This window comes from Alligator mississippiensis, chromosome 2 (genome assembly GCF_030867095.1).
Source record: "Alligator mississippiensis isolate rAllMis1 chromosome 2, rAllMis1, whole genome shotgun sequence".
In the NCBI taxonomy this organism is placed as follows: domain Eukaryota; kingdom Metazoa; phylum Chordata; order Crocodylia; family Alligatoridae; genus Alligator; species Alligator mississippiensis.
The window spans coordinates 60,148,210-60,209,157 of record NC_081825.1 but is presented as its reverse complement, the minus strand read 5'-3'; the positions used below and the strand labels follow the sequence as shown (position 1 = coordinate 60,209,157).

The window sequence follows — 60,948 nt, the reverse complement described above, 5'->3', positions numbered from 1 at the left end:
GCCTCTTGCCTGATCAGTGCCTGCAGTGTCTCAGGACTCTTTGAGAGGTTGCGCTGTCTCTTTGTGTCTTGTTTTTAATGAGCTTTTGGCCACCAGAGTAGCAGATGCATAAACAAAAGCATGTTGGCCCCCTGTTTAGCTAAGGGGAGATGTCCTGCCTCCTCCCTTTATGCAGATCTTTGCCATAGATTGTTTTACAAAAACAGGATTTTCCTAGTTCAGAGGCCTAGTGAAGAGAGAAATAGTTTTCTTAGATAAACTACTGCAAGGAAACAGGGCAACTCTTCAGGAGACAAAACACAAAACAGACAGTGAGTGGTGTGTTGGGAGTGTTTAGGGCTTCTCCTTAGTTTTTATAGGGTCTTCTAGCTCTTACACTTGTGAGAAGTGCTATGCAAATAAGGAATTTACGTGACAGGAATGAAGCAATCTGACTGTACCTGAACCCTCAACCATCAGCACTCTCAGACAGGGTCAGGTCCTTTGCTGTGGCTAAGATCCTTCCAGTGTAGCAGAAAGGGAGGGCTCTCAGAAAGCCCCTTGTTTCTTTGCCAGTTTTACCTTAGTCAAAGCCCTTGACAGGCTGTTCTGAACCTTTCAAGTCATCATGAATCTCCAAGGGGGTGTCCTGCAGTCAAGGGAAGAGGTTGCAGGGAGGGAGCCTTCAGTGCTAGTTGTGCTGAATATATGATTGCTGGCATTGTTCCCACACTGATGGAAGTCCGAGGAAGTGGGAATTCCTACTCCTTTTGCATCACTTGAATGTCAGGATAAACTTGTACGTGCAGTGGCATTTTATGCACATGAATCCCACATGTATCTTGCCTAAATCTAGGCAAATTTAGAGTTAAGATTTTATTCTGCATTTTAATTTTAATTTTGAACCTCCTGTCCAGTGGCAATGAAGTTTGGTGCCTGGGGCAAAGCCTGCAGTGGCAGCCTGCCCTTGCCCCCCACACAGATCTGGGGGCCACATGCTCTCCCATGCTTACAGAGGAGTGCATGCAGTGGTGGCAGCCACCCTTTCTTTGTCCCTGTGCACCCCTCTCACCCCCAAAGAGTTGCTTGCGGGTCTGTCCCACACCTTGCCCAGGCTGGGCAGCATCTGTTGGCACCCCTTCACTTCGGTGCCTAGGGTGATCGCCCCACTTGCCCCCTCCCCGCCTTGCTATGGCACTGCTCTTGTCTCTATTCCCATAGCTCTAAGCCATAACTGTCCGACTGGTGGCTCAGGAGCTGTATCTGACCCATGAGGGATTAACTTGTGGTCCCTGGACACCTGCCTGACTCCTGCTGCCCCCATTGCTCTTGGATCTCTGGGGTCGGACAGTATGGTGGGAGGCCTGGTGAGCTCACTACCTGCAAACCATCTGCCTGGGGCAGTGTGGTAGTGACAGGGTGTGGGCGGAAATCATCCACATGGTGATAACAGCAGGGGGGCTTGCATAGCTGTGGGGCAGGAGGAAGAGAGCTTGCGCTGCTCATGTGCAAAACAGTTAGGTAGGGTTTATCTGTGCAGTGGTAGTGGCGGTGAGGGATCACACTGCTTGCATGGTGGGGGGCTGCAAATGGTCTGTGACCTGTGTGGCTTCCAGTGGCTCTGAAGTTGGACAGCGCTACTCTAAGCTGTTGTGAAAGCTTTTTCTTATGAGTCTCTAGGGTTGCCCCTCCAGCTGTGGACAAGAATCAACCCTTTTGTATCCTTTCCTTCTGCTAAAATCCATGCTTCTAGTGAAATCAGCATCAGCCATAATTATTGCAGCTTCCTCCTCGCTTCTCAGCCTTTTTCCACTACATCCAAGAATCTGCAAAAGTCCCCTTCCTCTTTCTTCTCTATTGCTTCTCTATTTGGATCCTTTAATTGGCTTCCCCAGGACTTAGCATTTATTTCTGGTAGAAGCCACAGCATGCCAAACACTAAAGAAAAGAACAGCTGCTGCCTTTTACTCACAGAATTCACAATATAAAAAGACAGACAGGTAAAGGGTAGGTGACAGGGGAACAACAGTCAAAGCTACCAAGATGATGACTGGCCATGTCTTGAGTTGTTGTGTTTTTTTAGTTTTACACAAAAATACTGTTCCTATTGGCACTTCAAGCTTGCCATGATGATTAGTCATCTAATTTTATGTAGCTGCCACAGTAGACAGGGGCTTAGATCAATTTTCCATTTCTTATATGTTAGTTATTTGCCTTCACCTTATTCAAGTTCTTGTCATTCCCAAAGAGAACCTCTTCTCCAGGGGCAGATCCACGAGGGTATGGTGGTGCACTGGTGCACACTGCTTCTGTGATGCCTGGTCCACTCAAAGTTTAAAAACAACTGCCTGGCAGCAGCATTTTTAGTCAGGCAGTGCTGAGGGAGTCAATTGACTTCCTGGCTCATTATCGTCTACCTGATCCTTCTAAACTCTTTATTCCAGACCAGCCAACCAACCAAAATCAAAACAAAACCAAACCCTGGAATAATAACATTATAGTTGAAAATTCACATTTTATATAAACTGAGTCAGAATAAATTATAACTGCAATCATCTGACCGAATTTCAGAAGATTGCTTCTTAAAGTTATATAATGTGAAATAGTTTAAATATATTGTTTAAATTATATTGTTATAAATACTATACATTACTTTTAATAATAATTCAATATAGTGTCATGTTTTTTAAGGAACAGTATTTGTAGGAAGCCTGTCTTAACGCATGTGCATGTACATGTGAAGAAATAAAGTGAGTTACAAATGTATTACACTAAAATAATTCCTTTGAACCCTGTAAAATATACAAGTGTTTTTCATTTTATCACTAATTTCATTTTTTCCCTTAATTGGCCGAACTCTTTTTAAGGTGAACTCTTCTTGGAAGCTATAACTTGTAATCATTATCTTAATGAGTCCTATTTGGGAGATTGATTGAAAGAAACACACAAGGAAATAAGAGAGAGAGTGAGCAGTGTTAGTCTGAAGTCAGGCAGCACGCAGGGCAGGGTGGCACCTTAGAGCACCTATGCATATGCCCGATGCCTGCTCCAACGCGTGCTAATTAGCACATTCCAGCAACCTTGGCATCCCACGTATTCTGTGTCCCTGCACTTCAAAATGGTGGTGGGAACACTTTAACTAAAGCTCGTTAAATGCACTATTTTGAAGTGCAGGATGCTGACTACACGAGACGCGGTGGGTGCTTTAATTAGAGTGGCTCCTGAGAGCCGCTCTAATTAAAGCACCCCCCACTCCCACCCTGGAGCACATGTAAAGGTGCCGTTAGAGATTAACTTGTTTAGAAATGCATAAGCTTCTGTAGGCCAACAGAAAAGCTTATGCATTTTGGAATGTGTTAGTTTCTAAGGGCTTAGTTACATGTTACCCTTACAATGTACTAAAGGCACTTAAAATGTGAGTGTGGGAGTGTTAAAGAAGGAAAACTGGTGCTAAGTGCAACCCTGCCCTGCCCACTGCCTGACTTCAGACAAACACTAGTAACTACCTCTCTTTTGTTTCTTGTGTCTATTTCTTTAAATCAATCCACCCAAGTAAGATTCATTAAGATACTGATACAGAAAGAAAAAGCAATGCTTATTTACGCGAATGCTGTGTGCCCCCGGAGCAGGCTACAGTGGCACTGTCAGCAGCAGGAGCATGGTGGTGGCAAGTGGGGAGCTCCCACAGGCAGTCGCAGCACTGTCGGTGGCAGGTGAGGGTGGCAAGCACCGACCAGCAGTTGGCGACCACCCTCAGATGCTGCTGCTGGTGGTGGTGGCAGCCAGCGGTGATCATGGACCACCTGCAGACACTGCCGGCGGTGTCGGTGGTAAGGGGGGGCAGGGTGGCGAGTGGTGACCCCCTACAGGTGCTGCCAGCAGTGACTGCCGTGCCTTTTTGCAGGGGGTGCACTGTGATACTGGGGGGGGGGGGGAGGGTGCATGTGCACCTGCTTATACACCCTACGCTTCGCCAATGCTTATTTACAGCAGTCTCTGGTTATGATCAAACTACATTTTAATTTGAATGGTCATTTGGATGAAAGTTCAATTAGCACCACTGATTGACTTCCATTTTCCTTGTGAGCTTGAATGAATTGAATTGAGCGGGAGTTGTGCTCTTAAGTCAACTATATGCTTATGAAAATCTCACCCTCTATCTTTGCTTTACTGTTTATGAAGAAATAAATATGAAAAACACATGCTTATGCATGTGACCATCATTAAAGGCAAGAAACACCTAAACAGGTGTGCTTCCTACATTGCAGCATCTAAGAAGTAAGCCTGAAAGTTATTGTGTTCTAGAGACAAACTATCAGACCCAATATTCTTTGTGACTCCAAGTTGTTCTAGAGAGAAATTAGTAGCTGTCACTCACTTTAACCATCAGGAATTTATGCCCTCATGCCCAACAGAAGTTCAGTCATGGCTCTTCCATTCCCACCTATCTTCTCTGGTGATATGTCTTGTTACCCCCAAATGCCTGAACCTCCCAGATCCTTCCAGCCTATGCATGAATTAAGGGCATTTTTTTAAAATTGCCCTTACTCTTCCGTGTAACTGCACACTATAAATCACAATCTAGCCCAGAGGTTCTCAACCTTTTTGGAGTGGATGCTCCCCTCACTGGGCTTAAGTCATCCCTCATTGGACTTGGGGAACCCCTCCATAACTTGTGTGAATTGTGTGGCAGCCAATTTCAAAAACTAATTTGTATATTACAGTCCTTACTTCTTTGCAGAGTGGCCAGACAGTAGGGGTGGGGGATCCGCCAGGCAAGAACAAGCTTGAGCCTGCACTTATCCGCTTATCTCCTCACTCCTCAGGGCACCCTTCAAAGGATTTGGTGGCACCCCAGGGTACCCCAGCACTCTGAGCATCACTGATCTAGACCAAAGTTAGCAAAGGAGATTCTTTAGCTATCCATAGGATCAATGGTTCCTGCTAGGTTTTGATTACTAGTTTGTGAATATAAACTTGTTTGCTAACCAATTTCAGCAATGGACAATTATTTTGCAGTTGAACCCAGAGTTCTAAGAATCACTCAGCATTGCTATTGATTCCACACATGTAATACTGGAAATGTTTTAATGAGGCCTGAACATTTTTTGGCCTTAAATAATAAAATGTTGTCAGGGGTAGGGCAACAGTGCACTCTTGTCTGAGTGTGGCTCACTGCACTCTTTTTGATGCAAGAGATTCTTTTAGGTGTAATACAGTTTATTGGAACTTTGGGAAAAAATCAAATTAGAAACTTAGCTTTTCTCACTCTCGCTAGAATTCTGTCAGCAGGAGGGATGCAATTTCAGTGGAAATTGTATCAGTCCCCCAGTACAGTGGAAGAGCTGAAATTGCACAGCACTCAAAGTAAAATTACAGACTCATTGACTAATTCATTTGTGGATAGAATCTTATGCAGATTCATTAGTATATCAACCAGAGCAAATTATGCACAACTAAAATTTATTTGTATGAATGCTTCTATTTCTCTAAAGGAGGATATTTCATAAAACTTCTGCCAACACTTATGTATCAACTACAGTAATCTTAAAAAAAACCCTTTTAATTAAGAAAGTAACATTCTATTCTTATACTTTATTTCTGGAGAGGAACCTACTGTCTGGAGCCTGTTTACATCACCCTGGTCTTATTAGATCAGTAATTACAACCAAATCCTGCAGGTGTTACTCTGATCATATCAATAGCATTGTTGCCTGAATAAATAGACCTGGATCTAGCCATTAGTAAGAAGAGGGTAAAATGTTCAATCTTACAGGAAATGACTTTATCATGGGGGACCAGGATTCAGGTAACTGAATCATAAGGGCTGTACTAGGCACATAGGGGTAATATATGAATTATATCAGATCTAAGGATATAGATGTTGCCATATACAGTCAGTGATCTAGTATCTGGGCACCTGGACCAGCTTGAGATAAGCTACATCCAGCTTACTGTATATGAACAAGGCCACCATGTGAATGCGTCAGAGCTCTTTGGGGAATTTTTGTTGAGGATTAGGTACAAGATTTTACCAAAACATGACTAGAGATTTTAAGCACCTCCATTTTTGTGGAGCCAATCAGAAATGCTCTTTTAGGTGGCAATGATTTTCAGAAAATCATGTGCATTCATCCTCTGAGGATCAAGACTCCTAAGGTGCCTCAAGCTTACACAGATTAAACTAGGAAGTTTCTTATCACAAAATACTGCCCTCTTCCTTGGGGATTTCCCAAAGTTTTGGCAGATTCCATGCACTTTCTTTAATATGAAATTATATCGGTCTTGAGAAGCAATTTCTACGACTTGCTGTTTTCCAGTTGACAGCCACATCTAACCAGCGAGTGAATTTCCCCAGAAGAATCTGTGAAGAAAATGTAGTGTATTCTTGGATTTTGCCGAGAAACTGTGGTACAAAGGATATGTTCTGTTTCCGATTGCTCCTGTCCTGGGCTCGTGGGATCATCAGAGACCTTCTTCTCATAGGGAGGCTCAGCAGCCTTCACCAACGAGCATCATTGCCCTTTGCGTTTGTTTACCGATACAAGTGCTTCCCGCCCATTTGGGAGCAAGGCAGCCCTCATTTGAATGAAGGCAGCCCTGGGACCGTGCCAGCTCCCAGCCTTCACTCTTTTTTTTTTTTGGACTACGGAAAAAAAAGGGAGCAATTCTGCTGCCAAGACCCCCGGAAGACACCTACGGGCCAGAATGGCGTTAACACTGTTTACAATTTTCACGTCAATCCTGCTTGCACACCCAACGCTGCGTGGCACCCCTGCAAGGAGCTCAGGTCACCCCTGGTTGAGAATCACTGCCCTACACCCTGCCCTGCCCCAGCCTGATCCGGCCAAATCACCAATAACCCCCTCTTCTCCGCTGCGGCCAGAGGCTGAGGCAGATCTCCGGCCAGAGGAAGGGCTGCAGGGCTCAGCACCCCCTGGCGCCCAGCGGGAGGGCGGGGCCTCGGCGGGCTAGGCCCCGCCCCGTATATAAAATAGCGGCGCTGCGGGCGGCGCGCGGGCAGTGGCGGCCTCGCAGGTGCGCAAGGCGGGTGGTGCGCGTCGGCCCCGAATTGCAGCGGCGGCAGCAGCGGCAGACGATGGAGCCCAGGCTGGCGTTGGCGCTGGTGCTGTGGCTCGGCATGGGCTCCCGCCTGGCTCCAGGTAGGGGCAGGGGCAGGGGCAGGGGCAGGGGCAGGGGCAGGGGCAAGGGCAGGAGACGAGCGGCAGCGATCGGCCCTGCCCCGAGGCGTGGGTGGGGAAGGGTGATGGCATGGGGCAGGGCAGAGCGAGCGCAGCCCCTCAGTGCCGAGAGCAGCCCCCGCAGCCCCAGAGCAGTAAGGTGGGTCCCCGGCTGGAGAAAAGTTTCCGAAGGGCTCGGTCAGACCCTGTGCCACAGAGCGGGGCAGCAGGGCTTCCCCCCGGTCCTTTCTCACTTGCAGCCTCCGGCACCTCTCGGAGTTCTGGCTGCGGGGCTGTGCCCGCACCCCACGCTCAGTCGCCCGATGCTCCGTTCCTCCCAGAACGTGTCCGATCCCTTTGCGGATCTGGCTGACCTGTCAGCGTCCCCCACGCCTGGTGGCAAGGAGCTCCACACCGGGGTGGCCGGCTGTGTGTGGATGGGACAAATGCACCGCACCTGTTTGGCTCAAAGATAAACGTTTTGAGCAGACAGACATTGCAAAGGGTGCACACATTAGTCTAAGGCCAGTACTTGCACGATTACTTGAGAAGTCATGCCTTTGAGTTGTTCTTCAAGCTTTACCACCACCGTGGGGTTTCTTAATGGCTACGTATGTGATCACGCCCGTTTCAACTGTCTCTTCTCCCTTGAGGTGCAAATGCTGCATTCAGTAGCTTAACACCAATGATCATCTAGGTAGTGGTTGGTTGTAGTTTGGCTATAGATCAGCATCACTAGCTCAATTCAGCTAGTAAATACTGATGGAGAAGTGTCTTAGTGTCTTGGCAGAGTAGGTTCTTTGTGTAAATGTGGTATCTTTTATTAGACCAACTAAATATTTGGAAAAATTGTTCTTTGCAAGCTTTCAGGCTCCAACACCCTTCTTCAGGCATAGGAAGAGTCTGCTGGTGCTGTATGTTCTCTGTGGTGAAAAAGAAGCCCCCGGTAACCCCTTTCCCTCCCACCCTCAAATCCACCCCTTCCAGAGGTTTGATGCTCTGCTATTTATTTCTATAACAGCTCTCCTTGAAGCCACTGGGGACTGCAGATGTGCATCTGAGGGCAGGGTTTGGCCTGGGCTCGTTTGTTTGCGATTACCTGGCAAATGGGATAGATGTAACATTAGTGCTGATGCTTATGATGAGGAAAAATAACTGCATGATACTTTACAAGAGAAAGCAAGCCAGCTTGTATCTCTAGTAGTGATGGTTTTCTAGAAGAAAGTGAAAATATGTGAAACTGGCAATGGAGAAGGCAGGGTTTGATCAGATTATAATAGAAATTCTGGGAAAATATTGTACATTACAGACATAGGCTTACCTTATTGTTACTAATACTAATCTAGTTGCCACTCATCTGAGCTGTGTCTTGTTAGACTTATTTTCTCTTTAGACAGCCCTTACCAAGAGAGAATTCCCAATAGGAGGGAGTATCGGAACCAGTGCTAGAAAGGTCTCTTTCTGTGCTATTTACAATGTTGCGCAAACTGCCTCACCAAACAGTTATCTAAGACTGAAGTGGAACTGATTTTGCAGCCCCTGTGACACAAGGATTCCCACTAAACACAATGGACACAATGGAACCACTCTCACAAATAAAATAGGAATAATTTTTCCCACGACAAAGGAAAAAGTGAGCAAGGAAAACAACAATAGCTCATATGACCTTGTGCATATGATGCATTCATAGAACCATAGAATCATAGAAAATTAGGGCCGGAAGGGACCTCAGATGGTCATATAGTCCAACCCCCTGCTCAAAGAAGGATCATCATTGCACAAAATGATTCCTGTTAGTATTTATTAATCAGCAGCCGTGGCAAATGTATACGTTCAGTTTATTGCAAGTAAAGTTGGTAGGCTTTTTCCCAAGGGAGTGAGATCATCAGATGAAGGTTCACTTTTTTTCAATGTCCCATATCCTCTTGTTAGACCTTGAAGTTGGCAATGCAAGAAAACAGGAACTCCACCCTAGCTTTATGAATTGTAGTGCTATTCTGCTAGCTCATGACCATCTGCCTATTCTTCCTGTTATGACAGATCTTGAACTTACTGGGATATGTGAAAAGTGATTATTTGCCTGCCACAGGTTAACACATTATGTAAAGGTGTTCACTTAAAATAGCCTATATGTACACTTTTATATTGTGCTTTTTCTTATCGAGTCTCACTGGCTTTTGGCTCATTCGTTTATTGATATTTCTGCAGGCCTGGATCAGCCAACCCTTAGCATCCAAAAAGATATCCTTACAGTAACTGCAAATGATACATTAAAAATTACTTGCAGGTAAGCTGATTTTCATTGTGTTAAAAGGGGCTATTTAAAGACTGTGGGACTGAATTTTACTGACATGGAGCAACTCCATAGCCAGTCTTGTCCTAATACTTCTCTGTAATTTGTTTTCCTAGTGGTCAAAGAACTGTGGAATGGTTTTGGCCTAACAATCAGAGCAGTTCTGAGAAACGTGTCACGGTGACAAACTGCGATGACAGCCTCTATTGTAAGATGCTCACTCTGACAAAAGTAATAAGTAATGACACTGGGGCCTACAAGTGCATTTACAAAGACAACCAGGCAAGCACCAGCATTTATGTCTATGTTCAAGGTAAGTGGTTAAAAGATTTCTACCTATTGGTAAGATAAAAAAGAAATGGAAGAGAGGTGTCTAGCTTTTCAGGCAGCTTTGCTCTGATTTAATATTCACTGCTTTGATCACAGTAAGGAAACATACTTGACAGATATGCATAAAAAATAGCATGTTAAGACTTTCAGCTTTAAAAGAAAGTAGGAGTCTCTGCACTTTCTTCTAAGGTTTCAAGAAAAATAAAAACACAAATATCTATCCATTTTTAATGGACAAATCATACATTCATTTTGTTTGTGGATTTTCTTAACATACAGATATTGTCAGTGGTTACAACAGACAAACGGGGAGGGAAGTCTCATCATGGCAGTGAAGGAATGGGGGGCGATCAAACTTTTTTTCTTGTGAGATTTTGTAGCAACTCTTAGATTTGGTTGAGCTACATGTTCTGCAGGTATCGGATCTTACGGCTTTTTAGTCCTCCCTTTTCCAGTCTCAATCAGAAAATGCAGGAGCATACTGGGAGAAAATTGAAGCAAAAGGTCAATCACATTTCTGCTCTGTTTGGGTTTTGTGTGAAAGTTCGTATCCATTTACGTTTTATGTCATCTCTCTAAGTTCTGTGCAGTTCATACAGATACATTTACTGGCATATTAATAGATGTGGGTGGAGCAACAAGTAGAACAGTGCAGCAGCAGAGCATGTATTTTAGTTGTGATAGTAGAAATGTTTTGTAGTAGTAAACTGTGAGATCTTTGATCACTGCTGCTCTTCTCAGTGGCAGATTTTAGAGATAGTCATCAGGTGTGGTACAAGGGAGCATCTTCAGCCTTGTACATTAATATTCTAGATGCAAATGTTTGTGCATGACAGTGACATACTAGTATGCCAGTTACTGTCAATGGAGAGGTCCTGGTTCCCATAATTGTTGAATAAAATCTGTAATTATGGAAATTAAGCTAATACAGTCCTCCAGACCCTATCCAACGTTTCTCAACTAGGTCTGATTCTGCATTTGTTTTTACATGAAGAACTGATGTTGTCTTCAATAGGAGTTTCATGAATAAGAGGAATACAGGTTATATGCACATTGTGCAAATAGATACCGTGTAATAGGATTGTGTTGAAATCAAGGGTGGAATTTGGTCTGTCTTACAAACACCTCTAGACTTCAAGGGCTAAGTTTTCAAACTCAGGCTTACTTGCAATTTCTTCAGTAAACCTGATTACATACCCACTGGAGAGTAAGCATCTACCTATTTTTGCTGATTACCTATTATTTTTGCACACTTGGCTTGCACAGTTGTTTTTTTACTGAACTACACAGAGCTTTGAAATATGTGTACATGTGTATGGACTTGTGGTCCAAAGGTGTGTGTACACACACGTGCACGCTTTTTTTTTTTTAAAAAAGGAAAAATAATAGCCATCAGTTGGAGATTATATAGCCCTTAGCTGCTGTAACTTGTATCAGACCATGTTCCTGTAGTTCTAACTCAGGCAAACCTGTGTTGACTTGGAGGTTTGCCTCAGTAAAGACAGTAGACCTAGGGGTGTCATTTCTAGAATTGTAATGGTTTGCCATTGGTGCATTCTTAGTTTTGCAAAAGAAGGAAATGTTCAAATAAGCATACCAGAAAAGTATAAATATTGGTCAAATAGAAAAGGATAAAATTGAATATATATTTACAAAAGAGAGAGAGAGAAACAATGGAAAGAAAAATGGTGGGGGGAAATGAGTTCAAAATAGCATGTCTCAACTCTAAATATGTGGTGGGTATTTACAAATAAAATCTTCTAGATTACAGATCTCCATTTGTGACTTCAGTTACTGATCAGCTTGGTGTTATATACATCACAAGGAACAAAACAGTGGTGATACCATGTCTTGGAACTGTATCAAACCTCAATGTATCACTTTATGCGGTAGGAAAAAAACACTATTTCATTACTTGTATTTAGAGTTAGCTAATGCCAATATAAGTACAACAGATTGAAATAGACCTCTTAAAAATTCTTTGGGAATGATGAAATCCATTAATAAAATAAGAATGTTTTAATTGTACTCATAATTCATTTTGCACTTCTCAAGTAAAGAACTATTGACTGTAATGAGAACTTTGAGCCAGGATATTAAGCCTGGGCCCACAATATTGTAACAATTTAGATGTGACATTTTGGATTTGTTTAATTTTGGGTTTTGACTGGATATTTTAATTATATTTTTAACAGAGGTATCCAGAAAAGATATTCGTTCCTGATGGTAAATCGATTTCATGGGATAATAAAAAAGGCTTCACTATTCCCAGTAACCTGATCAGCTATGCAGGCATGGTCTTCTGTGAAGCTAAAATAGATGATGAAAGCTATCAGTCTGTGATGTACATAGTTGTGGTTGTAGGTAAGCTGAAGATTATTCTTCATGGCCATCGTTTTATCCAGTGTTATATTACTTCATGCGATATATTGATCCATTAACTCTGTTTGGATTGTAGATCAGGAATAGTAACAGATAATACAAAATGTGTGGTTTAGTGTATATGACCGCCTTCACTTCCCAAAGGCACTTTATTTAAAGGGAAAGTCTGCCACAGCCATCTATGCTTAGGTCCTTACCAGCTCTATATTGATTCTACTTTCTTCAAGCATGTAGGGATTTGTTTTTTGTAAACACATCATCTCACTCTTAAATGTATGTGGGCTTATTGGAAACCAAATCAGAACTGAAGGGAATTTGACAATACGCTTCCATAATATCACCAGCAATTTGGGAAAATGGGTCTATACTTGCAGTTAGGCGGCTGTGGAAATCAAGGGAGCGTGGCACTGAAAATAAAAATCTGGTTGTTTTACCTCCTGTCACATTAGTGCCCTGACCCTGGTCCAGTTTTTAAGAGACTGAGTGACTGTTGAAGATGCTCAGATCCAAACACCTTGGGGGGGAGGGGGGGGGTAGAAATTTGTTGGCGTCTTTCTTTCTCTTGCTTATTCCAGCTCAGATAGACTGTCATCTTTTGCTGCTTTTATCTGACAGTGTGAGACCATTAAGTAGCTTTTTGATTAATAATGATCTAGGAGTCCACTTAGCCTGCATATGTTAAATTCAGGCTTTGCATATGAAAATTGACCTATGTTGTGTGTCTGTATAATTTAGGGGCACCCTGGCAAACTGAGCCTACACAATCACCACTCCTTTCATTTGGCTATATGCCCATCTCCACACTGTGCTTGGGGTTTTAAGATTTCTGCCATGCGGCTGGAATTCCTAAGAGGGAGCATACATGTTATTGGAGAGGTATCTTCCTTATGTCCTTTAACATACTTTTTTTTTTTCTTCATATTTTGTTTCATTTGCTTCCTGCAGGATACAAAATTTATGACCTGACTATGAACCCTCATCGTCAAGTAGAGCTGGCAGCAGGGCAGAAACTAGTTCTAAACTGTACTGTAAGGACAGAACTGAATGTGGGAATTGACTTCAAATGGGACTGTCCTTCTGGCCAGGTAAAACAATTTTTAAAAAAAGGTTTCTCCCTTTCTTAGAGGCAACCTATTTATTAATCTGGAATAATTAATAGGGAAGCTTCCCTTCTTGTTTTAGCTTTCAGAAATACTTGCATGAGGATGACATTTTAAGTTGACCATCTAGAATGTTGTTACTACTGTAAATAGTAACGTGAAAATGAGGAATCAGCCTGTTGTATGAATGAGAGGAAAAGTTGGAATGAACTGCTTTTCAATAACTTTTATCTGTTATAGGGTAAACACGTCACAATCAGGGATTTAAAAACACCAGCAGGGAATGAACTGAAGAAGTTTGTAAGCACTCTTACAATCGAGCATGTGACCTTAAGTGATCGAGGCCAGTACACTTGCCTGGCATCCAGTGGCCTTATGACAAAGAAGAATGGAACTTATGTCATTGTCCATGGTATGAAATTCTCAGGCTTAATTCCACAAAAAAATTTCTGGGTAGGGATTACTGGGATGGAAAATGAACAGGTTGTAAAGTCAATAGCTTTACTGTAAAGCAACCTAAACATGTGTAATGTGAACGGTCTGTTCTCAGGTTGCTGCTGCAGTTTTTCCATGGCTTCTAGTTTATTTTTTAGTAGTAGTATGTTTATACCACCAGATTTTTTTTCTGTTTAATGATTAAACTTTTTTAGCTTCTCATGTGTGATTATCACTGAAACCTCTAAAGTAACCTTGAAAAACTGACAATAAAATAAGCTCAAATTGGTGATCATCTAATTAAATCTCTCCCTAAATAGTCCTGTAATATTGAAATTGTGTAGAGAAGGTCAGATTTTGCCACTCTCTTAAACTGAATAGACTTCAAGATGCTGATTCCAGCGGGGCTATCTACAGAGGAAGATATTGCTGAGTATAAGTGAGGTGGCAACATGCAGCCTTTGGCTTCTACGTTCTGGAAATCGAATTCAGTTTTGATTATGAGGAAATGACGTGGAAGAAATTACTTTGGCTAAGTCCTTAGTTATTATTGGGCCAAAATCTCTGATCCTTTCTCTGTCCTCACTTGGCCAAAACTCCAGCGGCTTTAAAAGCTTGCCCCCCACCCCTTTTGATTCAGAGTTTTACTGAGTGAGATGTTAATGAGTGCAGAAACATTGGGTTAGACATAGGGTTGTGAGTCTCATGGAGGCTAAGTTAAAGTCATAAGTAAAACAGATTTCAGCCTGTTGACTTCTTACATTAGAATTCATTTATCTGACCAAAGTGATTAGAGATGGAAAAGCTCTTTGATACAATTGAGTCTGTTCCTCTGCAAAGACAGGTAAGGGGCCCTTTTAGTGCTGGAGATTTGTATCAGATGTTAAATTTATCTATATGCAATTTTTGCTACATAGCCAGTTACACTGTTGTTCTGAATACAATTTTTCTTTCTCTGCTTGGCAAAAAAAAAAAGTTTAAATCCTTTCAAAGTTGTTTTCATTGCAGTACTCAAATGGATAATTTCAGCCATTTCTCTACTGTTTAACTTGATCACATACAGTTTGGAATACTGTTGTTCCCTGGAATAGATCAATTACAACCATTTTGTATGATTACATAAATGGGAACATTGGAGAGGTTTTAAGTGAGATATTTACATACACGTATCAACGTTCAATTTTGTTTGCATTGCTTATTTTGCTACCAATCAGTAGTAGTTAGACTTGAACACTAGAACAGAGATTTGCTGCACATCTCTGAGAGCTGAATCTTGTCTTAATTGCAGTCAACTATTTCCAGTGCCAAGGAACCACTGACTGCTGTGGAAGGGCAACAGAGAAGACATGGGTTAGGAAAGCTGCAAAGATCTGCGTAGCTAGGAGCGCATTCCATATGGTCGTAGAACATTTGAGATGGGGAATGGGCAGCTTCAGGCTGGAGGAGGCACAAGCATGAGATTTTGTTTCATGACTATCAATTAATTTATTTCAGAAAAACCTTTCATCAACCTGGATAAAATGGAGTCTATGGTGGAGACAAAATTAGGTGAGCAAGTCAAAATTCCTGTGAAGTTTACAGGATATCCCCCACCAGAAGTAAAATGGTAAGAGTCTAAAGGTGATACCTTTTTAAAAAAGAATCTTGCTCTTATGTGCACGTCTAGGCGAATCTCTAAAGCATTCAAATACCACATATTCTCCTTCAGGTATAAGAATGGAAAAGCCATCAGCACAAATCATACGATTAAAGTTGGTTATACATTAACAATTACTGAGGCAAGTGAAAAGGATGTTGGGAATTATACTGTAGTACTCACAAATCCCATTAACAAGGAGCAAATGAAACACACATTTCATTTGGCTGTGAATGGTAAGTTGGATATGGCAGTGGTCTTTTTACTGTTTCTTTTATAAGGGTATATTGTATGTTAAACCTTTCTGAATTAAAATTCACAGGTAACTATAGCTGGCATAAACCACATCTCTAGAGCCCTAAACTGCCTTTCATTTCTGAATTATAAAGATTTAAAATTAGCACAAAAAAGCAGCAGCAGCCAAGGGAAGTAATTGAAAAACCCTAAGTGATGGGGAATACAAACTATGCATCTCAAACTAAACTGAGGTTGCCTTAGCCGTCCCCTGTCTTTCTCTTCAGTTTGCCCTTCTTTCTGTAGTCTACAACTAAGGCACGTTCAGGTTCTCCTTATTACATGAAAGGGTTCTTTTAGTTTTTTGTATATTATTTCTTGGCCTGTGTCTTATTCTTTTCCTGTCCCCTGTGCTGTCTCCCACTTTGCATCATGACTGACTTCTTCCCCGCCATCCTGGTCTGCCTCACCCATCCTTCCTGCCCCCCTCAGGCTGTCAATTCTGTTCTGCTCCACTCCCAAAGCCCCTCTTCCACTTTGCTCCTCAGGAAACTTGGTTAGTCTGAGAACTTAAAAAAAATAGTAGGGCTTCATAATGGCAGTGTGTCTAAATACAGCAGGATCATGGTTAGAGCATAGTGGGAAAGGCTGTGGGGGTGTGGTACAGCGATCGCCTGCAGGTCGGGGCATGGCGGCAGCAAGCGGGGAGCTCCCGCTGGTGGCCCATGTTTGCAGTGCTTCTCTCAGGGGGTGCACTGCCAATCTTGGAGTGCACGTGCACCTGTGTGTACCCCTTATGCATTGCCAGTGCTAATCAGTGTGTCCCCAAAACCCTGGTGCTGCACCTTGCAGAGCCTTTCTAATTACCTGTGAAGGCAGAATACCTCTTCTTTTTACTTTTGCTTCCCAATGAAGTCAGTGGGGAACAAGAATACTCAGCATCTTGCAGGAGAAACCAAGCAGCACACAGTTTCAGACCTTAAAAGAAATACAACAGTTCAAGTGAGCGAGTCTGCATGACAGATACAGTACACCTCTCACAACAAACTGTATTCTTCCTCAGTAAGAATAGGTGATGGAAGGCAGAGAATTTCTCTCTTTCTTCATGGTCAATAATATCCAGATTTTCACCTTCAGTTCCACCTCAGATCGGGGAGAATGCTTTGCTGGCACCTGTTGATTCCTACAAGTACGGCAGTACTCAAATGCTCACCTGCACAGTCTATGCTATTCCAACTCCGGTCAGTATTTGGTGGTACTGGCAGTTAGAGGAAGAGTGCACTTTCAGCCCTCAGTAAGTACCACGCACCTTGCCAATTGAACTACTTACTGTTAGCTCTGTAACTCTTCACAGGTTTATAAAATGCCTGTTGGTCTATTGTCTTAACAGCTCAGCTCTTTACAAAACTATAAAAACATTCAAAATCAGACACCCAGGAAACAGAAATCCTGGGTGGCGTTTCTGCAGTGCAAAAGGGTCATGAATCCAAATTAACCTAGTGATTCACCTGTGCGAGGCAGTTCCTAAGGTACAGTGCCTGTCTAGTGGCTTTATCTTCCCCTGTGGAGCACTGCCAGTTTCTCAGAATAACAGTTGCTTCCAGAAAATATAGCCAATATCTTTTTTTTTTTTTACTTCCATTTAAATCTATGACAATGCTCCCACTGATTATAGCAGGGTAAGTAGTCTTAAATTTCCCTCGGGCTGCAAAACAGTTAAAATTAATCATACATCTGATCAAACAAGTGGTGTTACATGATATACCAAGATCACCAAACTCAGGCTGGCAGGCTGTTGTAGTGGGTATTTTCTGGCCAGGGTCACCCACTGAGAAAACTTATCAGTTGTTTATATTATTTGATGCCTTTTTGGTTAGCATCTTGGCTTGTTGCTGGATTCCAAACAGAAGCATCGGGTGCCCTTCCGTCAAACTTTGCTGGGCAGCAGCAAGTCCCAAACATGACACCAAAACAGGAAAATTGCTGTATATGCTAATTACAGTTTTTTTGTGTCTTTTCTTACACTGGTCAGCTGCTGTGTGTGATGGTGCCTCTTATCTGTGTGAAAGTGTAGCTGAGAGGAAGTGCGCACTGATTGATGTCAGGGAATGATAGAGAGAGTGCCTGACCAAGATCCATGCAGCTTCCCTTATCTGGGCCTAGCACAAGGCCAGACTTCCTTAAAAAAAATAAAACAAAAATAAAAGGCATTCTGCTTTCCTGTTGTTGTTTTTAAAAAAACTTCCACTAGCTTCTTCCTTTGGTGCCTGGTTATTTCCTACACAAGGGCAACTGTCTTGAAGAAATTCTTTTAAGGAGCCAGTGATTTTTGTGTCTCTCTGTCTTCCTTTGAAACTAAATTAACTTGAATTGTCAATTTGTGAAAGGAGGCCTGTTCCCAGAATAGTTCCTTCCCTCAAAATATCCTGATTGGGCTGACCTGGGTAGATTAATTAGGAGATTCACCTCTAGGCCTGGGAATTTCTATTTTTATAAAGCACCAAAGGTCTTGGAAAGGTTGTAGGTTGCAATTAAATAGAAAAGTTTTCAGGAACAAACTTTTATCTCCCACATTAGATACAATGCCTCTCCTTTTATCTCTTGATTTTTAATGTAATTGTTTATGTATTTAATATATAAACTGAACAAAACATGGCTCTTGAAGCACTGAGATTTTCTTTATCCTCACTTGTGTCTGTCTGTCTGTCTGTCAGTCAAGCAGGTTTGGGAAATAATCCTTATGCATGTAAAAAATGGAAAGACATCTTGGACAGAAAGGGTGGAAATCGGATTGAAATTGTTAAAAACCAGTTTGTTGCTATTGCTGGGAAAATGAAGGTGAGTTGATATACTTCCATGCTCATTAGGAATAGACAGCTTCTGAGAGTTTTTTATATTGAGTTTTATGTATTTGCATGGAACCATAGAGTTGTTGCATGCTGCTAATGTTAGTGTAATGCCGTTTACAGGGCATGTCTACACATGCATTAATGTGCCATAATTACAGTACATTAAGCTTAGTAGCTGTAATAACAGGTACTAACTTAATGCATTGTTACAGGTGCTACTGCACAGTAGCGCTGGCACACATCTTTTAGGTGATGCTAATGCACAGTAGACTAATTCTACTGCATATTAGCATGGCTGTTGCCGTGACATGCTAATGTGCAGTAGAATTAGTCTACTGCGCTTATAGCATCTCATATAGATGTGCTCACAAATACATAAACAGAAATCTACGTTGTAGAACGGAACTCTAAAAAAAACCCTGATTCTTTCTTATGGTTTCTTTTGTTTTGTGAAAATGTAGCCATCAATACTATGTTTCATAAACCCCAACATGAACTGGGTACCAAGAACATCATTAATTTGTATTATGTGAGAATTTTCATTTGGGTAGGATAGCTATCTGGAAATACACCCAAAAGTTTTCTGGTCTATCTCCCTTGTGTACTTTGGCACTGATATAGTATGAAATTTTTTGGTTATTCTCTTGCAGACTGTAAGCACCCTTGTGATTCAAGCAGCAAATGTGTCAGCTTTGTACAGGTGCATGGCTACTAACAAAGCTGGAGTGGGTGAAAGGGTAATCTCCTTTCATGTTAGCAGTAAGTATAACTTGTGGATTGCATAAATAGTAAATGTAACACTCTCTGCTTCACTATTGATAGCAGCTTCACCACATTATAGCCTGATCCACTTTAATGTATTTCCCACTAAATATTAAACTTAGCCTTTAAATAGCCAACATTTGGTTTGTGAGTAGTTAAAGTAGTAGTGGTATGTGACTGGATAAATCCAATGGTATTAGAATGGCATGAAACTGGTGTCAAAATTGGAATTGAGTTGTATGTGTGCAACTGGTTTTTGCCAATCAGACAATTATAACTATATGAAAAAAGAGAAAAAATATATTGCTATGAATTTATAAATGATCTAAGTACTGTGTGTGTGCGTCTCTGCATGTATGTGTGTCAGAATAGAATACTGTGTGACAAAATGACTAAATTTTTGAAACTGGGTGACTTGTAGCTTTTCAGGACCGTTGAAAATCAGCTAACTTCTGTTTGTCTACATATGGATTTAGAAGTATTTAAATGTTGGGTTTTTTTAACTGAGCCATAAAAAGCCAGGTAATTAAATATGACACGCTTCCATATGATACAGTTGATACAAGGCTGCATAGGAATTCTACATAGGCCTTTCTTGGTTATTCAATAGGAATATTGCTCATGATTTGGGTGGGGGGAAAGTGAATATTGGGACTGATTCTCCAGTGCCTTTATGAGTCATTCTTATCTGTGAGAAGGGGATGGAAGGCTCTGTAGAATCATAGCCAGTAAATTAGTGAATGAAAGTTTTCAAAATGACTCTTTCAGTTTAATATTAAATGAAGAGGACTTCCATGACAGAACAGGTGCATTTTTAATAAGACATTTTTAATTTGCAGGGGGCCTTGAAATTAATTTTCAACCTAGACACCAACTCACAGAGAGGGATAATATGTCCTTGCAGTGCACTGCAGACAAATTCACTTTTGAAAATTTAACCTGGTACAAACTCCGCACTCATACCTCACGAACTCCTGCTGGAGGCTTACCAATGCCAGTGTGCAAGAACCTGGATGCTCTCCTGAAGCTGAATACCACGGTTTCAAATAGCAATGGTGAAAATGTGACCATAGAGCTCATCTTCCGTAACATTTCTCTTCAGGATAGAGGGGATTATGTTTGCATAGCCCAGGACAAGAAGACCAAAACACGACACTGTCTTGTCAAGCACCTTAGTGTTCAAGGTATGAACCCATTTATGAAAACCACAGTACATTGTTAAAAATGCATAGTAGTATAAACCTGTGGCAGCCTGAGGGTCTAATGTCTGACTGATCTAAAACTGTACTCAGTTAAAGGGTTTGTGTACAGGGTTTGGGGCGGGGGTGGGTGGGAAATGTAATTGTCATGCAAACAATTCAAATATGAGGTTTAATGTAGAGACATAGCGGTACAAAATAACATCTTGAAAGCTTTGTGTTTTTTCACTGCAAAGCACCTACATACAGAGATGTAACAAGTGGCTTTTATTCTCTGGGCAGTAAAGATGGCTGGACTGGTGGTCACAGCAGTTGCGGTAGCCACCAATCTTGTATCTGTGGTGCCCTGCTTGCCCAACCTTACCGCCTTTATCTATATATGCTTATGCTTGTAGTGATGATAATGAGGATGCTTTGTTTGACTGAACTTTGGTTTGAAACTGCAGCAACAAATTATAATAAAAGTAGGCCAGGATTAGACCCCCTAAAATACAAGTGATTGCTTGCTTTTAGATGCAGAGTGCTAATTGACTGACTTGACCAAAACAGAACAACCTTGTTGTGGGGCCTTCCAGTCCTGGCTGATATTGATCCCAATTGAAGAAAGTACTTATACATATGTTTGTGTTTAGGCCCTTTTTCATGGGCTGTCCTGAACCAGCATTATCATACCTCTTGTAGTGGGAGTGGAAATGGAGACAAGAGAGGAGGCAGCTTTAGCCAATTTCCTCCTCCTCAGCAACCTAGGACTCTTTGCATCATCACATCTAAAACAGGGGACTTCCCTGGTGATACAAAAAAAGTATTCTTAAATCTGTGTTTACATTTTATTTTCATGCAATCAGAGCCTATGGCACCCACATTGGTAGGGAATCTTGAGAATCAAACAACAAATATTGGTGAAACCATAGAAGTATCCTGCATGGCAAATGGAATTCCTCCTCCGCACATCACTTGGTTCAAAAACAATGATTCCCTTGTTGGAGACTCTGGTGAGGAAATGCTTCCTTGTTAATCTCTTGTGTATTTTTTTCACAAAACTTTCAGTAGGGTTCAAGTACATATTGGATGCCAAATGTGTCACTAACAAAACATTTTATTCGGAGAGGGGTGAAAGTTTTCAACTGAAGCTTTTTTCAGTGAAAATTGGTGGTAAAGCTGTATTGAAATGTTTTGCAAATTAATTTTGATTTTGGCCAAATTGTTTGTTTGGAGAAAAAAAAACACTTTAAAAATTGAAATGTTTTTTACTAGAATTATTTATTTCTAATTTTTAAAAATAAGTTCATTTTAAAGGTTTCTCTGATTGTAAAATATTTTTAAAAAATTAAATAATTACTTGAACTTAAAGCAAAATTTCTGTTAAAATTTGGTCTGCCAAAATTTTATTTTAAACTACAAGTGTAGCCATTTTTTGTCCTTATTTTTTAATTAATTAATTAATTTAATTTTTTGACTAGCCACTGAACTCAATTAGAGCTGAGTAAACAACAAAATGTGTGAATGCTTATTTATGCAAAGGTATAAAACAGGGATAACTATTGATTTCTTAGCAATGGACTGAATCCAAGGCATAAAGCCGAATTAAGAACCATTCATTTTTTCAGGCATTGTTTTGAAAGATGGGAACAAAACTCTAACCATCCGTCGAGTAAGGAAAGAAGATGGAGGTCTCTACACCTGCCTTGCCTGCAATGTCCTTGGATGCAAGACAGCAGTAACTTATTTTGCAGTAGAAGGTCGGTATAGGTTTGCTTCTGTTAACTATTTGTGCATGAAATTATAACTGCTAAAAGAAAAATAAACCTATGCATAATATCCAGATCGAGATTCTCTAAATATACTACTACTGCCTTGCTGAACGTTTTCTTATGCAAAAATGAATGACATTCATATATGAATAAAGATTTAAGGGAATTAGGCTCAGATTAGATGGAGGTCATACCAGCCTGGCAGTCTGGTAATATCAGTTCTTGAGGGTGATGTTTTGCTCTATATATAATCACAGATTTTATTAAAACATGCTAAAGAAGTTTCTAGCCTTTATGGTTTCAAGGGCAACCTTGATAATGTAGGTTGATTATCCACAAATGCAGTCATATGTGCCTGAATCCATGCCCGTGACATACCTCATTTGTATCTCCACTCTGTGTTCAGTGAAACTGTTCAGTATTATTGACATTTAAATGATATCACTGCTGTTGAGGCATTCAAGAAAGCATAAGGAGGTTCAAGTACACTCTGCTGTGAGTGTTATCCCATCTTGGTGACAAAAATAATGATGTTTTGGGGGAAGCACTTTCCTTTTCCCCATCAGTCCTGTGTAGGTGAAAGATGTCAGAAGAAAAGGAGAGAGACTGAGAGACACTTAGGCTAGGGACAGACATTACATATAAACTGGTTTAAGTGATCAGCAACTGGTTTAAACCTGTAACAGAACAGATGTTCCGTGTACATAAACCAGTTCGAAAATAGCTGAAATTGGTTTGAGATAAATCTGGTTAAATGTAGTGCCAGACTTAACTGATTTGGGTTAAACCAGTTTATGCAATGTCTGTCTCAGACCCCTAGATGGCTTAAGACAAACCAGACTCCCCCAGCATCCCAGCATGTTCTCTGGCCTGGGCTTCCTGCTCCACAGCAGAGCTGGCCCCTCCCCTCTGCTCCCTGGCTGGAGCTTGGCAAAGACTGCAGGCGTCTGCCTGGCTTCCTCCTGCTCCCCATTCATCTCCCCACTCTGTGCTGAATAGGGATTGCCCTGTCCCCTCTGCCTTACGCAGACACGTCTTAGCATTAGCTAGTAGACCACATGCTGGCTACTGTCCATGCTGTGGCAGATGGGACAAAAGCAAAATCAACAGGTAGCTGGTAATGTCCCTCTGTTTTCTTAATGAGATGATAAACACAGAGTTAGGGGTGATAAAACACTGTTATCAGTTTCCTGCTGGGCTGGTCAGAAGGCAGGGGGAACAGAAATGTGCCTGTATTTCTGGGATGTCTGTGCAGTTACAAACTGATTCAGCCTAGTCAGGTTAAACTAACCTGCAAGATTAAATCAATTTAGGCTCAGGCATTTTAAATGTCTGTCCCTAGCCCCAAGCTCTATCAGTAAACATTCAATCTGTAGTGTTCAGAAGTACATGCAAGCTCTTTGGCATCCAGATACCACCACTAGGATGAGGCCAGGCAAGTTCTCCCTGACTCCCATGGCTGCTGCTTCTCCTTCTGCCACCATGAAACTTTGAGAGTCCCACCACATTTTTCACTCATTTCAAATTCGAGTCTTTAGGCAACACATGTACAAAGTCCTTCAGCATATGATTACCTTTATCCATATACCTGGGTCCTAATGAAGGCAGTAGGTGTTAAACATAAACATATACTAATTTATAAGTATATGTGCTTTGCTGATTGCCTTAATGATGAAAGCAACTGTAAGGTCTTTGCTGAACTAGGAGTTTTCTGCTGGGTTTAGTGGATTAGAACTACTTGTGGTGGGCACCATGCCCCACTAATTAATGTTTGCAAGACTGGTCCTTTGTTTATTCAATTCCATCACTGCTTTTTCTGAATGCAAAAGCTGAACCAAATGCTGATAAATGATCGTGCTAAATTTTAGACAAATTAGAATCCATTTGACCTTTCCATTGGAGAAAAAAATGGTCAGAAGCTCCTTGTCTATTTTTAGAAATCTACCAAATACTTCAAGAACACCTGTCTCCTAATTCAAGGTGATAAGTCATATTAGACTTGAGCTAATGATATTTTGTTGTTTTCTTATTTCCTATTGTAATATTAAAGGTGTGTTGGGTAGCATATTTTTATTGGACAGAAATGATCTATAAATAAACTTAATGTAAATGCCTGATTTCAGCTCACGTAATAAAAATAACTCTTTATTTTGTATGATCTGGTAGCTTTGTGAAACATGGAAGCATGTTTATGACACATTGTTTCATGCTAAGGAATTTATGTTGCTGCTCATCATGGGCTGTACAATGGAAAAAAACAATGTGCTATTGTGTGGGAGAAGCTATGATACAAGGGCTAAAATGCACAGGAATGCACTTAAGAAATGAGGGTTGCATTATCAGATGTGCAAGTGGTACTGTGTTTATTCCTTTAATCCTGGAATAAGGATCCATCAAATACATCCTTCCGATTTGACATACTCTCTCAGCTAGTACTGTAGGAACTACCTCCTAACATTCCAATTTCAGTAAGTAAAGACGTGTAGAGTCATTTCATGATAGGAAAGGACCTCTTTACAACTTTTTCAATTTTGGCATGGTGCATTTGCTTTGAATCTTCTTTGTAGAAAGGCGATTCTCTTTGTGTTTAAAAATGTTCATTTTGGGATATTCAGAATACCAGTTACTTTTAAAATTACTGTCTTGAAATTCTGCCCTTGGTTATATACACTGATGCATAACTATGTTTCTTAGAAACGAACTTGATATCAGTTAAGTTGCATAGCTGTAACTAACATTTTGCACCAATTTGTAGGATTCATAAAGTTTATGAGAAAACAGTGGACCAAGTCTTTGCTAACTTTTTGCATGGACAGTGCCATTTCTTACTGACTTTAGTGGCATTGCATGGTGTGTTAATCAACATAGAAATTGGCCCAGCACTCCAACATGCTAGACAGGGGTTTTGTCTTGTCTTAATTGGCTTGTTACATGTTGTGCTTTTAAAATGAATCTTCAGAACAAAGAACTCTATTTAGTACTTTGGCTAACTACCTAAACCAATAAGCTGTCAGCTATCAATGAAATCTTCATTTATTTCTTCCCAGGCGCTGAAGAGAAAACAAATCTGGAGCTCATTATCCTGGTTGGCACTGCAGTGATTGCCATGTTTTTCTGGTTGCTTCTTGTAATCATCCTCCGGACCGTTAAGCGGGTAACAAAATCATTCTCTGACTGTCCTATTGGCACTGGTCTTGCATGACAAATGAAAGTTGACTAGAGTTCATTTGTGTTGTTTCTTTCCATTGTTCTTATATCAACAGTCACATATTTTTCTCTCAGTGATATAACATTGTTGCCTGGAACTGAGGGTGCAGAATTTTTGGCTTAATTGAACCGGCACTTGGAGGAAAAAAATGCTTAAACTGTTTTGATTATTAAAAGGGTATTTAATTAACGAGAATCCATGTTTATGTTTTTGATGGCATGGGGGGGAAATACAAGTTTACATTTCTCTGAAACTTGAAAAAACTGAAGTGATAATTTTGTATACAGCACTGTTCTAGCCAGGAAATATAGTTTTATGTGACTGGAATTGATAATGTTTTCTAGGCCAATGAAGGGGAACTGAAGACTGGCTACTTGTCAATCATTATGGATCCTGATGAAGTCCCTTTAGATGAACACTGTGAACGCCTGCCCTATGATGCCAGCAAATGGGAGTTTCCTAGAGACCGATTAAAGCTAGGTATGTTTCCACTGCCCTAAAATGACATCACTGGGGCTTTAATGCACAGCATATATTGTACATAGAGGCTGAAGAAAGGAAACACTGCAGGTGGTACCCCTGGTGGAATTCTGGGTAACATGCATATAGATGTGAGAACACACTGGAGTACGTTAGTTCACTCCTGTGGGCCAAGAGATGCCAGGATTGTGGCCTCATCTGACTCAGCTGTGCAAAAACAGCTAGTTTGATAATCACTGTTGTGTATCCTCCCCCACACCTCCACGCACACACAAGGGAGGAAGTCCATTCATAATACATTGACTAAATTAGTTAAAATTAGCCTGGATTTTTATCCATTACTTTGACAGTAAGTCCTTATCTGCACACCTTCCTTTACCAGGTAAACCTCTTGGACGTGGAGCATTTGGGCAAGTCATAGAAGCAGATGCATTTGGAATTGACAAAACTGCTACCTGCAGGACTGTTGCAGTCAAAATGCTTAAAGGTACAAAGGAAGATTTAAATCCATTGTGGAAAAGACGCAGTGTATTTGTAATTGCCAGTCTTCTGTCTAGGAGTCAGGAATTTTGGGTGGGACGAGCGAAATCTGTTTTCCTCGATTGTGTGGTGGGCTCTCCTGGCTCAACCCCTTCCCTATCTCTCTCCTCTTTCATAGACCAGTCAAATACCACACCAATGGTGTTTGAGTGCCTTGGGCACTCAAACTCCATTATAGCACATGGCATAGTAGCTATGCCTGTGCTTTTTGTGACTGAATGCTTGATGGATTCAGACTACTGTGCCAGATAGGAGGCTAGTGACTGCTTTAAAAGGTTGCATAGAACAAAGGAGCTACTACCATAGTAGTATAGATAATTTGTCTGTCCTGTCGGATGTTTTACCTTTAGCAATGGTTGAGGAATGTTGTTTCAAAACAAAGTAAAACCAACTCTCTAATGCATTTCTCTGGCTGTCCGGTGTGGAAGAATGTACGTCTCAACAGTCCCATGAGAACAGTTTGTATTGGCACCCTGAAGCATTTCTGGCCTAGGTTAACCTGCAAATACATCTACCAAATGTTCAAAAATATTAAATCATATAGTTAGCAGCGGGAAAATCCTTTAAGCCTTTGGTGCTGTTCAGCTCTGTAACTTCTTGTCTTTACAGAGGGCGCTACACACAGTGAACACAGGGCACTTATGTCAGAGCTCAAGATCCTCATTCATATTGGTCATCATCTCAATGTTGTGAATTTGCTTGGTGCCTGCACAAAACCAGGAGGTAAGCAATAGATGGAGAAGTTTTGATGCTCTTTATTTTAGTGGTTGGAGTTACCATACAAATTCAGGGAAGCCATTTCTGATTAGTGGAGAATCATTAACAAGGGTTTGACTCTTCATTATAATTATTCCAGGGCTATTCATCAAGAGTAGGGACTTACTGAAATTGTGGCTGAAGTGCAATGTGTGGCATCTCCTCTTACCTTGCAGTTTTGCCTGCACAGCCCCCACTACTGATTGGTGGGGGGGAGCCCTGCTGCTTGCTCTGATTGTTGGGGATGTGAAAACTGCTGTTTTAACTGTGGTGCCATTTTTGCCTCCTGGCCAGTCAGCAGCAAGTAGCAGGGCCACCAGCACCCTTCAGCCAATCAGTAGTGGGAGGCAAAAACTGCACCATATTTAAAGCCATAGGTTTTGCCTCCCTGCCAGTCATGAGCAAGTGATGAGTGGTGGGGCCCCTCCACCAATTAGCAGCAAGGGGACACATGGGGGAAACTGCAAATTTAAAGGAGCCGTTGCACCATGCACTTCTGCTGCAATTTTGGTATGTCCCTAGTTATGGCGGACTCTGGACTGAGTGCCTGGATGATAGGATGGAAACTCAGCAGCCCTGTGTTCTGTTTCCAGCCATATCACTGAACTCTTATGTCACCTTGAAAAAGTCACTTCACTTTTCTGTACTTCAGTTGCTCTGAAAGCAAACAAACCTAGGCCAACATTTCACAAGTACAGTTTTTCCTGTGTCTGTAATAGACTAAATCACTGACAAAGTGTAACACTCCTCCCAAACTTTTGTGTACTAGTTGAGAAGAAATCCAATGTAAAGAACTTTTGTAATAATATTCCAAAGAAGCTGGTTTAGTGGTGATTTGGTTATTAATGTAACAAGCCTACAACTTCCTTTTTGCTGTTCAATAACTGTCATACAGTATTGGGGAAAAGAATAATGCTATAAATGTTTCTAAGGTGATATATTAGTTGTTGTTGCCCTAATAAGAGATCCATTCCCAGTATTTGGACTTTAAATTATAATTTAACAAATGCTAAGTGTGTAATTTTGCCAGTATGGGCATTGAATACAACATTTGGGCATCTTAAATTACATAATTGGGATTACATATTTTTTTTAAACATGCAGGCTTCCGTATGCAAAAAATGTATAAAAATAATGTGCTTATGTTTTGTACATAAAATACTTTAGTGGCTAATTTACATTACAGTGCATGCTGCTATCAATTTAGATTTTTTAATGGGTATCATATGTGCAAAATAATTCAGTGTGCATGGTAGTCAAGGTATTTGTGCAGGTAAATAGAAACAACATTTCTTACATGTTTTCAAAATGAAGTCTCTGCTGTTGAAAGTTTAGTGCAAACTAATGATTCCTTCTATCCAACATGGAGACAGAAATTGATCAAAAAAGAAGTTAATCATTGTCCTACTGTAAATAGATTTTTACTGAATATATTATAGACATTTTCAATAAAATTATTTGGAAAAATGGCAGAATGCTTTTTAAAAACAACAGATATTTCTAACTTTATGTTTTAAGGTGGACTAGAAAATAAACTGCCCTTCTTAAATAATTGCTTCATGTTTTATATAGGTCCACTGATGGTGATTGTTGAATACTGCAAATTTGGAAACTTGTCAGCTTATTTAAAGAGCAAGAGAAGTGAATTTATTCCTTACAAGGTACAGACTGCTGCTAGTGTCAAGAGTAAGAGTATAGGTTAAGGAGTGACTAAATTTAATTTCTAAAAGCGCTTTTCTCTTCCAAGTGGAAAGTGTGCTGGGAATTCTAGGGGACACTGTAATAATAATGATATGTGGGTCTTATAATAGAAATCAGAGATGGTAAATGACATTACAGTCCATCTCCCTGCCTGTACAATGTAGTTAGTTTGTTGTTGTTAGCTTTAAATGTGCAGAAACAAGGCTTGCACTGTTTCCCTTGGCAGCCTATTCTACCTTTGGCCGTATCTGTCAGGAAGGTTTTCCTAATAATCAGCCTGAATATTTTTCCTTTCTTATTTCCTTTGCACTATTCTCAGGTAAACTACCCATACCCACTTACACCATGCATAGAGTGCAGTTATTTATACACCATTCAAAAAGCTTTACACAGTCATGTCCTATCGTATATTATATATCCTATATTTTCATTGTTAAACTTGACTACACATAGTGGGCACTTTTCATCTTTCTTCATAAGTCAATTTGGCCAGCCAATTCATGTCACCCTTTTTATCTTCAAAACTTTTTGAAAAGACTTAACTACCTAGGTGAGATCCCAGCTTTACAAACAGGGAGCTGGAGGCAGAGGGGCAAAAACCAGCATTCCCATACTGGGATATGTGGGCCTCTGCGGGAACTGGGGTTGTTATTTGCCTTTGAATATCAGGGCATTTATGAAAGGCATGAATGTACATGATTTTGGGTACTTAATACTGAGTATTATGACTGAGAAGTCTTCCTCAGAGCCCAGAGAAAGCCGGTGTCAGAGGGATTTTAAAACTGTGGAAATGAGAAGCATTTGTGTGCAGGAGATAAACAGTGATCTGCTCTGTCTGGTTACTGCAGAGAAAGAGAGGAGAATGGAGATGAGATGAATGTGAGGAGGGTGTTGAACATTGCAAATAAACAGTGGGGATTATGAGAACCAATGGGGGCAGGAAAGTCGTGTTCTTTGGCAATGACTATTGCAAAACTGAAGCAGGAGACAATGGGTTTGTAGGGAAGATAGTCTATTGGCTCTGTAAATCAGATGCTGGGAGCTGGAAGGGATCAGGTTGAAGTACAGCAGGGAGGACTTACAGAAGGGCTAAATGAAAGGGGATTGGAGTGAAGAGACTGAACAGAGTGAGGGGAGAATTTCTAAAACAGTGCATTTACACAAGATGTGGAGATGCCTAATTAGCTCTGCAGTTTGCACGCAGCCCTGTTAGGCCACAGGAAACTAATAACCTCTGCAGCAGGTTAGTATTTGTAAATACAAGTCCTATACTGCTGCAGAGTTTTTGGTTTTTTTTGTATTGAGCAACACATGTAGATGCTGACCTGGATAGCTGGGACACATGGGTACTTCAGTGCAGGGGACTGCCTGCTGGCTAGCACCACGCTGGAGCACCTTCATGCTCCAGAGTCAGCCCCTACACAGCACGTTGAGCTGTGTCAGAGCAGTCCCAGGATGGCAGGCTGACCCACCGGGCCCACTGCCAGTTGGAGCTGCTCCAACATGACTCACCATGCCATGGTCCCGGGTGCATGTGTAAACACGGCACCTAGGAGCAATAAAATCTGGTGTGATATGTGCTGGAGTTTATTGCTTCGCATTAATATGTACTTGTAGATGTGCCCACTATGTGCATGCTAGTCCAGCAAGTTGTGGAGCATAATGACACAGCAAAAGGCAGGCCAAAATCTCTCTCCCACAGCAGCCTGTTCATAACATTAGATACTTGTGAGCTCTGCCTTGCTTCCTTGTAACTAGAAGTGTGAAGACTGCAGTGGGTAGCTGCTGTATTCAGGTGGAGGGAAGTTAGGAGCCTACTTAGTGCCTTCTGCATGGCTCTTTCTCTCTACTCTGGCTCTGTGAGGCCTTGCTTTATACAGTGTGAAATGTCACTTCCTGCTTAAAAAGTATTGAAAAAACTCTTATTTGTTTTCTCCCTGCTTAATAGGCTAAAAGTGCCAGATTTAGGCAGGGAAAAGAAAACTATGTTGGTGACCCCTCAGCAGACTTGAAGTGCCGCCTCAATAGCATCGCAAGCAGCCAGAGCTCAGCCAGTTCAGGGTTTGTGGAGGAGAGATCGCTCAGTGATGTGGAAGAAGAGGAAGGTAAGATGTATGTCCTCACTTGGTTTTGGATAATTGTTCTTTTGTAGGACCTGCCTTAGGACATGCTTAGCCGGGCTGAATCAAGCTGGAAGCTTGATTTGCAGCAGATCAGGTTGAACAAAACTCTAATTTGAGGACCACTGTAATTTAGAATCTCTTTCTCTTCAGTGTAGTTTAGGGTAACTTCAGAGTTTCCAAGGATTATATTTTTAATACATTTGTCTTGAATTCCCATGAGCTTATATTGGAATTGGGCAGTTAAAACCTCAGACAGCACCGTGACAGTTTAGAGATGTGTGTGCACACGTGTGTTTTGAGAGTGCCAGTGTTATGAAAACACCAGCTGAATTTCACATGAGTTTTTTGCCAGAACTTAACTAACTATGAAATTCCATCTACCACCCTGCTTATTGATTTGTTCCCCTATCTCCGCAAGAGATATCGGAGATAGATAGCCTAGACTAAGGCTCTCTTCATTTCCTTTAATACAGGCACTCCATTTGATAAATGTTTTCTTAGTGATTGTTTCAGGAATATGCTCTGGCTCCTAGGAATTAGGTTCCTAAATCCCTTTGGGATCTGGGCTTGAGTATACATGGTTATGGATTTTTTTTCAGATTGCTAGAGGATGAGATTAAATGAATCACTCCCCCATGTAGCAGTTTGTTTATCATCCACAAAAATATTTCCCTTGACCTCTTATCCCCTAATGAGCACTGGATGGGATCTCCCTATTGCACCACTTCTTGGTCATCTCTTGGGATAGCTACACAACTTTCTTTTTCCTGTGTGTGCTGCTTTTGCAATTCACTCAACTCCTGTAAATGCTGGAAATGAGAAAGCAAGCAAGGCTGGGTTCTGAATCTGCATTTTTTGCCCAGCAGTGAAAAAATCTTAAGGTGAAATCAGACGTGGAGAACATGTTTGACTAGTGTCACTATTTCCTTACAGCAACTTCTGAAGATCTCTGCAAGAACTCTCTGACGTTGGAGGACCTTATCTGTTATAGTTTTCAGGTGGCCAGAGGGATGGAGTTCTTGGCTTCACGCAAAGTAAGAAACCTTTCAGAAAAAATGGCATTTTAAATATAAGTAATCACTGTAGGAAATGATTAGCAATTTTTTATACAGAAGCAGTGTGTTCATCTTTGGACTGGCAACCATCCACATCACATTTTTGATTGCTCTAAAGTATCTGAGTAGTTAATATTACGAAGCAAAGCATTCCCTGCAAAGTACTTTTATTGACTGGAATGTTAGCAATTTGTGTAAAGTTCAGTAGTCACCAATTCATAGAAGAATGATTTAAGTGGCCCAGGGGAATGTTTTATGAAGAAAGATGAAAAGAGCTAGGGACCATTTCATGGTAAATGATGCCAAGCTAGAGTAGATGGACTTTGCTCTGAAGAAATCTCTCTGTAGCTCATTGTAAATGTTGGAAACTCCCATTTGGGACACTGCAAAGAAATGAATGCAGATACAGTAGTGTAAATATCTCCTTGATGGATCTCTTCCTGGCCTATGACACAATGGAAATGCAACGTTTCCATGGCGTTCTGGGCTTTTGTAGGTGGTAGGATAAAAACAAAAAAATATTAGATAAAATGGAAGAGAAACGTTAGGCTAGAGATATGCCCTAATGGTGGGATCAATTGGAATACAAAATCAGCTGTCTGAGGAAGACTTCAGTTTCTTTGCATCAGTCCTTAAACATGCATTTGTCCATGTCCTCAAAAATATATTGCACTGAACAATCCTGTACATACAACCTGCTAGGCGATTTGCATATAGGTGTTATGTGTCCCTTTTCTGTGCCTGAACCATGAAGGATGTGAGATTAACATCTTCAGCTACAGAGTCTAGCTTTCTATTTCAAGCAATAGAGGCTTGAATGCTTGGCTTGTAGGTTGCTAGTGTGCAGTCTATGATGGTAGGTCCTACAAGTAAGAGGATGGAGATTTCCAGCTCTAATTGATTCCAGTGGAGAATAATTTTAACATGAGATAGTAGAGCATTTTAAACCTGTGCGTGTATTAAAAAGAGCAGTCTCTCACAGCCATGATGGGAAGCATGGATTTGATGAAAATGAATGTATACTTGTGGTAATCATATCCTAACCTGTTTTATGTCTCTTTTTTTTGGCTAATTCACTTCCTAACTTGAAAAGCCCTGCTTATTGCATAGATATGTTTAAACTTGGCTCAGAAAGATTTTTGTCTTCAAATCAGTTACAATAATGAAAAAAGCCCTTAAAATGAGTAACTGATGCTGGAATTTCTTTTGCTTAATAGGGTTCAAGCAGCAACTGGCCTTTGAGGGTGAGGTCAACACAGACGAGAAATAGAACAACTTCTGGACTGGGCTATGACAGCAGCCAACCTATAAACATATTTTCTTCTCTTTCTAGTGCATCCATAGGGACCTGGCGGCTCGCAACATCCTCTTATCAGACAATAACGTGGTCAAAATCTGTGACTTTGGCTTGGCACGAGACATTTACAAAGATCCAGATTATGTCAGGAAAGGAGATGTAAGTTACATGGACTAATTGGAACCATTTAATTTGACGCAGTACTAGTTATACTATTCTTTATCCCAACATTCATTCTTAACAGAATCATAGAATATTTTCCTTCCCTTGTCTTTTTTTTTTATTCAAGTTTAATTATATTTAACAATGCTTTCAGGCCAGACTACCCTTAAAATGGATGGCACCAGAAACCATTTTTGACAGAGTATATACCATTCAGAGTGATGTATGGTCCTTTGGGGTTCTGCTGTGGGAAATATTTTCGTTGGGTAAGTCCTTTTTTATTGGCATGCTGAACCTTTTTCAAATGTGACCAATAGAACTAGTTGAAGAATCAGTAAAGTATGTTTGTGGGATGTTGTAGAAATGTTTAACATTCTGAAATTTCAAAACTACAAGGGAATACATATTTTCAGGTTCCCATAAAAAAAAAAAAAAAAAAAAATCAAATTCAACATTCAGGAACAGACATCTGAAGTGGATTTTCATATAGTTTACACAGGGCATTATGTGCATCATTTTTACAAACAGTGACTGCATGCAACCTAGGTGATTGAACATGCACATACTGTATATCTAATTGTTTGATTTGTTCATTCAATAGTAATCATTTCATGACCGACTTAGCTGATTGATAGTAAGACCAAGAATTTTAAGTGCCACTGTTGTCCTCTTAGGAGCTTCACCTTATCCTGGTGTGAAAATTGATGAAGATTTTTGTAGAAGACTGAAAGAGGGAACAAGAATGAGAGCACCAGATTATACAACCCCAGAAATGTAAGAATTGGAAGCTGTGCAGATACCTTAAAGAAGTAGCAATCTTTTGAAATAACAGAATCTGCTGTCCTCATTGCCCTGATATTGTCATGGTCTTATCCCTCAAGGTACCAGACGATGCTGGACTGCTGGCATGGTGATCCTAAGCAAAGACCAACATTTTCTGAGTTAGTGGAACACTTGGGAAACTTACTACAAGCAAATGTCCACCAGGTATGTGAAAAATGCTCATTTTCTTGTTAAAATATGGTTTAATATACTTTCCTTCCTGCATGGAATCCTGTAAAGAGTACTGACTTGTATAACTTTCTGTTGGGCCATCATTTATCGCGTTGTCACCCTGAGTTGAAGCAAGTAATAGAAATCGTGGTTCACAGAGGTCTATGGTAAATATACTCTAGGTCTGTTTACTGCTCCCTGCCAGTGTGCCTGTTTTACTCTGCCTCTAGGTCACTGAAGACCAGGAATCCTGGTTTTCTCTGTTTAAAAATAGCAAATTTTCTGATTTTTTTTAAACGCAAGTTTTGTAATTAAGACCCCAAAATCTCTGGTTTTCTATGAAACACCACTCTATCTAATCTACCTATCTATTAGGGCTGTGTGAAGCTTCGGTCCCTGATTCAATTTGGCCCAATTCAGTGGCTGAAACTCTGAATCCAAATCAAATCAGAGGACCCTTTAATCTCTCCGAATCGAATCACAACCCTCCAAATTGATTCGGAGATTTGGACATAGAGACAGCTTTAAATGTTTTTTCTACATACCTCTAGGTAGCAGGGGCTTGTGAGTGCTGCAGTGCTGGGCCAGATGGAGTGTCCCACAGAAGTGAGGCAGGGCTCCCCAGCATGCTCTGCAGCAGACCCAGAAGTAAACCAGAAGCACTTCCGGTCCTCTGCCGGGGAGCCCCCTCGTGCCCCTCTGCATCGCTGACTGGTGCCTCCTGGGTCTGGGGGTGCACCCGGGGTCCCCTGTGGCCAATTGCCAACCCGGGGAGTGTGTGGGGGGGCCCGCAGTGAGCTCCTTGACAGACCTGGAAGTGGCCTGGAAGTACTTCTGGTCCACTTCCAGGTTCGTTGCTGAGCATGTGGAGGGGTCCCTCACACTCCTGTGAGATGCTCCATGCGCCCTAGCATCACAGCAATCACGAGCCGTGCCTGGTACCTCAAGGTATGTAGAAAAAACTTGTAAAGCTGTGTCTATGTCTGAATCGGTATCGAATCTTCAGATTCAGATTTGGCTGAATCGAATTGGGGACAGTGATCCAAATCAACTAATCAAATCACTGTCCGGAATCCAAATTTGAATCAAATAGGGCCCGCTTCCCACACCCCTACTATCTATCGATAGAGCAGAGTGTGTGTGTGTGTGTGTGTAGCTGTGTATAGAGGTATCAATTGCACACAATGTTTTATTGATATAGTTACAACTTTAAAGTCATTTGGAAGCCTACCAGTGCCTCACTTACTATAATAAAATAAATTCTAAATACCTTCAAATTTTGGCATTTGATTTTTGGGTTTATCATGGAAAATCAGAGCTCTCCTTGCCCCCTTTGCCCATCAGGATGCAGATCCACACACACACACTGCTTTGTGGCACTGAGCAACCCTGATACGCCAGTGCCCTGCGTATGCCATATTAGGATATGCCAGTGCCCTGCCTATGCCCTCACTTCTCACCCACAGCTCCCCTGGCCCTGCCAGGGCTATGTGGCCAGGGGCACAGCTCCACATCCCCCTGCCCCCCCAGCAGTACCTGAGTCCCAGCTGCCACCTGTGGGCCCAAGTCGGGAGCAGAACAGAGCAGAGCCTGGCTCCCCCTCCCCCATGGCTGGGATGGTTGGAGTGGATCATGAGACGGGGGGGCATGGATGCAGGTTGCCTACTGCAGGCTTGCTGACCTCCCCATGGGGCCTCCGCAGCCCAGCGGGTAGTACCCAGCATGGCAGGGTAGAGTGGGACGGGGAAGCTTGGTGCTGCTACCAGGAACTCCATGCTGCCATGACGAGGTGCCCCCTGCCCACCCAGTAGCAGCATGGGGCACAACCCTATGCCACCACAGCTTCTGCTGCCAGGCAGGCAGGGGGCGCCTCGTCATGACAACATGGGGCTCCTGGTGGCGGCACTGCAGGAGCTGCTTTCCAGGCTGTCTGGTGGCCATGTGCATGTGTGTGCACGCCTATGCACATGGCACCCCCTGCCTGACCGCCCTCCTCCCGCCCCCCTAAGCCTCTTGCAGGCTAGAACTCTGCCAGCCTGCAAAGGGAAACCCACCTTTTCCTATATTTTTTCTCCATTAAAGAAGAAAACCTGGGTTTTTCTCCTTAAAAAGAGAAAATCCAGTTTTATTGCATTTTTCTGTGGTGAACAGAAAACCTGGATCCCTGCTGAACACGCTCCAGTGGTTGAGGTGTTAATCTGAGATTGAGACTTGTACAGAATTCCTTGCCTCATTACAAGCTGCCTGTTACACTGTACACAAGTCACTTAGGCCCAGATCTACAAAAGAATTTTTGAAGCAAACTTCCATTTATTGCACTGGGACATAGGAAACTAAGTAGGAGTTACTTGTCTAAATACCTTTTGAAAATTTGGGGTGTAATATCTCTCACTCTATTCCATCTGTAAAATGAGGATAATGACATGTCCCTATTTCACAGCAGTGAAATGACTGTAAGGATATTATCTTAGTTACTTAACACTTGACAGTCTTTAAAGGGGCAATATAATCAGCAAGGATAGACTCTCACTTCTGTGGCTGTTCTGCATTTGTTTCACCTTCTACATATGTGCAATCATAAGCATACCCCAAAGTATGGGATGTAAGCATAAACTCTTTACACACAGCTTGCGCTTAGATATGCATATATGTTGTTCTCATTGAAATCAATGGGAATTTCCCTGAGGTAGATTTTGATCACTTAATATTATTACTCTATTTTGTGTATGACAAATTTCAGAACAAGAGGGTGAATTTGTTTCCTAGCATAAAGGTCTTTTGAATTTCATATGATGTACATTCTGTGCATACTTGCTCAGTCAAATGTATTTGACTGTTGACTATCACCATCCAGATGGAGGACTGTGGTACTGTTATAGAAGAGAAATATATTATTTTCTGTAACCAATGAGTGATTAAATCTTTATATGTAATCAAGATTACATGCAATTTGGGTAAAAGCAGGCTAATTTAAAGTGATGAGGCTAAATGCTACCCTCATTTACACCTGAGTAACTGAAGACAGAATTTGGCCAGTGGTAATAAGTTTTACTCATTAGGTGCACTGCACAAACAGATCCTTGACAGTTCAGATGTGCATTCAGTTTTTCTATCCAAATGAAGGAGTGCATCAACCTTTTCTGTTTCCAGTCTCGTTTCCATAGATAAAATATTATGCATAAACATCTCAATACCTCCATCTAAGGATCTGAACCTTTGAATCATGGTTACCAGACTACCAATAGCCTCTAGAACTGACAATATAAACACATTTCTCTGTTTAAAGGTCCAGTCCTATGTGGAATTGTACAGCTCTTTGGTGATGTTCAATTCTCATTTAATATAATGGGAAATGATGGAGCTTAAACCTTTGTGGATGTGATTTGAGTCTTAACTGCTTGAACTAGTGTTTCATATAGAGAAGATATGAAGTGTACTGTAACAAATATCTATTAGTAGCAACATATGTGGGCAGATATTGGTAGCATGCATTGTGTAGACCAGGGACACTCAACCTTCAGCCTGTGAGCCAAATCCAACCCATGGAGCCATGAATCTGGCCCAGGGGGATCTCCATGGGTTAGAAAATTTGTTAGTGGGGGAGCAGTGGAAGCTCTGCATGGGCAGATCCTGGGCCAGTGGTGTGCAGTGGGATCAGGGCCAGGCCTGCACCTGGTACAGTTGGAACAAGCAGGTCCCATCCGATTCCCTCCTACCGCCCTGCACATCTGGATCAGGGATGGGATGCTCTGCCCTCATTTGCACACCTCCCATGTGTCCTGATTGGGGTCAGGGTGCTCCCCACACCTCTGTGCATCCAGACTGGGGCTACTCCATGTCTATCGCCACCCCCTCACTTCTGGATCAGGGCCAAGCCACTTCCTGTCCCTCCTTCCTCCTGGATCAGGGTCAGGCTGTGTACCCCACTGCAGCCAGATCAGACCCCTGCCACTCTGACTCTGTGTACTCTATTGAGCACACTAGTTGCATCTGGCCTGCAGATGGACCTGGCACCGCCCATCCGGCTTGGGGTAAAAAGGTTGGGCACCACTGGTTTAGGCTAATAGAGTTGGTTACAAGGAATGGTTACAAGCCAAGCAGTAACTACAGATGCATATATATTTCTCTGATAATTAATCTAAAATTAAATCTTGAAAGAAGAAATTCTTATAATCCTTTAGGCTACTTTAAAAAAGCATTCATTTGTCATGTACTGTATCTCACTGGTTTGTCATTGATGCTTTACTTTTGCCTGCAATGGGTTTTTCATTAATTTTCCTCCATTAATCGGGTGATTAATTTTTCGTAATCAGTGCTTTAAAATCAACATCTGGAAATTCAGTGAAATCCTTATTATCACTAATATCAGTTTAGAATATTTTACCAATGATTTGTGTGTGTGTGTGTGTGTGTGTGTAAATGTGATCTACTTTTAGCTGACTCTTGCATGTTTGCCCAAGTCATGTAGACTGGTCAGTTTCACTTTGGTTTTGGTTATTTTCTTATTTCGTGCTCTGAAGCAGTATCTTGGTTTGTTTTCAATCATTGAAAGAAGCTACATTTTTTTTAACTGAAATAAAAATGTAATTAGATATTAGCTTCTGTTTTAGTACTGAAAAATCTAAATCTTGTCTAAATGTTGCAAAGTTTCTTAAAGTTGGTAACTTTTCATATATTATCAGCATATGTCATTCTGCTTTATAGTTCTGTGAAATAGCTTTGCTTTTATAACAATTCAGATACTGAGTGCCTGTGACAGTTATTTCTGATCTTGTTCTGTGTTCCACAGGATGGTAAAGACTACATTGTCCTTCCTCTGTCAGTATCACTGAACATGGAAGAGGATTCTGGACTCTCTTTGCCAACCTCACCTGTTTCCTGTAGGGAGGAAGAGGAAGTGTGTGATCCTAAATTCCATTATGACAACACAGCAGGAACTAGGTATTTTATAGGGTTAACATCCTTTTGGGGCCTCTAGACAATTTTGTTCAAGTTGGGGGAGAGAAAATGAAAGGAAGAGACTTCAGCTTCTATAGTCCATATTTAATTCTGTCTATAGGATAAGAATAAATGTCATCTCTATAGGAGAATGTTCTGAAATGTTCAGCAATAATGTTAATGTATTTTCTCTTTATCCTTTCAAGAACTCCTACTCTCATCCAAAAAGTGCAATAGTATTAATAGGTAGTTTATGTCTAGGCTAGTTATATCTAGTCATCCTTCTTAGTTTTGTTTAGGTTCTTATACCATATGCTACTTATACCATAATGATAATGAATCTGTCGCTACAATGGTAGTGAATCTATCACTACATCTTTCATCCTTAACAAGAACCTTACACCAATCTCCTAATATTTCTACTGACAAGATAGAAAAGTTGGTATTTCAGTTTTGGATTGAGAGAAGTTGAGTTAAGTTGTTGTTGTTTATTATGTCCCTTTTAAAAGGACCATGAGCAGCTGGAGTTTGTGAAAAGGCATCCGAGGGGGTGCTGCTGAAAGAGACAGTGGGCATTATGAAACATGGCTTAGATGCTCCTGGTGACAAGAGTTTTGCAGCTGACAAGGCAAACTAGGAGCTTAACACACATGATGTTGAGAAGGCTAAAATGTTCAATGTCTTATTTTTTTGTCTCCAGAAATTGTGGCTTACCAAAATTTAATATGAATAACAAGGGAGTAATCAAGAATAGGGAAAGAGCAGGTTAAAAAATATTTAGATAAATTGGATTTTTTCAAGCCAAGAGGGCCTCATTTAATGAACCAACTGAAGCAGTTTCGGAACCAGTTATAGTTGTTTTCACGAATTGTGGAGGACAGATGACAACTGAAGAAGGGCAGACATAATACCTATCCTATAAAAAGGGAGTGGGGAAGGAGGGCTAGGGGAGAGATATTGTGATCAATCTGCTTACCTCTAATACATGGGAATATACTACAACAAAAGATAAACAGTGAGCGTAAGCAACAGGAATAAATTATTCCAATAAAATCTAGTTACCTTCTTTGGAAGGATAACTAGTTTAGTAGATAAAATATGAAATGTGTTATCTTAACTTTAGTCGGGTTTTTGACACAGTTTTAAGTGACGTTCTCATAAGTAAACGAGGAAAATAGTCTGGGTGAAATTGCTAGAAAGGTAATGCACAACTACAACTCATTGAAAAACTGTGCTCAATGGTTTGCTGTCCAGTTGTAGGCCCTAGCAAATGGAGTTCCACAGGGATCTGTTCTCAGTCTGATTCCAGTTACTTCATGAATTAATTGGATAATGAGAGGGAGAGAGTATGCTTAATACACTTGAGGGTGACACTAAGCTGGGAGGAGTTGTAAGTACTTTGGAAGATAGGATCCGAATTCAAAATGATCTAGATAAACTGGAGAAGCAGTCTAAAAAGAATAAAATTAAATTTGGCTTATGCAAGTGCAAAGTACTTCTCTTGGGGAAACCAAAATAAAATTCCCAAATATGAAATGGGAATAAGAAGCTGGGCATTAGAACTGTAGGAAAGGATCTGAGGGTTATAGTGAACCTCAGACTGAATATGTCAACAATATGATGCTGTTGCAAAGAAGAAAAATGTCATACTGAAATGTATCAACAATTATGTTTTATATAAAGAGTTGGGTGGAAATTGTTCTGATCTGCTTGACACTGGTGAGGCCTCAGCTGGAATGCTGCATTTGATGCTAGGCACCACACTTCATGAAAGATATCAATGAGCAGAGCCCAGAGGGGAACAAGGATGACAAGAGGTTTAAAAAACATGACCTGAGAGGAAAGCGTGAAAGAATTGTTTGTTTATTCTAAAGAGAGGAGACAGGGCAGACATAAGAACAGTCTTAAAATATGTAAAGGATTGTTTATAAAGAAGCTGATGGCTAATTATTCTCCTTGTCCACCAGGGGTAGGTAAATGGTTTGATTCACAGTGTGGGAACATAGGTTAGATATTAGAAAAACATTTCTCACTAGAAGGATAGTTAAGCATTGGGCCAGATTTGCTTAGTGAAGTTGTAGCTTCCCCATTCTAGGAGGTTTTTAAGAACAGGTTGGACAACTTAACTGTTGGGTATGATCTGTGTATAAATGATCCTGCTGCAGAGCCAGGGAATACATTAGATGACCTCCTGAGGTTCCCTCCCACCCTTCATTTCTATGGGGCATGTCTGTATGACACCAAGCTAGCTGCATTGTGCCCGAAAAGCTCAAGACACCTTAGCTCAGCCTTCTGACCAGGCTAATGTATACTGCCAAGAAGTACATTAGTTTGCATGGAAAGCTGTACTAATGTGGCTACACAGCTTCTGGTAGATGACTTGGCTTGTTTATGACTGACTTGAGTATCTCTACATGGCAGTACTTTTGTCTCAGTGATTTCACCATTTGAATAGACAGATTGGCACCACTTTTCCATTTAAATGGAGGAGTAAGAGCAGTTACCTCCAAGGTCTTAGCCCATGCTGTTGCAACTCCTGCTGAACTTCTGCTCAGAAGCTTCTTTTGGAGAAGAGCCTCGAGAAAGGTGAGATGTGGAACATATGGTCCTAAACTCCCACAGTTTAAGAGGAGGCAGGTTGCTGAGTCTGCTGTTGTTGTCTGAAGTCCAGCTTGGGGTCTCAGAAGTACAGTCCAAAGAAAGAGACTTATGATTGTGATCCAGGCTCCTCTGTTTATTATACTTCCAAGGGAAGTTTGCAGGAAATGAAACCTCCAGCATAACTAAGAAAAAGGAGGTTGTTGTTTTTTAAAAGATATTTCTTAGAATTTGCTTAGGGATCAAGGTTTCCAGCAGCAGTAGGTCAGAAACAGGCCACTTTCTGGCGAATTTCCCCTTTTCAATAGCTGCATATTTTGAGGTTTGCATAATGTGTTATGTTTGCTGTGGAAAGATGAAGGTTTCTGATCCCTTAGGTATGATTTACAGCCAAATAACCTCACACACGCATACCACTTTTCTCTTTCAGTCAGTATCGACAAGGTAGTAAAAGAAAAAGTCGACCTGTGAGTGTGAAAACCTTTGAAGATGTCCCATTAGTACCCACAGTACAAGTTAGTCAGGAGGTAGGTTTGTCTGTCTCTTTCTCTTGTTTTTTTACATCTTTTCATATTTCTTGTGCTCCTTTTCCATGCTGGTGTGTGATTCTGTCTGATCAGTTACATCTCTTTGGCTCTTTAAAGGACAATCAGACAGACAGTGGTATGGTTCTTGCATCTGAAGAGCTGAAGACACTGGAAGACAGAGCTAAACAAACAGGCCCTGAAACGCTTCCCTTTAGGTATGGTTCATGCAGCCTGTCTGATGTACTAAGCTTTTCAGATGTGGATGTATGTGCTCACTGGAACCATGAAGAGAGATGCTGAGCTAGTTCTGCACATACTAGTTTCAGAACCAGAAGCAGCAAAGGCATTTTAGCATGGCAGTCTACAGTAATTTTAGATGCTGAGCTATCTTGAAAGACAGAAGCTTCACCCAGAGTGATCTCACTGTTCCATTAAAACATAAGCAAAAATAACCAATGCATGCCTGTCTGTATTTTATAACACATCACATGTTTATATTTTATGACATCTATATGCTCTTCTAAGGGGCTTTGTAGCATAATATCAATCTGTATAGACAAAAGAATGGACCACTTACAGAATACTTGCATGTCCTAGGGAAGATAATGGGGGGAAAAGCGATCTCATATAATACACCTCTAAAAGAGTTTTAAGCCATTATCATGAAGAAGCAGAATGCTACAGTTAATTTTGAAATGGAAAACAGCCATCTACACAAGTTACCTGCCTACTGATGGCCTCCAAACTCTCAAAATTTATTTCAGTTCTGTTTGCATTTCTCTTGCAGTGCTCTGGTACCCAGTAAAAGTAACGAATCTGTTATGTCTGAAGCCTCCAACCCAACAAGTGGCTATCAGTCAGGATACCATTCTGATGACATGGACCCTGCAGTTTACTCTAGTGAAGAAACAGAACTCTTGAGCACCAAGGAGGACACATCACAAGTGTGCTGCCTACAGACACTTCCCTATGACACTGCTGTTTCACTCAACTCGCCTCCCTAAAACAAAATGAACAGCAGCAGAGATTCCCATGGAACGTTCCTTTATTTCCCAAGCTAGTGGTGTTCAGGTTTTATGTGTAGAACATATACATTCACAAAATTAACAAAATACACATTTATCTGAAACCTGCTTTCATACGAAGGACACGAGGCTATCGTAGTAAACTGCAGTGACAGGCCAGGAGACGCACCTTCAGAAGACATTGGTGAAAAAGAGCTATCACTGTCATGAGCATGTGTTTTGTCTCTGATTACAACATCAGTCTTCTGGGCTTTAGGACCCAGATGAAAAGTATATTGACACTGAGTGTCCATCCAGTAGCATCAAGAATACAGGCAGTGGGACAGTGTTCACAAAGGCACTTTGTGTTTCCAGTTTTACAAAATAAAGGGCCAGCCCTGCCTTTTTGTGTTCCCCTTGTGGCTGGGCTACAGGAAGAAAACACCACCACAGTGGGTTCTTGTCTCAGAATTATCCTTTACTCACTTCTGCAAAGGACAAGGGACCTTCAGATTAATGATTTGGCTTTATGGCTAAACATAGCCCGGGATAAATATAGAACTGGTTGTGTGTCCCTGTCCTTGACAGAACACATTTGCTTTGTGAGACCTGATGCCTTGTGTTTCTTTGGATAAGATTTTTCCTAAGTGAAATTGGTTAATATGGACCCAATCCGAAGCTAGATAAAGCAAATTCAGATATTCCTATGGACTTTCATCAACATTGTATCAGGCTGTCTGACTGACAGTAATCACAGTAGACATTACTATAGTGTTTTAGTGATCTTTACCAGGTTATCTTTTAACCCTAACTTTTCTCTGTAAAAGAAAGGCCAAATTCTTTTGCTCCTAAACTTAGCACAGTTTTTGTTTACAGCAGCAGGGAATATAGCCCATAAATTCTTGAGTCTTATGACTTGTTACATGGCAGCTCAAATTTTCTAGGAGTGATGATATTTTAATTTCTTAATTGTTGGACAAGTTCCTACCTGTGCTCTTGTAGCCCCAAGTTCTGGTTACAAACACAATATGTGCTACAAGATTTTGTAACTGTAAAGTTATTTCTACTGAGTTTCTTTTTGTATTTTTTTTTTTTTAATTTGTGGTTTTGTTATTTGGTTTTTACCATAATGTCAAATGCTGGGAACCACTAAGACAGAGAATGGCACATACAGTATTTATAGCCTCTTTATGTAGAAATAAATGTAATATATTAAAATATAAATATATATTATATTATATAATGATCATCGTAGTCTTTATGTTTGTATCAGTGTTAAGTAGCATTATAAGGGTCACAAAGTTTTTTTAATAGTGGAAGTATTTCACTTTATTAAAGAATCAAAAAATATAAAACACAAGGGGACTTTGAGTATATCTCTCTCCTTTTATACTAATCAGGTTCTTATACTCTGTCTGTCACCATATGCAATTTAGCTTTAATCCTGGTGAACAAATCATATGCAATATGAACCTATGTTGTACTACAAGTGAAAGTAGTATATACTTTTGTCTGTATGCCTCGTCACTTATGCCCTGGATTGCCAAGACACCTGAATAGTATCCCAATGCTAGTAAACATTGTTTATGGTACTAATTGAAAAAAGATCATTCAGGGAAATTGTCATTGGAACAAATTATTAGCATATACTGAGTGTCCTGTGGAAATGCCTTTTCACAATAAGAAATGAAATATTTTGTTTATTTTTACTTTATCTTTGCACCTGGGAGAAGATATGTCATATAATCCATTTGTCCTCCCCACTGCCCAATTCAAACTTGCTCTCTCTTGCTTTCTGCATCTGGAATATTAATGCCCATTCTTGCACACTTCTAGGCTTCTCCTTCAAACCTATCCCTAAAATCTACCTTTTTTACACTCTTCCATCACTGACTATGTCTCTGTAACATCTGCTATTTGTCTTGTGTATATTAGTAAAATTTAAAGAGGCATGGGACATGATGGAGAGGATATCAGGAATACCCAATATCCTGACACTTCATGCTAAAAAAAATCTATTGTTAGGAATAATCAGATCTTAAGTCCAGTTCTAAGTAAGGGTTAGGGATGAGACCTTTATGGGACTGATTAGCTTATACTTACCTACAGTGGTATTTTTTTTGTACCTTCTTCTAAAGCAGATAGTGCTGGCCACTGTTAAGAGCCCAGGATACTGGACTAGATGGAAGACAGGTCTGATGCACTATGGTGATTTACTAAATTCAATTTTAATCTTGGTTTAATAGCATAAAAACTATAAGAGTCCTTACATAAAAGATTCATATTGCTGTTGTTTGCTTTAACAGTTTGTTCCTTAAATCCAAGCCACTTTGTCTCACTTGTGAATATTCTGAGTGCTTAGTTTTAAGGCCAGACAAGATCCCTTTAGTCACATGGACTAATCTAATTAAATGTAGTGAGACTGTGTGCTTCAAAGCACTGATAGACTCCAATACAGTTTGTGGCAGAGAAAACTGCTCCCGGGCACAGCGTTTACATGTGCCTGAGACTATAGCACTTTAAACCAGGGTGGAGCAGTCCCAGGCTGGCAGGGGGTCTGGGGAGTCAGTCTCAGGCTCTACATGGTGGTGTCAGGCAACAGAGGGGTTGGCTGGGGCATGAAGGTGCTAAAGTGTGGGTCATGAAGATGGCAGGTAGCCTCTGTTCTTTAGCACCATTGTGCCCCAGCCATCCCCTGTCACTGCAGGTTTGTTTTGATGGAGTACATTATTTTACTGTAGGATAGTACTGTCAGAGTTAATTAATATACTGTGCCCTAATACCAGTGCACATATAGACTGTGACACTACTGCAGAGCTAATTAGTCAATTCGGCAGTAAAGTACATGTGTAGATGCACCCAAAGCAACCGAAGACATCATAATCTGGCCCTTCAATCTCAAAGATTTTGATGCAGGGATTACAGTTTGGCCGCACCTCCAGTCATGATCTGATATGCTATATCAATTGTGCATTTCTAGCTTTTGGAGTGTATCTACAGTAAGTCATGCCATTAAATGTAATAGTGCCCTTGAAAGCTTGTAGTTCAAAAGGTTTGACTAGTGAAGTTTGACCTGTAATTAAAAAGCTTCTTGTAGTCCTTATCAGCCAGCTGGATTGTTCTGTTGGTTCAAGCCATTTTATAAATGATTAGGAAATGCAAGAATGAGCTCACACCTGTTAGAGGAAAGGAAGTTAGCTTCTCTTTTTATTTTTACATGTATTCAGTTTCAGGAAAAAGAAATGTTTCTATAAATGTGTTCATATATTTGGCACTTGGTTCCACAGTTCTTTTCTTAGCCTATATCAATTACATCCTCAAAAACACCTGGGCTTTTATTATGTTCTTAAAGCAGCAGGCTCGGCTTTGCTCCAGTCAAGAAACATCTGTCCTGATAGCGAGTCTAAGTTCTACAACGTATGTTTTAAAAAGAATAACAGACGCATCACACAATCTTGCAAATTTGTGATGCTTCAGTAATCCACCCATTCCACATCCTTATTGTGTCAGTTCTCAGAGTGGGTGGAGGCTGAAGGCTCAACAGTCAGCTTTGCATCCAGAACTCAAAGCTTAGGAGAATTTCACTGTCTAGAGTTTGTTAAATACATGAAAAAACTTGCAAGCTCTGAAAGACCCCAGAATTAAACATAATTCAGACATAGAGTCTGGATCTTTGTAGCCAAAAGTTTTATTTATATCTTCTATTTTATCATTTTCAGGGAAATTTCTGTAAAGCCACAGTTGATGCCTAGGTGTTTTCTCATGAACTCTTTTGCTCTGAAAAGCATCTGTGTGTCACATGTGTGCAATTCAACTGGAAACACAAGACTGGAAGCATTATCATGATTTCCTTCTCTTTATCTGAGGCATGTGATGTCCAGCACCATGCAGGTGTCTCCAGGGAGTGCTACTTCTCTGGCACTGGAAGCAGTAGGAAAATGATTTACAAAAAACTGTTCTGCAGGTGATGCCTCTCAATAAGTGTTGCTGTTGTTCAAGTGAAAGCCCACTAGCAAACTGCCATACCAGTTGATCAACAAGAAAATGTGAATGCTTTATTTTTTCCGAGTGCTTTATAATGGCTGATAGTAAAGCAGGCAAATAGTTTTTTTGTTTTGTTTTGTTTTGTTTTTTGAGGCTCCCAAAGAGATGGAGCCACAAATGCTGTCAGTCTTCAGCCATGTCTCTGTCACCTATGGGAGGTTCAGAACTGCTAAGCAGTATTGTAGAAGGAAAAGACCAGGTGGAAAAGCTGTTTTCTAAATGGAAACTTCACAAAAACAGCCAAGAGAATCCCCTTCCCATTGGTTTTTAAGAAGGCACTAGGTATGCATCCCTTTTGAATAGTTTAAGAATAATAATTCCTGCATCTTCACAAATGGTTGGACTAAATGATCCTTAGGATCCTTTCCAAAACTACAATGTCATTGTTTTGAGGAATGGAATCCTAACTGGTCTTGCTGCCTGAGCAGGTAGGCTGGGCCAGCCACCTTTGGGTAGTTTTGACCTGCATGGGTTTACAGCCTGATAATCTGTGCAGTCTATGGCCATCTCATAAGGCTGCCCACAATTGTTCTCGAGTGAAAGTGCAGCTGTCCTCCACCTCATGCAAAGTCACTTATGGTCAGTGCGACATACAGCAAAAATGCCACATTTCTACTTCATGCAATTTTTCGAGTGGGTCTGAATCTAAAGAAGTGTTCCCCTTTAATGTGTGACCCTGCAAAAAAAAAATAAAAATGTTCAGGCAAAGATTCCAGAAGCTCTACTGGGAGCTCTGTGTAAATTAAATCAGCTGGCCCAGGAAGAATAATGAGGAGAAAGCTGTCTGGCATTCAGCTCTATGTGCGTGGCAGAGTCTCTGAGTGGCAGTGACAAACGCCCATTGCTTGGATCATTTGACACTAGTGTGGAGAAAACATTCGATGTGTCCTGTTGGGGCAATCCTGACTGGCAAAGGGACAGACTTTAAAACCTAGCAGATCATTTCCATAATTTATTTCCATGGTTGTTTGATCATAAAGTGTGTCCAGAGAGCATGGATGACCTCCAGACAAGAATCTGGACTTTGTCATTATTATACCAGTCAGATCCAAACTGTGAATCCTTTGAGGTTTGCCCATCACTAATACATGAGTACATGTCCTGTATTTCCTTTGTAAAGCTATAGCAGAGAAAACAAAGTTAACATTTGTGAAACTGTTTATGTTCTGATTATCTGACAAATTTATGGCAGAAACTAGGCTGTGAAGACCTTTCCTTTGGACTTCAGCCCTGGGTTTAAAATCTCCTTGGCTGAATGCTGTATTCTAAACCATGATGTATGTCCTCCGCTCCTTCACTCCTGACATTTCAGACTGATTAAGACCCAGAAGGTCATTTGCAAACATAGTAGGAGTTCTTAGCATATGGTGCTGATAAGCATCTCAATGTCTGAGATAAGAAGTTGTTTAATGGAATCTTAGGAAGCTTGGGCTTTGTTACCATAAAACTGTACAATGTAAAGCCTAAACCCTGCACAGATGTAATTAGCTGTTAAGCATATCAGGTTCATGATGAAGGGTGTTCTAGTAATTCATAAATTATTCTGACTGCCACCAGTTGGTTAAAATTTGAAGCATCTCAGACTGCAGCTTGTTAGGATGATATTAAGAAGAATGATGAGTCATGTTAGTGAAAGTTTTATTGAGCTTGAAAAATCAAACATATGTACCTGCCACTCTGTCTCCATCACCAAAATGAATCTCTGCTGTCACAGCAGTGGCCAGAAAAAATATTACCACTGTTTGGTTTTCTAAGTCTTAGAAATAGACTAACTCAATTTTTTTTTCCTGTGAAACATTTTAACTGGGGTTTATGAATCCTAATTTTAATGATCAGGATTATGAGGATGCTTAATATCCTGGCCTGCTAGGTTGAATAATGCACTCCTGCACTGCACACTTCAGTTGAGAATGTTCTAAGAAAAATGAAGAGTTCAAATTTTTCCATGAGCTTTGCAAATCAAATGAGAGCTCAGCTGTTGCCTCACCTCTGTGCAAAAGAAACAGGAAATGGGTATGTCTTTAGTTCTGTTTCTGTTAGGGGCACGGGCGGCTGGTGCCTCCTGAGTCTGGGGGGGGCACCCGCAGAAGCCGACAGCAGGGACGGGGCTGTTGAGCACCCACAAAAGCCGCCAGTGGTGTCAGCAGTGGGGATGGGGCTAGCGAGCACCCGCAGAAACCACCAGCGGTGGGGGCTGGCCCTGTCAGGGCGGGCATGTGCCCCCTGTGTTCTCCTTACCAGTCACCTATGGTTAGAAGCCATCTATACTGGATGCTGGAAGTTTCCAGATTGCAAGGGGGTTATCCATTTGGTCAGGATAGGGGGTTGTGGCCCAGTCTACATAAAATGCTTTACTCGAGATTAGAGCTAATTCCTGCACAGTAAGTGTCACTGTCTATGCATGCAGACAGTGAGTGTCCCATTTGGTTTAGTAGGGGTCCAGGACAGCTGGCTATATTTAAAGAAACCTTATTGAGGTATCAGGAACCATCCTGATGCACGGGAAGAATAGCAAATATGGCACAAGGCCAGTTTGGCTTAGCAGAGAACTCTTTGGTGAGCTTAAACACCACAGGAAGCTTACACAAAGTTTCAGCTTGAACAGACGACTAGGGAGGAGTATAAGAATATCGCTTGGGCATACAGGGATGAAATCAGGAAGGCAAAAGTGCAAGTGGAGTTGCAGCTAGCAAGGGACATGCAGGGTAACAAGAAGGGTTTCTACAAGTATGTCAGCCAGAAGAGGAAGAGCAGGGAAAGTGTGGCTCCCTTACTGAATGGGGGAGGCAACCTAGTGACAGATAATGAGGAAAAAGCCGAAGTATTCAAAGCCTTTTTTACCTTGGTTTTCGCAGGCAAAGTCAGCTCCCAGACTGCTGCACTGGGCAGCACAGTTTTAGGAGAAAGGTAAGCAGTGCTTAGTGGTGAAAGAACAGGTTAGGGGCTATTTAGAAAATTCAGATGTGTAAAGTCCATGCGGCCAGATGCAATGCATCCATGGGTGCTGAGGGAGTTGGCTGATGTGATTGCAGAGTCACTGGCCATTATTTTTGAAAGCTCATGATGATCAGGAGAGGTCCCAGACAATTGGAAAAGGGCAAATATAGCACCCATCTATAAGAAAGGGAGGAAGGAGGATCCAGGAATTACAGACCAGTCAGCCTTACCTCAGTCCCCAGAAAAATCATGGAGCAGGTCCACAAGGAACCCATTCTAAGCACTTGGAGGAAAAGAAAGTGATCAGGAACAGTCAGCATGGATTCATCAAGGGCGAGTCATGCCTGATCAACCTAACTGACTTCTATGATGAGATGACTGGTTCTATGGATGGGGTGAAAGCAGTGGATGTGATACACCTTGACTTGAGCAAGGCTTTTGATATGGTTTCCCACAGAACTCTTGCAAGCAAGCTAAGGAAATACGGATTGGATTAATGGGCAGTAATGTGGATAGAAAGCTGGCTAGATTGTCGGGATCAATGGGTAGTGATCAATGGCTTGATGTCGAGTTGGCCAGCTGGTATAAAGTGGAGTGCCCCAGGGGTCAATCCTGGGGCTAGTTTTGTTCAATAACTTCATTAAGAATCTGAAAGATGGGGTGGAGTGCATCCTCAGCAAGTTTGCAGAAGACATGTGAAGAGTAGATAAGCTGGAGGATAGGGCTAGTATTCAGTGTGACCTAGACAAATTGAAGGGTTGGGCCAAAATAAATCCTATGAGGTTTAACAAGGACAAATACAAAGTCCTGCATTTAGGACAGAACAATTCCATGCACCACTATGGGCTTGAGACCAACTGGCTAAGCAGCAGCTCTGCAAAAAAGGACTTGGGGGTTACAGTGCACAACAAGCTGCATATGAATTAACAGTGTGTCCTTGTTGCCATGAAACCTAACAGCATACTGAGCTGCATTAGTAGGAGTGTTGCCAGCAGATTGAGGGAAGTGATTATTCTCCTCTATTCTGCACTGGTGAGGTCACATCTGGAGTAATGTATGCCACTCCCTGCTGACTATAGAAAGGATGTGGACAAGAGAGTCCAGCAGAGGGAAGGAAAATAGTTTGGGCACGTGACTTATGAGGAGAGGCTGAGGGAATTGGGCCTATTTAGTCTGAGGAAGAGAAGATTAAGAGGAGGGAGCAGGGGAAGGATTTGATAGGAGCCTTTAACTACCTGAAGGATGGTTCAAAAGAGGATGGAGCTAAACTGTTCTCAGTCTAGATGGCAGATGACACAGCAAGGAGTAAGGGTCTCAAGTTGCAGCAAAGGAAGTTTAGGTTGGATACTAGAAAAAACTCTCAGTAGGAGGGTAGTAAAGCACTGGAACAGGTTACCCAGAGAGGTGGTGCTGTCTCCATCCTTAGAGGTTTTTAAGGTCCAGCTCAACAAAGCCCTGGCTGGAATGATCTAGTTGGGGGTGGTCCTGCTTTGAACAGGGGGTTGGACTAGGGTCCCACCTGAGGTCTCTTCCAACCCTAATTTTCTGTGATTCCATGACACTACAATCAGAAGTGTTACTACATGTAAATATCCCTGAGCTAGTTTTAATCTAGTTAGTTCAGATCCCAATAAAAGCACTTCAGTTTGGGATAGCTGTCTAAATAAGTACAAAGGTGTGGAATGAAATTCACATTGTCACAGCTTTACTCTTACTGGTATCTAGGTGAATTGCAGCTAGTGTTAGGCCATCTCTACACATGCTTTAATCTGACTGCAATGTAGACAATCTCAGAAGTAAACTGCGCAGTTGTGCATACTACTTTCACATGGATGCTTACTGGAAAATCTGAACATCAGTGTATACCATCCTGAACAGCTGTTGTACTTATTTTAATCTCCATGGTGACAATGCTTTTTTCTCCTAAATTTTATAATACTATTCCCATTGTTTCTTCCTAGTTTTCAGTGAATTTGAGGATAAATTGTTTTAAGCTTTATTGGCCCGATGCACAAGAAACCTATTCTAACGAATCCTGTTTTTAAACTTTAGATGGCGGACTCTGGTGCTTGCCTGATAGGAATGGGTAGAGAGCAGGGTCTGGAATTCTGAGTTGCTGGATTTTTTTGGTTAGGCACTACTGGGGGTAAACGGGTTGCAGTAGTTTGAGTTTTGGGCCACTAGTGTTCATGGGTGTGAAGATCTTGAGGTTAAAAGGAGCATGAGCCGATAAGTTTGAAGAAGATGGGTTAGCAGTTGCATATATATCGCTGCTTGATAGGGGCTAAAACTAGAAGGGGTTTATTATGGTAGGGGTTATATAGAAGCAAAGAAGGGGCTTTAAAAAAGAAAAAAAGAAAAAAGGAAAGGGCAGATCAGCAAGCTCCACAGTGATGTTATTTACTAGTGTGGTTCCTGCCAAAAAACACAATGGCATTACTGCTTATATAGGCAACTCCTGAAGGCTGCTTTTGTGTGAAAAGTTTGTGGCAAAAAAAGAGTATTTTCTTTGCCTTAAATGCTAGTCTTCCTCCTCCAGGCATGCAAAAAGTGCTCTTCAAAAGACAGTTTTATAGTAACAGTTTGGAACTTTTGGGGTTAACAATGCTGGCAGTCTGTTTATTGGAAGCTAAGTGCCTTGCAGTTTCTCTGCACTGTTATGTGTTACTTTCGGAATCACACCTTTTAAAGTGCTAAGATAGCTGAAAGCTTACAACATCCATTATAGACTGAAACAAAATCTGCTTTGGCACTATACAAATATAAAAACATTGTCATGTTTCTACTATAGTGTACATCTTAATAAACATGCTTACATTAGAATATTTCCTTATTCAATTAGTGTAAGTGATGTAGCTCTATTGGTCCAGAAATTATGCAAGAGGCAAGGATGCAGGACCTGAGGAAGAATGTCTTGCATTTGAAAGCTTATCTAACTTTATCCCAACTACATAGTTGGTTTAATAAAATATATCACTCTAAGACATGGTTGCCATTCTTATTCAAACTCATTGTGATGTCACTATTGGAGCAGGGGGGTACGCAGCTTTCAGTGGAATGGGAGGAGAATCTATAATTGTCAGTCAGTCAGGAGTCAGCATATGAAAGGGGATCATAAAGTGATGTTTGAATTTGGGTTCTGGCCCAGAAGGGACCCCAGAATGAATCAAATACAACCATCTGCTGTAGAACTAACATTTCCCTGTGTGGCTACTATTCTGAGCATATGGGGGATAGGTGGGTTCAGGAACCTGAATAGGCTCAGAAAACTTCATATGTCACATTTGGCCAAAATGGCAGCATCAAACTGGACAGTCAGAACAAACAAGTCCCTTCTGCAGCTTTATTTTATAAAACCAATAACAGCTGCGGCCTGACTTAGGATGTTCTGTTTACAGGACTATCAGGAAGGGTGCCCACCTGAGTTGTTGGCTCTGCCAGGCAGGGCATATTTGCAAATCAATCCTGCCTTCTACTTGACTGCAGACTAACACAGTTAGCTATCTCTTTCTGCTCATGGAAAAAATCTTAATCCTTCATGGTAGCAGCCAGAAGTTATAGACTGCTATTAGAGCTCCTTTTCCTGACTTTCTGTCTTGGCTCTTTGCTTCTGCCACAGTGCTGAGCAGAAACCCAGAAGTTACCCATCTAAGTCAACTGCATAGCTATACAATTTTATATTTTTTATTTTCTTTACTGCAATGGCCATGATTAAGGCTGGATTGGCCCATTTTCTTTCTTCAGAATATGAGAAAACCCAGGACCTCTGTATACCTCTGTGTGGTATAAATACTGATGAGGTATAACATTGATGGTGTGACTCCAAGAGTGTGCAGTTACAAATGGCAGAAATCCTATCTGTGCACCAATCATTTAAATGGGGGAAGAAGATGTTTATTTGGCATGACTCCAGAGTTGTAGCTAGTACACAGGCAAACAGGTATTTCAGTTCTGACATGATGACAAGATGGTTTAGGAATAATTTGTCCTGCATTTGTGTATGGAATTAGACTAGGTGACCCTTGAAGTCTCAAGCATATGATTCTATCATAAAAAATGTATGGGATAGCCCTTCCAAGTTAGTATGAAATAGAGATGCATCCATACAAATCACATTCCACATTAAAAATGAACTAAGTCCATTTCAGAATGAGTTAAAGTGGATTTTAGAGTTCTAAGTAATTGGCCCCTTGTTTCACAAAAAATAGAAGCGTAACTAGCAGGGTTTGTGCCCTCGGTGAAAGCCTGCCAGACATGAATGACTGGTGCCTCCTGTGACTGGGGGGGCACCATGGCTGTGAGCAGGGACTGCCTGGTGTGGGGGTGAGCAGGTGTGGGGGTGGGTGCTGACCGCCTGTAGGAGCCAGTGGTGGCTTTGGCAATGACCAATCTCAGAGGGGGCACATGCCCCCCCTTACCCTCCCTATGTGTCACCTATGCTGCCAGAGCATGTGAGTGTGGTGAGGGCAACTGGGGAGGTGGAATCTTACCTGCTTCAGGGACTCAAAAAAGTTCCTGGCTGCTGCTGCAATGGCTTAATCTGCCTACCCCAGTTGTTGCTGCTATAGCAGCAGCGTGATGTCCCTGCACCTGGCTGCTGCTGCAAAAGCAGGGGTGCCCTCTAACATGCCATACTGGTCTGCATGCATCTTTTCCCAACAGTCCAGCTGCATAGGCAGAATTCTGGGGACAAGCTAATTGTCACTGTCACTCAACAGTCTTCAATAGCTTGCTCCCAGGGCCTCGTGGAAGTGTCTCCAAAGCTCTTGATTAAGAGGCTGCATATGTGTGGAGCTGTGTGGTATGTTTGAGGATGCCTCTGCTGGGCAATGGTAAGTTTGAGGTCTAGACATGGTTTCAGGCAAGATGTGAAGTCAGGCATGGTTTCAGGTTGTCTAAAGCAACAATTTACGGGTCATTAAACCAAAGAGAAAGGTGCTTTTTTAATATTTCCTCATCAGTATTTATAGGATTTTAGTATAAGTTTATTTACTAGTAACAGCTTAAAATTTTACTTGCATCTATCACCATTTCTTACTCATGAAATATTTTAACTGACCATATGCCAGAATGGCAGATAAGGTCCTCATTTGAGAGAGCATGAGTTCCTTTTGTATCTTTGAAAAGTTTTGATATGAAGCTAGACAACAAAGAATTATGGGTGTTAAACAAAGGTCCCATGACTACTTCTGCAATATGAGATTGTCCAAATGCACATGCAGCAGGCTTACGTTTCAGAGCTTGGGTTGAGTCCCAGGCTTAAGATTCTGCTGTTTTGATTGGTGGAGCCCATTCATCAATCAGAAGGCAGCAAGAGAAATAAAGTCATGCCCCTTTCCTGAGGGGGGTGGGTGGGGAGAAGAGCTCTCCTGGACCTGATTGTAGACTGCAACACTGTCAGGCCGAGACGACTCCAGGGGCAGAGCCCTGGAGAGTATAAAAGGAGCTGCATGCCGAGCATGAGGGGGGATGCGTCAGGGACAGAGAAGAGAGGGGCTTAGAAGAGCTGAGGAGAGCTGCTCAGCAGGGTGAAGCAGAAGCTCAGGAAGAGCCCCTGAAGACTTCTATCAGCGGGGAGCAGTGGACGACTCCAGCAGTTAGGCTCTCAGTGCACAGCATGGCGCACAGCGTCTGGACCCTGGGAGCTGCGTGAGGTGGCTCAGGTCTGCAACCTCTGGCATGCAGCCAGAGACACAGTTTGCAGGCTGGTGCACAGAGCAGGATCTTTGGTGCCCCTTGGGCGGCTCAGGTCCACAATCCCCAGCATGAGGCTGGTAGCTCGGTGCATGAGGCTCTGCACTGAGGGTGAGACCCTGGGAGTCACTTGGCGTGGCTCAGGTCGACAGCTGCTGGCACAGAGCAGCAGCTCAGTGCAGACAATGCTGCCCAGAGGGTCCAGGAGCAGACTGAGCCCCAGTGCAGCACAAGGCCGTCCAGGTCTCCAACCCCTAGCCCAAGGCTAAGTGCCCACTACACACAGCGGTGCATGTGGCCCTAAGCCAGGCTGGTGGCAGCAGAGTCAGGCAGTGGGAAAGCCCAGCAGGGAACAGAGCTCGACCTGGAGAATGGGAGGCAACTCTCCAGGACTGTGGAGTAGTAAGTTACCCTGGAGAAAGGATCCCCACAGGGGAGGGATCCCCCAGGGTTGTGAAGGGGCACCACATGTGCTGCTCCTGGGTGATAGCAGAGGGGCTTAGGAGTCTTTGGGGTCTCCCTCTCCTTTTCTTTCCCCGCACCTCCTTTCCTGTAGTGGTACCTTGGAATTGGGGCCCCTGCTCTGGAGGGCACCCAGGTAGTCTAAGGATTGCTTGTTATATTTGCAGACTGTGCCTTATAGTTTATGTGAATAAGCTGAAGTAATAGTTTGTTTATTAATAGAGTTATAAGGTTGCCTGATTAATATCCTTTGTTCTGGGTTGTTCTATTGTTCATTTGTATTTTTAAATAATAATTGGTTGTATATATATATATATAGGTATAGAGTTTATTGTTTTGTAAATTTGTACATATATATGATCTATGTCCTTATCCATTAATGGTTTTGTTGTAATAATAAATTTGCATATAGTTAAGTAATTGATTGACTGGGCCTGACTCTATAAGGGACGGAGGCGGCCACTGGGCTGTTGTGTCCCTCTGCAGCATGCTGCCCTGCCAATAATTCCCTCAATTGGAGTGGGGAGTATGAACCCATGTACACCTGGGCTACACAGAGATACAGTCATTATCTTGTGTTACCCTTAATGATACAACTTCTCTGCATTACCAAAGGCTGATGCACCTGGAGTGTGGAAGGATAGCAGAGTTCAGGTCAACCCTGTGCTGCAGGAAAACATTCTTTCTCCTCTCAACTCTTATCAGGCGCTTGTGCAAATATGCACAGCTAGCTTTAAAAAAACCCCTAAGTTTGTATTCACCAATACTGCAGAATTTCAGAGTTGGCATTAATGTTTCCTGTTGGGTAAGTGGATTTTGCTGTTGACTGACACAAGAGGGCTTAACTTTCCCCTCTGTTTAATGATAAAGGATTGCTCCAAAGTTCTCTGAAGTCCATGAAAAGGGGCCTATACCAGCCATCTTCAACTGACCATGGAAAAGGATAGCCAGCACATGTACACTATTCACCAAACCAGAATGTATTTAATCTTGATTGGGTGGATCCTGTATCTATCCATATCCAACTCCCCACTTAGTTTCTTTCTGCAGAGGCAGATTAAGGTTTATTTGGGTCCTGGGCAAAAACAAAATTGGAGGCCCTTCCCTTCCTGGTGGTGCGGTTGCCAAGAGCGGGATGGGCCTCTGTGCCCCACAGGGGAGGCTGGGTGGACCCAGCTGGGCTGGGGGTAGGGGCACATGCTTGTCTCTCTTCCCTGCCCCCACTTCCTCCTCCCCACCACAGTTGGAGCGGAGCCCAGCCAGGTGAGGGTGGATGCGGGCTGCCTGCTGTGGGCTCGGGGCTCTTCACTCTGCTGCCTTTGTCCTGGGGGGTACTCTCACTCCCTATCATGGGCATGGACATACACACACTGCTCTCACTCACTCCTGGCCATGTACATGGACACACAGACACAAACACATTCTCTCTCTTTCTACCATGAACACACACGCACACGTACACGCACACTGACACGCGCGCGCACGCATGCACACACACACACTTTCCCCTCACAGGGCCTCCCCCCCCCCGCTGGCCCATGCGTTAATTCACCTATGCTTTTGTGATGAAGTAGGTCGATGCCACAGTTTGAAATAAGGAAAATGATGACTCACCTACCAGATGTACCCTGATGTCTGCAAATACTATATATTACTGTGGTACTTACCTGATTTACTGGTTTCGGGCCACTACTTCTATTTCTGCCAGAGGAGGCAAATTTCCAGGACTGAGCTGTGCTGTGTCCAAAGTAGCTCAGTTTCCTGACAGTTTGAGGTGGCTCCTGCCTGACTGCGTGGTGGGATAAGATGTAGAAAACAGAGGTTGTATTGCTGGAATACAGTACAAACAGCAGCACCATTTAGTACTTCAGTCCTGCAGAACTGAGTGAAAACATTGCCTATCTTATCAGTTACTTAGTGAGTTAAGACCCAGAGGTATAAAAAATCTATTTAAACCCTGGGTAATTCTTATAAACACAGCCCTCAGGAGATAGCTCCATAATAAGAACTTTTTGGGTGCACTTATACATAGTTTTAAATTACAATCACAAGGCCATCTTTATATTTTCTGATAAAGTTCTTAAATTGGCAGCAACTTCTTAGCATTACAGTTTAGTTAAAGTGCTTAAGCAGCAGGGAGCATGTAGATAAAGGAACACAATTATTAACGTATGGATTGGTAACGTTATAAAAACAATGGTTTTTGCCATTGAAAATGTTCTCACACTAATACTGCTACTTTTTGATGAGGATAATTAAGTTTTATCAGCAATTTTCACCTCAGTGTAATTGTATGGATATTAGAGAAATCAATAATGCATAATGTAGATTTTCTTGATGACTATACACTTTGTTTGGTCTGTTATGAGGCCAGCTTTAAAGTTAATTTGTGCAGAACTATTTATTATTCTAATAGAGTTAGGTCCGAGTTCTAGTCTAATACAGCTGGGTTATTCTAATAGAGTAACCCAGATAGCATAACTTCATAGGGGGTCTCAGAACATATCCTCTGACTTGGATCCCAAAAGCACAGTGATAATTTGAGATGTAGCATGATAGAATAATGCAATACAGTGGATTTGTTTTGCACGTTTGACCATGTCACCTGCCCTCTGCCCTCTCTGTTCATTTCTAAAGTTCCAAACCTCTAGAGACACTGATCGTGCAGTAATTCATATAATCATCATCTTGTCATGAATGTATTTCCTTCTTGCCAGTGGAAAAATATGGTATTTAAATCCAATACCCTGTGAAATAATTATTTGCACTAGAAAATTAAAGCTAAGATTTACCTTTTTAAGGGATTTTATTTTAAGATTTTTATTATCAGTTTTGGCAGATTGCAAGATATTGGATTTAAAATTCTGACATTATTTTGTTGTGGAAAAGCTACCTGAGATAATTTTAGATGGTTCAACAATTTGTTATTGGTGGTAATGATAATATTTTTACTAGTATCGGTAGTGTTAGAGTAATGTTTAGGGATTCCAATCAAGATTTGGGATCTACTACAGTGCTAGACACTGTTTAAAATAGAATAAGACAGAGTCTTGAAAAGTTTGCCACCTACCTCTACTAAGGGATGGATAGAGTATGTGGACTAGAAGACATAATGTTACATAATATATGGTACACATAATGTTAGTACCACCATGAGTAGTAGTTTGCATGCGCGTCATGGGAAGTGATTTTTCCACTCTATTCAGTATTAATGAGATCTCATCTGGAATTCTGTGTCCAGTTTTGAGCACTGCACTTCAAGAAAAATCAAAAGGATGCATGGAAAGTTTTTAAAGGAGAAAAACAAAAATGGTAATAACAAAAACAATTCCATATTGCATATGAGCAAAGGCGGAGAGAACTGGGATTATCTAGTTTAGAGAAGAAGACTGAGGGGGGATTTGATAGTAGTGAAAATAAGTGAGGAGCAAGGTTTGATAGGTAATATAATTTTATGAACTAAAAATATACTTGTGAGAGATTTTAGCCAAGCTCTGGGGCAAAAAATGTTCAAATACAAAAAGGATTATGAGAAAGACAATGGTTATCATTTATTCTTTGTGTCCCCAGGTGAGGGGACAAGAAGTAATGGACTGACATTGAAACAAAGGAGATCTAGACTGGATATAAGTCTTTCTTACTCTGAAGGTGGTGAAGCACTTGAACAGATTAACTAGGGAGCTGGTAGAATCAGGCATTGGAAGTCTGATGTGTAGATTAGGCAAATATTTGTCTGGGATGGCTTAGTCAGGGATGATCTTGCCTGTACCTTTGAGTCCTATATTTCTACATATTTTATTGTTTTTCAGTTATTTGATTAAAAACCTGTTTTTGGGGTTTGGGACTTTGCTGGGATGAGATTCACTAAATGGCAGGACACAGGAAGAAAGTGGAGACATTGAAAAAATGAGGTATAAGCATAACCTGCTGGACGGGTAGAATGATGTTGAAAGGCCAAGACTGAGTAACAGAAGACATAAGTTATTGAAGCAAATAGCCAACCAGCAGAAGGAAAAGAATATTTAAAGGAAAATTGTATGACAACACAATGTTATTCATTTTATTGTAGACTACTAATACACTCTTTCCATACACAATAACTTTCTTTAAGGCCAATACAAGTAGACTTATAGGCCATATTCTTATCCATCTATTATACATCTAAGCATGATTCAATTCCACCCTGTTCAAGTCTTGAAAATCCATTAATACATCTACTCTTGTAACACTGTCATTTTACCCTTAGGGCTGAGTCACCAAAAAGCAGTGAGAAGGAGAAGGTCTCACAAATCTTACAT

The 60,948-nt window shown here is 41.4% G+C and overlaps 1 protein-coding gene across 1 annotated transcript; it reads left to right on the top strand.

Annotated features, from left to right (window-relative positions):
* The first annotated feature begins 7,011 nt into the window (after positions 1 to 7,011).
* On the top strand, positions 7,012 to 44,759 carry KDR (kinase insert domain receptor). The gene is made up of 30 exons (XM_014594902.2): positions 7,012 to 7,142; positions 9,369 to 9,447; positions 9,570 to 9,766; positions 11,548 to 11,672; positions 11,979 to 12,147; positions 13,111 to 13,250; positions 13,506 to 13,677; positions 15,195 to 15,306; positions 15,409 to 15,572; positions 16,708 to 16,864; positions 18,285 to 18,408; positions 19,070 to 19,178; positions 20,021 to 20,365; positions 21,226 to 21,372; positions 21,988 to 22,119; positions 25,179 to 25,285; positions 25,684 to 25,819; positions 26,202 to 26,306; positions 26,969 to 27,082; positions 28,688 to 28,776; positions 30,765 to 30,921; positions 31,873 to 31,973; positions 33,328 to 33,450; positions 33,608 to 33,719; positions 34,128 to 34,227; positions 34,335 to 34,440; positions 39,236 to 39,387; positions 42,413 to 42,509; positions 42,627 to 42,724; positions 43,297 to 44,759. The coding sequence occupies exons 1-30, from the start codon at positions 7,079 to 7,081 to the stop codon at positions 43,511 to 43,513; spliced, it is 4,050 nt and encodes a 1,349-aa protein (XP_014450388.1). The 5' UTR covers positions 7,012 to 7,078; the 3' UTR covers positions 43,514 to 44,759.
* The last annotated feature ends 16,189 nt before the right edge of the window (positions 44,760 to 60,948 follow it).

Coding starts and splice junctions, on each gene's coding strand:
- KDR (XM_014594902.2), top strand. CDS start 7,079: ATGGAGCCCAGGCTGGCGTTGGCGCTGGTGCTGTGGCTCGGCATGGGC. Junction 7,143..9,368: donor GGGCTCCCGCCTGGCTCCAG/GTAGGGGCAGGG, acceptor ATATTTCTGCAG/GCCTGGATCAGCCAACCCTT. Junction 31,974..33,327: donor AGTTCTTGGCTTCACGCAAA/GTAAGAAACCTT, acceptor TTCTCTTTCTAG/TGCATCCATAGGGACCTGGC.